The sequence below is a fragment of the Harpia harpyja genome, chromosome 18 (genome assembly GCF_026419915.1).
Source record: "Harpia harpyja isolate bHarHar1 chromosome 18, bHarHar1 primary haplotype, whole genome shotgun sequence".
Taxonomy (NCBI): Eukaryota; Metazoa; Chordata; class Aves; order Accipitriformes; family Accipitridae; genus Harpia; species Harpia harpyja.
Window position 1 is genome coordinate 17747323 of NC_068957.1, and position 53738 is coordinate 17801060.

Sequence of the window (53738 nt, forward strand, 5' to 3'; positions counted from 1 at the left end):
TGCTGTGGTTTTTCCTTTGCTATCTGAAGCTGCTGTATTCAAACGGGTATTGAAATAGCAGCTGGCTTCTGTTTCAAAGTGGCGATGGTAACTTTGACGTTGAAACGGCACCGCTGTCACCAAGGTGCCCGGGCAGAGATCTGTGTGCGATGGGAGGCTGCAAACCAGAAGCGGCGTGGTGGTCTTGGAGGAGGAGGAGGGATTATTTGGCCCCTTCTCTCCTCTCCATGTGCTTTGCGTTGTGCCGGGGAGGTGGTGCCGTACTTTGGCATTGCTGTCGCTGGGGGCTGAGCCCAGGCCTGTGGGTGCCTTGGGGGCTCCGGTAACGGCCCAGGGAGCGACAGCTTCGTGTGGATGTGGGGAAGCGAGCTGCTCTTTGGAGCTCCTGCCGAACTGGCTCCTCCAAACCTGCTTTTTGATGCAAGTGTCTTGTTTTGTGCACTTCTGCATCTGGGACGAGGGAGTAAATTGCTGCTTCAGCATTTGCTGTGTGCAGCGGGTGCTCTTCCTGCATCCTGTGCTGCAGCAGCGGAGACCTCCTGGGGACAGGGGATGCTGGAGCAGCCTGGGGCTGGGCTCGGAGGACGTCAGCACTGGCCTTGCGTGGCTGGCCCTGAACTGCTCTAAAATATACAGCAGAAATACCTTGAGGGAGGAGGGGGGATTTTTTCTTTTTTTCTTCTTTTTTCTTTTTTCTTCTTTTTTCTTTTTTTTTCTTTTTCCTTTTTTCCTTTTTTCCTTTTTTCCTTTTTTCCTTTTTTCCTTTTTTTCCTTTTTTCCTTTTTTTCCTTTTTTCCTTTTTTCCTTTTTTTCCTTTTTTCCTTTTTTCCTTTTTTCCTTTTTTCCTTTTTTCCTTTTTTTCCTTTTTTTCCTTTTTTTCCTTTTTTAAATCCAAAGTGAAGTCCTCCTGCAGCACAGTATGCCTCCAGTGAATCCCAGGGAAACTGGTTCAGCCAGCACCAGTCTGGGCACGGAGGGCACTGCCAGCACTGGGTGCTTTGCCTTGGCAGCAAGGGTTACACTAGGAATGTGAACTGGGAGTAAATAGCCCCGTCTATCTCTGTGGGGGTCTCTGGGTTCCCCAGGACCACTAGCAGAGGATGAGCCATTGGTTTGATAATCCAAATGTCACCTTTTAATTTTTTTTTTTCTCTCCCTTCCTTTTAAAATGGCCTGGTAAGCCGTGACACTGCACAGCCTGGGTCCCTGCCAAAGAGCCCTGGGGCTTGTGTTCCTGCTTGCGCTGCCAGGCTCCTGGCTGCCTCGCTGCTTCATGAACTCCCATTTGCCTTTCTTGGCTGGAAAAAGGATTAAGTTAGCAGGACAGGAAAATTAATTAGCTGCCATTTTAAGGATGTAGCTTTTGTTGCAGTCCAAAGTGTTTTGAAATGACATTGTATCACTGAGACCAACCTGGGGCTGATTAAAAGGCTTTTACCTGCCAGAATACCAGATTTATTTCCGTCGTGGTTCTCCCCCAGGTGATTACAGCTTCAAGGTGAACCTCAAGGCCGAATCGGAGGAGCGTTTTGCCTTCGCTGCTAGTGCCGGCCGTGGAAAGCTGGTACCAAAGTTTTTTCTGCTTGTTTAACATTCAAAATAGCCTTTCTTCGCCCTTTCCCTCTGTACAGGCAGCCTGCCAGCTCGGCACAGGCACCGGCTGGGACAGTAGGGAACTGCAAAGTGAGCGGCAGCTTCCCTGCCCCACCGAGGCTGGGGGAGTGGGGGACGGGGGGCTTCCCACGGGGAGCTCGGGGGTGAGCCTCAGCCTTTCCCAATCGTCTGGTGGAGAGTTGCTGCCTTTTGGTGCAGGTGACCCCCAAAAAGGAGCAGAAATTATGCCACTCTTGGGGGGGGGGGGGGTGTATCCAGCTGGAGAATGTTCCTATAGCTAATGTCTTCGTTGGAGGTGTCAGAGACAGACAAGGGTGGCTCTGCTGCAGCACGGTAAATGGTGAGGGAACCCAAAGCATGGGAAGCGAGTGATAAGGAAGCAAAAAATCATTTTGGTTAGGAAGTAATTGCCATTCCCTGCTTTCTTCAGGGAGGGGGCTGCATTGGTGCTCCCGGGAAGGGGTCATTAGCCACCAGCTTTCCCGAAAAAGCTTTTACCCAGCGCTTGGCAGCAGTGGGGAGCGGGCACACCAGCCTCCCTCACCCTTTACACACAGCACTCGTGGGTCTCTCCAAAGCCAGACTTTGCTTTCCTGCACCGCAGCGATGGCTCCAGCGCACTCCGTCTCTGCTGACACGCAGAGGGGAAGCACAAAGCTCCTCTGCAACTGTCAGGCGTGCGCGATCAGGAGTTATTTTCACAAGCGGTGCTACGGTTCAGCCCTCGCTGAACTCTCTAGGAAAAGAGATTTCTGCCAGCTGTGCTCCCACCCCAGCCAGTGTGATACAGAAAGGACAGCGACAGCGAACGATGCCTGACACAAACGGTGGTCCCCATCTCCTCACCTTGTGAGGGTCTAAACGGCTCCTGCCTGCCTTAGCTTTAAACAAACAAAAATTCCCCACTGAACTCTCACTGACTGGTGAGGAAGTGTATTAAAAACCAGCAAAATTAATGCAGATTAAACCTGCTACTCCAGCAACGAATGCAAATTACCAGCACTTTTTTTTTTTTTTTTAGTATTTAATGTAGTAGAAACATTATGTCCTGTAGCCAAAGCAATTCAAGGCATGATGGCAGTAAATGCGCACTGGGTGAGGCTGGAAACTCTTCCTTTTTGGTCTAATCCAAGAAGCTCTTGGCACAACTTTTGTTTTGCTTTTGAAGAAGGGAAGCTCATCTCTGAAGAACTGCACATTGCAAGGTAAGCACAAGGTAGTTTTGGGGCTGGTTAAGATACCTCTTCCTTAAAACACCGATTATTGTTTTTTTATGCCGTCATATTCAGTGCTGGATGCAGACAGCTGCAGCAGTGCAGTAAGCAGACGAAGGGTGAGCCTGCTGCTCTCTGGTGCAATCACGATGGATGCTGTAGTTAAGCAAACTCCTCCAGTTCTTTGCTAACTTTTCAACCTCCCCCAACGGAAAAGCAGAACAGGGAGTGAAAAGTGATCTTGCTCAAGTCCAAGATTTTAACTCTCTCCAGCCCCGTGAGCAGGCTGTTTCCCCCAGCAACCATTGCAATACCAGACCTTGCAGGAGCCTGTCCCGTGGGTTGGCAGGGGATTAGCACATGGTAGAAGATTCTTTACTATGGTGAAATGGAAGACAGAAAACATGTCAGCTCTGCCAGATACATTGACTAGGAATCTCAAAGGCAGGCAGATCCTCAGCTGGTAACATTTCCCTACTCAATGTTTTGTTTAGCTACTTGTAGCATGCTATTTTGATTCCCCCTACTGATCTTATCTCATAGTAATGAACACCAGGCCAGCCACCCACTTTCACACAGAGCTGCCGTAATTAAGGCAATCACTTCTTGTCAATGCTAGGCAGTCACTTTTAAATATTCAGTCATCAGGGATTTGCTGCAGCAGGCTCCAGGATGCTCAGAAATAAACAAATAAACTCCCAAACACTTTAAGGATATCAATTTTTATTGGACATTGCGAGATCAATAAGAAAAAATAATTTGTACAGCTTTGTGATATAACCATTGCTGCTGAAGAGTAAGGCTACTTGTCATGAGAAGAGACCTGATGCAGCCTAGCAGGACCCGCTCGGAGAAGCGGATGATGTTCTCCACTCACCCCGTCCTGCAGCAGCACCTTCCACCTCGGGCAGGTCCACGTAGCCTTACGGTAGCGCAAATGGGGCTTCTTAGACATTAAGGGTGAGCAGCCCTGCTCCAAGAGACCCTCTGCAAACGGCTCACTGCCAACCACAGTTGCAGTATCAGTCTGGTACAGTGGTTACTGACCTTCTGCCTTGCTTCTCCCTCCCTCTGCTAATTCTGTCTTTCCTCTGTGCCTCGCAAGGTCACCTGGCCCAAGTTCAGCCCTTTCCTCCATGCAGCAGCTGCTGCACAGCAGCCCTCTTCCCCAAGGAAAGAGCTTTGTCCGCAACAGAGAGCTGACCTGATACTTACTATTTTTGAGGCCTTTGGTGACAGCAGCTGGCAGGAGCTGATTTGTGACACCAGCTAGGGGGGAACCAGGACACTTTAGGAAGTAATCCGGCAGCTCAGATGCTTTCAGCTGGCAGAGTAACCCTTTCTAACCAAACCCAGATGCTTAAGAGTGATTGTAGAGCAGCAGCTACGGATATTGCTCTAGCACTGGGGCACCCAATCCATAGGACGGGCAGAGCTAGAAAAAGAGGCTTCGGTTTACACAGTATTTTTGCTAAGCTTTTTGCTTTTGACAGTTCTTAACAGTTTTAAAAAAACAGATGCTAGGACAAAAGGCTGAGTTTCTACGGTGGCAGTGAGACATCCTCAGACTAGGCAAAATTCTAGTTGGCCCCATCATTATCTCAAACTACCATCCTTTTGCTATGTCAGGTAGGTGAATGCCAGACCAAGAGAAATTTTAGCATTGATTCAGCCCCTAAGGGGAGATGAGAATTTAGATGTCAGTAAGAGTTATGGACTGTATCATCTGTCCTAATATATGAAATCAAGACAGTAATCTTAAATCAACGAAGGGCTCAGCTGGAAAAAAGAAATCAAATTGAAAGGCTCTGTTGGCAGAAAAGGGGGTAGTTGTACCACGACCGGTTGATTACCTGTACTGTACTAGTGCCAGCAGACAGACCCAGCTGCTGGACCCTAACCCTGGACCACTGACAGAATGGATATTTCTTATTGATACTTAAATACTTCTCATAGAAGATGACTTGGGAACTTGTAACTGGTGCCAACACAGCATTCAGCCATCTGATGAACATTCCCGTATTCACAACCAAAGAGAACATAAATACAGTGGTTAAACAAGCTGAGCATGGTAGATAATCTACGTGATCAGACGTGAGCTGCCTCCCTCACACAGGCACCAAATGTACAGCCACATCCCAGGCAACTTGGGGCAACACAGGACAGTTTACATTTAAATGAAGGAGGGCAACAAGGAAATAACATGATAATGAAAAACTAGGAAAAAAAAAAAAACAAACCAACCTTCACACAACTATTTTTCAGCCTTGTAAAAAAATAAAAATGAAAGCAATCTTTTTTGACTTCCCGTGTCTACACCATGCAGGTCTCCTAGGCATTCTAGGAACAGGAGACGCTGCCCCTTTTTCTGCTGTTAACTGATGCAGTGCACACAGTATTTCTGAAGGAGTTCCATAAACTGTAGTGCAAGCAAACTGAGAAAATAAATAGCACTCGAACATTCCCTCTTGTCAAAGAACATTAATTGCAGTAAAAACTAGCTTGCTTTTTGTTTTAACTGAAGTCAGCTGCAACTTGTTTTAATATATGAAAATCTGAAGATGTGTTTCACAGCATAACTGTAGAATAATTTACACTGCATTGCCAATTCACAATTCAGTCATTTTCATTAACAGTGTACAAAGAAGGTCCTTAGTTTATATATATATACTTTATAAAGTCTGGAAGATCAATATAAATACTGCTCCAGAAATTAAAAAAGTGTTTACATCCCCGACTTGAATATTACATCTCAGTGTCCTGGATTATTATTATAATCTGTAAAAGTCTTAGCGGCGCAGAGGTTCAAGTTTTCGAAATTTCAGTGATGAGCTGGATGACAAAGCATCTTGGTTTGAAGAAGAATTCACTGTGTCTGGGGACTGGAACAATACTCTACCACGATGATTAAATACATAAAAAGACGGATGGTTCCTTAATGTGTCAAACGTCCTTCAAAGTAAATGTAAAAAGTCAACATTAATACTCTTTTAGAACAGGGGTTTTAGAAGAGTCAGTCTAGGGTATACCAACTTTTACAGACACAGAAATACAAGTTTTGAATCTGAAACTCTTGCTTACTTTATAAGTTTCCTAAACCGAAATACAAAGCCAAGTGTGAAAAATACCGCCTGCTCAATATGCAGAGGTTGTCCACCCCACAGACAAACTTCACCTTCCTTGAGCTTAGAGGCAGGCCTGTGGACTACTGCATGCACACGTACCAAATGTCCCAGCCTTAGTTCAGCTGTCACTTGTGTTAATACCTTGACACTGTTTACTGTCAGCTTTCCATCCCTTTCTGTGCCTGAAGCTAAGGGTTTTAGGTAAATGCTATGAAATACAACAATGTCAACTTGTTTACTTTCCATACTCCCCTGTGTTTTTGGAAATGGGCAGAGAGGCCGTGCCTGCCCATCCAATTTCATATCCTTTTCAAAATCTTGATTCAAAATCCCTTATTTTCTTAAAGTCTTCCATATATTCTCCCTTGAATAGTTCAGTGTGAGATTTAAATAATTCAGACTCTCATAAAGAAGCAAAGGCAGAGGGTGAGCCAGGCATACCGCCCCGTAGTCTATGACACCATTCACGACAGCAGTTTATGACTGCTGAGCTCTTACGTCCCTCGCAGACGTTTCATTCCTCTACCAACTCTGCACAGCAGCAAGATTTTAGGATGAGGAAAAGCAAGAAGATTACTTAATTTGTTATCTAACTTTCTCTGAAATTCAAGACATTGTTGGCTTTCTCAGGTGTGACTGTTCCTCTCTGTTACTGTCTACAACATGCATTTAAGAACTACTATGCTAAAGAGTGAGCTATTTCACAGTGTTCAGTTTGTATAAAAAGTAGCAGATACAGGCACTTCTGAAAAGAAGAAGTAAAACATACTTATTTTTTAGTTCTGAAGTGGCATCCATGTCTTTAAATTCTCCTGCGATATGTACTATCCCATAGCAGGTAACTGCAAAGGCTAACAGAGTCTGAAGAACTATCTGTAACAGAGGGAAACACAATGCAACACACACATTACTTAACGTTCTTAATATTTACCAAAAAAATCTCATCTTTCAAACAGCATCTCCTGCACTTTTCATCCAGTGACAGTAAGTGCTTTGCAGAGGTGAGCAATTCAACAGTAGGGAAATTGAGGCATGGGAAGATTAATTACCCCACCTATTTAGCATGGCAAAAGGGTGGCAGAGCTGAGAAGAGCTTCAGCTGCCTGACACCCGGTCTGTGTTGCACGCACTGAATCGATTCACACGGATCCTTAGAACAAAACACTGTGTTCTCGTGCACTTAAGGATCTGATACCCTCTCCGAGAAACGAGTTGGCTGCCAACACACACTGTGCAGCGGTGGCAGCTGCTGCTTGGTCCATTTGGACCATGCCTGGTTGTCGTGGGTATTTGATCTCCTTACCTTTCTGATTAAGCAAAAATGGAACAGATAATAATTGAAGTGGAATTTAAAAACCAAGCAAATAAAGCAAACTAAAAAAACCCCAACCTTCCTGAAGCAGGCTGTGCTGGGATAAAATGGGCGCGCAGCCACACTGGATAAACAAATGTCAGCCAACAAAAGCCAGAGGGAGGAGGATGTTTATGCTGCAAAGGAGGAGATGAATGCAAAAGCTCTCTGAGCTACGTTCAGGGAATCCCTGGACAAGATGCTTCAGGGTAGTTCTAAAGGAGAAGAGGGAGGTCTGGACCCGGGGTTTGTTCTCTCTGACAGATATAACACACCGCAGGAAGTTGGGACAGAAAATACGGTTCTTTTTGACAGAGGGAGCTCAAATGAAGGTACAGTTTAAAAACTACTTTAGCCTTTATTCTTGCCTATCACGTAAAAAAAAAAAAAAGCATCTGAGAGAGACTAAACTATCCACACAGCATTACCCCTTTCAAACATTGTTAAAAACTTAAACTTACATCTATGGGCAACGTTTCATCTTCCTTTTCTGTTAGTCTCATATAAGAGCGATCTACAAAACAGAAACGCACGCACGCATCAAACACTCCGTATAAGCAAACAAATAGAAACAGCAGTACGGAAACCCCACAAGAACCTGCTGTAGCTCTCAGACGTGTGTCAGTCCCGACCGACCCCCGGGCGAGCTGGGCTGCTCCCGGATCTTGCTGCGGGACTCCGCTCCCCCGGAGGGGGGCTGACGACCCCCGGAGCGGGGCTGGCCCCCAGCCCCGGGCAGCCCCCGCCCCTCACCACCTCCTCTCCTGGCTGCCAGGAGGGAGGACGGCTGCGGGGACGGCAGATGCGAGGGATGAAGCCGCCATCCGGCAGCCCTGTCCGGGCCGGCTGCCGCCGCGCCTGCACGGAGCGAGCCCCGCGCTCCTCCCGGTAAGTTCCCGGCCACCGCCGGCTCCGCTCTCCCCGCGGCGGCAGGGTCAGCCCAGCCGGCTGGCCTCCCCGCGGGGATGATGGTGATGATGATGATGATGGTGGTGCCGCCGCGGCCCGGCCCGGCCCCCGCCCCGGAGCTCCCCCGGCGGAGGTGACGGGGCCCGGTGGGCCTCCCCGCGCCGCAACCCTCCCCCTGAGGAGGCGGCGCCGCCGGTCCGGGCCCCCCAGCCCCGCCGCCCGCTCACTCACGCTGCGCCGCCGAGAAGGCCGCGTGGGCCAGGGCGAAGAGGCCGAGCCCCACCAGCCCCTTCCACACCGAGGCGGCCGCCATCGTCGCCGCCGCCCGCCCCGCCGCCGCCGCCGCCGCCAGGGGCGCCCGCCGCCCCCCGGCGCCCGCTGATGGCGTCACGAAGTGGGGCGGGGCCAGGCCGCTCCCGTGAGGGGCGTGGCTTTTCGCGGTGGGGGGCGTGGCTTTTCGCGGCAGGGGGCGGGGCGGGGGCCGCACCGCCGCTTTCCCACGCGGGTCCCGGGCCATTGAGAACATCCAAGGGTCCCGGGAGCCGGGCTTGTCCCCGGGGGGGCAGCGGAGGGAGAAGCGACCCGCCGACCCCCGGGCCAGGCCCTTTCCCTCCCGGCTGAAAGCTGAGCGTGGGGCCATCGGGGGCCTGGGGTAAATTCCCACTTGCCACGCGTTTAACCTCAAAGCCTGAGGAACGCGCGCAAGAAAAAAATGGTGTCGAGGGATGCACGGCGTGTGCGGGAACAGATGCCCCGACCCCGGGCCGAGCAAGGCCTGGGGCAAAGCTGTCCCGCACAGGCAAGCATCCTGGGTCTTCCGTGCTCCCGAGGCCCAAAGAAAAGGGGCACAAAAGCAATTCTTTGAGGGTGCTTTCTACAAATCACCTTTAAGGTGATCACTGTGGCGTTTATTGCAGCCCTTGCCCCACTGGCTGCACGAATCTCCCCCTTATTTCTTGGTAAACAGGGTAGGAAGTTTCTCCTGATCGCACCTCGGGGCTGACTGCGGCTCCTGGCACCGTCCGCATGCCTTGGCATGGCGTGAACGCACCACCGCCCTCCGGCACCCACCCGTGGGCTGCTGCTGTCCCCAGGCGCAGAGCCCCATCCGCCCCCCAGAAGGCTGGGACAGGGGCGGCCTGCAGCACACCCCTCCGGGGCACCCCACGCACAACACCCTCATCGGCCCCAACCGCCCCTGCGCGTGGCTGCGCAAAGCCAAGGCCTGGGCAAAACTGCTTCCTTGCAGCAAGGCCGTTTGGGGATTTTTTTTTTTTCCCTCTTGCAAACCTCCTGGCGCTCTGGCCACCTTCCCCCTTGCAGCCCCCTTTTTGCACCCTTACAACCTCCTTTTTGCACCCTTGCGACCCCCTTTCTCCCTTGCAACCCCTTTCCCAGCACTCCTGCAAGCCTCCCCTTGCAACCCCCTGTCCCTCGCACCCCTGCGGCCTTATCCCCCCCCCCACTTTGCAAGCTTGCAGCCTCCTTCACAACCAGGCAACCTTTCCCCTTGCAAACCTTCCTCCGCTCGCTTGCAAACCCGCTTTCCCCCTTACGACCTTCCAGGCGCCGCCTTCCCGCTCCCCCCCTTGCTTAAAAAAAAAAAACAACCCAAACCAACCCCAAAACCCCAAACCACCCTTTTTCTCCACCGCAAACCTTTCCCTCAGCCCGGCGGCACCGCTCTCCCGCCCCATCCCCGTCCCTATCCGGGCTCCCGGCAGCGCTGTCCCCGCCCCGCAGCGCCTGCGCCCAGCGACGCTTCCTGGTGGCGGCGGGGCCGGGGCCGGGGCCGGTACCGGGGCGATGGCGGGGCCGGGGCTGGCGGCGGTGGCGGCGGCGGTGGGGCTGTGGGCGCGGGGGGCGGCGGGCGGGGAGGTGCTGGCGGCTCGTCCCGGGGCTCTGGAGGAGGAGATCGTGTCGGAGAAGGCGGCGGAGGAGAGCCACCGGCAGGACAGCGCCAACCTGCTCGTCTTCATCCTGCTGCTCACCCTCACCATCCTCACCATCTGGCTCTTCAAGCACCGCCGCGCCCGCTTCCTCCATGAGACCGGCCTGGCCATGATCTACGGTGAGGGGCGCCGGCACCCCCCCCCCCCCTCCCTCCCACCCCCCTCCGTGGGAGACCCGTGCGGCGAGTGCCCCCCGCCCTGCCCTCAGCACCGGCAGCCCCATCCGAACCGGTCCCGGCTCTGCGCTGGGCCAACTGGAGCGCCTGGGTGGGCACCTGCCCGCCCGCTGTCGCGGCACCACCGGCGGGGACCGGCAGCCCACCCTTCCCTTCTTCTTCGGTGCCTGGTGGGGCTACGACAGGGCTCGTTGCGTGGACATCCGCGTGGGCGAAGGGGTGCGGGGATGTTGGGGGGCACGCCGCATCCCCTCCCAGCTGCAGCCAGATGCTCCCGTCGTGCTGGGGCGGCTGGGCTGGGCGCCCCGTCCTGGCTCGCCCCGTGCTGAGTGTTACTGGGTGTTGCTGGAGGGAGGGTTGGTTGGTTTCCAAACCCTGGATATTGAGGGCTTTCGAGGGCAGCATGACTCCAAAATCGCAGGCAGTGAGCAACTAGTTGGGTTTTCCCAGGTGGCTTCGCAGCGCGGCTGCAGCACGGGTGAAGCTGGCGGGGTCAGGGGCTACGACGTGCCAAGTGGCCTCGAAACCCATGTCACCGAGCACCGGCAGGTCCCGCTTACCTGCTCCAGGGCTGACTTGGGGCCAGGCTTTGCACTGGTCAGGAGCCTTGCATCCCACGCGCTGGGGCCAGAGGTTGTGTTTCCACCCTCTGTTTAGAGGACCGGAATTTCCAGAAGCTGTACAAGAGGAGCGGAGGGGCCATTTGGGGAGATGCTCCCCCCCTTTGCCGTGCTCAGGGACCCGCAGGGCCAGCAGCCTTACGTCCTGCTGCTCAGGGACCTGTGCGCACGAGCCCCTACTTTTGGGGTTCGTCCCCCTGCCGTGACAGGACCTCTTGGTGGGATGCCCCACGTGTGTTCCCACAAGAAGTGGAGCGAGGCCGTGGGTCGGGGGAGCGGGTCCGTGGCTGGTTGGATTTTAACGGTGGCCTGTGATTTACTGAGGTGACATGGCCTCATGAAGTGGCCTGAACCACTGGATGGAGATGCCGTATGTGGCTCTACCCAGGTTATCTAGCATGACTTGGAGTTCAACCAAAGTAGGACTGGGAGTTGTGCTGGGGGAGTGATTAACACGGCCATGGATCCTTATCTAGACAAGACTCGCAGAGTTTGGGATTGAGAAGGTGTCTTCTGCTGAGTGCTGTGGTTAGTGTCTCTTCTCTGTGCTGTCCTTGCCCTTGCTGGTTGTGGGCGATGTGCGGCCAAGCTTGGTCAGAGCAGCAGCGTGGCCGAGTCCCCCGCTCGGCAGAGAGCTTTGCTCTGAAGCCTGTGACTTGACCCGTTTGGGCCGTTGGCTTTTGTGATCCTAAGTTTCATTTAATTGGAAGTGTCCTTCCAAACGAAGGGGCGGAGACACTTGCGTCAGCCCAGAGGCACAAAATACTGGTCTGCCTTTTAGATTCCTGCAAGCCACCGCTGAGGTGGGTGCAGGCATTGCTGGCCTCCTGCCTGGGGCAGGGGTGGTCACCTCTCCGGGATGGGAGATCTGCTGTGGGAGCACGTGCTTCCAGCACAGAAGGTCTTCCTTCTCCTGCTACCCTGGAGCTCGCCGACACATGGCCTTTCTGTTCCTTTCTCTCTTTCAAACTTGCCCTTAACCTTGTTCTTCTTCTCCTGGAGTTTTCTTCCTCTTGGTCCTCCATTCTCCCTGACCCACCTGAGTGCTCCCCTTGTTCTCAGAGGATGACCTGGGTCATTTTGGTTTCCTGCTGATCCCTAAACCGCATATTTTCTGTCTGCTCTTTTGCAGACTGTGCTTAGAAAATTGCTGGTGAAATCCGTAATGTCACCTGTCTGGTCATGCAGAAAATCCCGAGTTTTTCCCTGCTATCAAGGCTTTTGGCATTTGCTTCTCAGGTTGTGACAGCTACCATAGGAAAAGGGACATGTAATTTACCAAGGAGTGGTGAGATGCTGTTGTTTTACAGCAGCAACTTAAAAGCTGCAGGGAGCAAAGCAGGTACCGCTTCTGCTTTGCTGTTCCCAGTCCCCTGCGATATTTTCAGCCCCTGCGATGCTTTGCATCCTGGGGAAGTCCGCTGAAAATGTGGAAGTGCTGCAGCAGGCAGGCTGCAAAACAGACCCTGAAATCTAGGCAAGAGAAGCAATTTGTAAAAGCTTGTCTTTTTCTAATTAAAAAAAGCCCCAACAACTAAGTCAAATAAAACTTTTGTATACGTCTCTTCTTGCTGAAATACGTAAGAGTTTCCTTGGTGTCTGTGTTTTTACTGTAAGTTAAAAGCTCTTGCTCCAGGTGGATTTATATGTTACAAATTACACCATCAGCTGAGATTTGATGTTCAAGAGCTGGATGCAGGCTGGAATCATTGCACGGTGATAGACAATAGGTGTTTAGTAGCCCTAGGCTTCATTTCGGTGTTTAAAATAAGGTTCCCACATCCGAAGTACTCAACATTTAGGATGATTAATTGAACAGTCTTGTTTCAGTTCTTCTCAGGGTCTGATGGTGGATGTGGCAGGAGCTTCTCTAGTTTCATTGTATGTGTTCCCACTTGGCCCCTGGATTGTGTACGTCTAAATTGCTTGGTTTTGGGATGTCTTTAGTTGCTTGCTACATTTTTTTTTCCTTTTGGTGTCCAGATTAATGCTCGCCTGGGGATCCTGTGTGCTTCCATTGTTGTTAAGTGCCTGGATGGTAATATATTAGTCTTCATTTAAAACCCTACCTCGGAAATGTTCAACAGCACCTAAAAAAAAAGCCCATGGGCTTTTGTTCTTTTTAATGAAGTTGGGAGAAATGCAATGAAAGTAATCTCTTGCACTTTGCATAAAAGAAGTCAATTAATTTACCAGCTTTGCCTTTAGCTTCTCTACTCCTTGCAGCTTTCGGCTGGCAGCTTCCTCGGTGTCAGGTTCCCTCCGCTCAGCTCCCTCCCAGGGCTCAGTTTTGTAAAACTTTTGGCTGCAAAAGCATGTCGATACTGGTGGAGCGGCTCACGGGTTGCTGCTAGGATGGCCCTTTGAGCACCAAGAGAGTTTGAACCATTTCCTAAGAGACTGTCAGAACCAGGAGGACGTACACGGTCCCTTGGGCTTGGTCCGGATAGCCTGAGCCCAGGACTGGGTTTGGTGTCTGAAAAAACTTGGCATCTGAGTTGGGTTTGTCCCAAGTGCCTCCAGCGAGCGTCGTTAGGTGGGGAGGGTTGATCAGTGATCCACTGTTGGGCAGGAGGGGCCAGTGGTGGGGTCATCTTAACATTGGCAGAATAATTGGCTTTCAGCAGAGCAGCAGCGTGCTTTCCGTGTAAGTAACTCTGATGGTATCTCTGTGTCAGGAGCCGCTGGCACGATGCTGGCTGGATGTGTATTTGCACGTGGGCGTCTTTTCCCACCCCGGTCCGGAGAGCTCTGGGAGCTTCCCAGGCAACATGTTACAGGGCGAGATAAAATGCCTGATTTTGGGAGCCCCAAGCACAGTGTTCTTGGCAGGTATTGTAGGTTTATCTGTCCCTTTTCCCTTATCCCATTCCTGGCCAGAGCGGGATTTTGGCTGTGGCTGGAGCATTGCCGGCATGCAGGGCCGGGAGCAGCTGCCTGGGTAAGCGAGACGGCGAGGACGAGCAGGGGTGCTATCAGATGTAGTGCTGCTTTGGGATGGGGATTAAGAGCGGAGAGGCGGGTGAGTCAGGATCCCTTCTGAATTCCGTCCCTCCTTCCTCCTGCAGGGCCTCTCATCTCCAAGAGCTGAGCCTGGGCATTGAGGGGGTCGCTGGATGGGTTGCCATCTGAGAAAAGGCAGGCAGCTGCTGCTGCTGGAGGTTTCTGACTCTTGTGTGAAGCTCTAAAATCAACTTCTTTTTTTAAAAAAAAAGACTTTTTAAAGGCCACCCCAGGTAGCTCTGGAGAGCTGCAGAGCGCGGTGTATGTGGTGCTGCCTGCTCCGTAGGAGTGCAGGAGCAGTGGCAAGGGTGGAGGGTAAATGAGCTCCCCAGTCTGGCTTTCCTCCCTTGCATTTAAATTCTCACTGTAACTGTTTAAAGCTGCTTAATAGTTGTAAGCAGATGTAAATAACCCTCTGAAGCTTGCTTTATTTCAGTGAAGAGTTTCTGTTGTCTCCCATGGTACCTCAGGGGTCATCATCTTCTGGGTGAAAGGAGACCTGGGTGTTTTGTCCTGATGCTGCGGTGCCACGTGCCCCCCCCACCCGCCACATCCTCATGTAAATACATGCTGTGGCATCTCAGTGTTCTTGACATCCTTGCCTTCATTTCCATACCTTTATTTCTGGAGCACTGGAAGATCACAGGAACAAAGAGGCTAGCAGAAAATTAAGCAAAAATATTCCTCTTTGGTGTCCCCTGTTAGCGATGCTGGTGTAAAAGCAGCTCTCAGATGCTCTGCACAGTGTGATATTCCCTGAAGCAGCTCTCCTTGCTGGAGCTGACCGTGCCTGGTTCTTCCAAGAAGGACCTTTTCTGCTGCTGTTGGGGCAATTTAGTGCCAACAGTGCAATGCAGGATAGAGCCCAGAGCATGTGGTGAGCACATGGTCGGCTGTGCATGGCTTAAAAGCATCGGTAGGTTTGCGAGAGCAGCTCAGCTGTGCTGCAGAAGTGCCGTATTAGACCAGGGACTGGGTTTCGGGTGCAGCTCCCGGGTCTGTCAGCCCTGGGATGAGCCATCTGTGTCACCGGTGTGATGGGTTAGCAGCGGTGAGTCTGTTTGCAGCCGATTCTTCAGCCTCTGCTGATGGCCTGGATGTGTGCTTGGGTGGCCCTGCTGTGCACGACATCCCCTGGGACGGGGATGGGAGGCAGGGGCTTTCCTTCTGGCCGTCGGCAAAATGAGCAAAAGTCATTTGGAAGACTGCTGTCAAGGGAAGAGAAGGCAAAAACTGGGCAGCAGATCGGGACCTGGCTGCAGGAGGTGCGGAATGCGTTGGGGTCCCACAATCTCCTGCCCAGGCTCTGCTCCCGTGACATGGTGGCGAAGGAAGAGTTTGGTGTTCCCTTCGGTCAGGGTTGTGCCCTGTCTGTAGGAAAGCACAGAGCAAGATCTTAATTAAGGCAACAGTAAAGAAGCGGGAGCATCCTGGGAGGCAAATGGAGAAGCCTTCCGAGTGTTGCGGTCTCTGTTGAGTTCCCACGTGTCTGAAAGCTTTTCATAAATGTGTGGTTCAGAGATGGGGTTAAGATCCAGGATTTCTGTGGTGGCTCAGCGCTGCCTTGATCAAGGAGTTTCCAAACCCTTTGTGCTGAAGGCTACGTGGAAAGGTGTCTTGTGGGACATCCCTCCTCCCCAGCCTGCAGATGTCAAAAAGCTTTGCCAGGAGAGCACTCGGCACGCCGTGCGGGTGAGAAGGAGCCAGAGGAGCCTGTGCTGTGTGAACGCCGTTAATCTGGATGCAAGGCCTCAGAGCACAGCTCATCAGCTGTGCTGCAAAAGAAAAGTGCCGTATAAATTGCTGACTCTCAAATTAACCCTGCGATACTCCTGTGCAGCAGCTGAGCCGGAGGCAGCGTTGGCTTGCGGGGCTGCCCTGGGGCTGCTGCTCGTGGTGCAGAGCTGAAGCTTGCAGAGGGCGAGGAGCAGACCCGGGCGGTTGGCCTGGAAGGCAAAACTTCCACATTTTTTATAAAATGGGGATCGCTGCTGTGCGCTGCGAAAGCTCCCCGTTGCAGGAGGAGGCTTTATGGTGCTGCAGCGTTTTATGAAGGATGCTCACTGTCCTCAAAGCGTTCGTGATGGTTGCTTGGTACCTTTTTTAATTCCCTACAAAAAGGAAAGGTTTAATGTATTTCTGTGGTGGCAAAACATGATGCCGTCAGGTTTCCAGGTGCAACGTGCATAATTTGGGCACACGTGAGCAGCACCTTGCTCAGGTCCCCAGCCGTGTGCCAGCAATGCTAGGGTGCTCACCCTAAGAAAACAGCGTGCCCTCTGTGTCAGCAGTTTGCTGCACTAGAGCGAGGGTCTGACTGATTGCTGGGTAATTAAAAGCCTTCAGGACCAGCTGTGGCTGGTGTTAGAAAGTCCGCACGAGCATGGGGCGTTTGCATGGCTCGTGGGAGGATGCACATGGTTTAATATTGCACAGGCAATTATTTGGATGGTGGCTGTGCTCAGCAGCTGAGCAGGGGGTCAGGATCCTGGTGTGCCTGGTGCTGCATCCGTGCTCAAAGAGATTGTCCCAGGCGTTTGCTGTGGCTCATCCCACCGATGCGTGTCCCTCCTCAGGTGTCCTGGTCGGCGTGGTCCTGCGCTACGGCATCCACGTCCCCAGCGACGTCAACAACGTGACGCTGAGCTGCCAAGTGCAGACCAGTCCCGCCACGCTGCTGGTGAATGTCAGCGGAAAGTACTACGAGTACACCCTGAAGGGGGAAATCAGTGCCCAGGAACTCAATAATGTCCAGGATAATGAGATGCTGAGAAAGGTAAGGGAGTCGGCGATTGGAGAGGTGAGCGATGCTCCCCACTCCCTCCATGGGGACCCGTATCTGCTGGATTAAGTGATTTTTTTTTTTTTTTTAACTTTGGTCAGATTGTGATCAGATATAAATTATAATTTGAACACAATGTAATGAAACTCTAGTTTCAGCTGATCTTAATTTAAGCTGTTTAGACTAAGCTATGTCTCCCAAAGATCCTGGACATGTCCTCAGTGTTCACCTGACAGCATTTCATTTGGCGGGGGTACAGGGTTTCCTGCATATATTTTGTATGACATTCTTATTTGTGTTTTGTCTTGCACTCTTAACAAACCATTTTACTGTTGGTTTTTTTTTTTTTTCTTAACAGGTGACTTTTGATCCTGAAGTATTTTTCAACATTTTGCTTCCTCCAATTATATTTTATGCAGGCTACAGCTTGAAAAGGGTACGTGCCTTTACAGCGCCTACGTTTTTAGTTCCTCTGCCTCCAGAGCATTTTTAATACTTGAGAGTGCTTTAATGCTTGCTCAGCAGGCTGAGGCTGCGGAGCTGGGTACGGTTTTCCCCAGTACATGCGGGATTGTAGGAAGCAGGCTGAGAGTGCTCCAGTCGGTCTCATCCGTCCCTCTGCCCTGGGAAGGGTCAATGACTTCAACCATTTCCAGCACGGGTTTGCGCAGGGGTTTTTCACGTCAGCTGGGCCATTTCAGCCATCCTTGCTTTCAAAACACACAGGAGGGTAGGAGGGTTGTAGAAAGCAGCAGCTCTCTGAAGTGCTGATTTGGAAGGACAGGAAAATGATCCTGTTTAGCTTGCGGTAGAAGGAAGGAGGAACGCTGCTGGGTTAGGAAATCAGTGCCCAGGACTTGGAACAGCACCTTATTAAATACATGGGTACAAGAAAATGATATGTTCATGTTTATTAATGCTGCATTAATATCTGCTGGCCTGGCAGTGTACACCATTGTGCTGGGCACTGTTCAGCTGTGCTTGTCCAGCTCGTGGTGTCTGAGCTAGGTCCAAGTTGCTACAGACACTGTGTGGGTGCCTGTGCAGGCTTGAAATAAATTGTTAGCAAAATATAATTCAAGTTTTTTTTTCTCCTCCTTCTAGAGGCACTTCTTCAGAAACTTGGGATCCATCCTAGCATACGCTTTTCTCGGCACTGCAATTTCCTGCCTGGTGATCGGGTGAGTAGTTGGAGCTGGTCTGGTTCTTCCACGGCAGTTTGAGCCATGCTCGGAGGCAGTGCTCTGAGCCCGGAGCTGTGGCCGCTAATTCCAGCCCTGAAAGATCACACAGGCTCTCTACTACCGCTGCTCGGCAGTGGCAAATAATGCTATTTACTGTCCAAGCTTTTGCTGTGTGGATAGGGTGATTGCTGTCTAATTGCGTAGTGCTTTCTCAGCATTCCATACGGAATAGTTACATACATGGCAAGGACAGTTTCACACTTCTCTGAAGATTGTCCCGAAAAAACAGTCAGTAACTTCAAATTATTGAAAGCACAGCCCTAACAAGCACGAGACACAAGAGTAGAGGGCAGGATCGTAAACACGCGTCCTGTCCTTACTTGCTGGAAGCGGGTGCCTAGCAAGCACAGATTGTGTTTCAAATTATTTATCTCTGTGCGCAGAGGGAGCTAGATGATTCCCACTCTGAATAGTAGCAGGCAGGCTGGCGTAGGGTGTTTTCCCCTGGAAAGTCCAGTGGATTCAAGCAAACTCAGCATCCACATTATCTGTTCCTCGCTGAAAGTTTTGGCCATTCCAAAGTCAGGCCAAGGTGATCCCACTGAAATGTGTTAATGTGAAACACTGCAAAGTGATCATGAGACCCCACGAGCCTGGCTGTTGCTTTTCTTTAGCCGTGTTATGCTCACGAAGGAGTTTCGGTCCCTGTTCCTCACTGGCACTGTGTTTGTGGTCTGGTGCGATGGGTACTTTGGTGTGTGTGGTCCTGGGCTTTCACCAGTCTCAGTTCTTTGGTGTTCCTGCGTTAGGATAACTTTAGGGGTTAATCTGGCAAATTCAGGGGAATCGAGCCCATTTGAATGTCATTTTAATGCACTGCAGAGATGAGTAATTGCTTCTTCTGATCACCAGCTCTGTCGTGTATGGCTGCGTGGCGCTGATGAAAGTCACTGGGCAGCTCGGGGGAGACTTCTACTTCACTGACTGCCTCCTATTCGGTGCCATCGTGTCGGCTACTGACCCAGGTATGTTAGACAGTTATTTTTTCCATCATTTTACCTACATTTTGATCTGTTTTGAGTTGTGGGGAAGAAGGGAAGAAAGTCTGAAACCCCTGCAAGTTCCCTCCTTCTGAGTTTTGGAGTTTAATTTATTTGTGACATTCTTAGAAGTCAAATTTGTCTCCATGCCTTTTTATTTCCTTCCAGTTATGTGTAGTAAACCTTCCAAACCTCTGCTTCCCTGAATCTTTGTTTGCAGTGAAGTCCTAGGCAGTCTCTCTCTTGACTTCGCTGGGTTTTGGGACAGGTCCACTGTGTCTCTGCCATCCTGTGCCAACCGCTGATGCAGAACAAGATGTGTAATGTGGGGAGGGTTCAGTTGATTTAGTTTAGTTTTGTTAGTTAGACCTTCCGCTTCCGTTTGGGTGGGATTTTGGAAGGTGCTAATCTAATTGAAGATTGATCTTAATGAGCAGTACTGAGGACAGTAGTGACATCTTGGTCTACTGATGCACTTTATAAATCAAAATTATGAAAAACATGCCTTGTCCAACTGAATTTTACTCAGTTCACGACTGCCATTACATGGTAGCTGTTTATTTGCATGTTCCAGCTTCACCTAAAACCACAGAACTACAGAAAGGCCTCTCTTTCCTCCTGCCCTTTGCTGAACAGGGCTTGAATTTCTTCCTTTGCAGCCTGGCTGCTAAGTTTGAGATCGGTGTGGTGGGGCTGGGGGGTGGCAGCATTGCCCCCCTCCCGATGTTACAGTAGCTTTGGCGGATCTTTTTAAATGCAGATATTGGTCAGTTTTGCTTGGAAGGGAGAGATTGCACGCCTGGATAAGCCAAGTCTTGTGTCCTTTTGAAACAAGTGCTAGCGGCTGTCGTTTCCGGACGAATTGGGACTTTTACCTGCTCATCTTAACAAAGAGTCATTTCTGTTTTCAAAGGCAAAATGAGGAGCATTTTATGCATATGCGTATAGGCAAGAATAACGCTGCAGAACATAACCTGCAGCATAACGTGGCAGTAGCCACATCTGTCTGCCAGGTGGAGATGCGAGACGTGCATTCCCCATGAGTTTTTAAAAATTTGTTTTTCATGTTTCCCTAAGATTTGCCAGGTATTGGTATGGCTATTACTGCTGATATTTTTATTTAAAAAAACCCAACAAACAAATAACTTAAAAAATAAAGTAAAATGATTTCCCAGCTTCTCCGAACGTGTCTTGGGTGGGCATGCATTCAGGCCACTGGTTCTTGTAGCGGGGAGCTGGTCCCGTGGGGCTGCGAGGTCGAGCATTCTCCCCGTAACTTAGCGGGGGTGTCGACATCGAGAGGGGGGCACGTTTGCAAAGCAGGGAGCACCTCACAGACGTGACGGCAGTGTGGTAAATCTGATGGCAGATGGGCAGAGGCCAGGCAAGTACCGTAGGTAGAAGTAACGCTTAGAAATGCTGCAGACGAGCTGTCAGCATCGCATCCCTTCTTCAGGCTTCAAAACAGGACCAAGAAGATTTCACAGGTAAAAATGGTGCGTTTCCCTGTGCGTAAGTGGGTTAAACCCCCTTCAGTTTGCACAGATGAGTCCCTGAATGCTGTTTTAAAGGACTTTCACAGAAGTTCACTGGAATTAGCTCAGCCCTCTGCAGCAGCCTGAGCTGTGCACGATGCACCATGTGTTACATCTTGCTTGCTTTAGATGTTGTGATGTTTTTGCAAGGCGGATAGGCAAAACCTGCTGTGTTTTCATTATCTTCTTGGAGCTGCTGGATTACAGAAGGGCTTGAGCATACTCCGATCTCTGCCATGTGGCCATAAATCACAAGAAACCCCCACACAGGGTTTGAGCTGATGCCTGGCTTTTTCCAGTCAGGTCTGAAATGTTAACCCATCAGTGCTGGCATTTCCAGTGTGTCAACCTGTGTTGAATCAGAGGATTTCTCTCGGACTGTCAGGGCTGGAAGGAAAAGACAGCCATCATCCTGGACAAGCCTGCATCCTCCTGGCCTTCTGCAGGTGGAGGAAGGCTCTCCCTGATGCTCCGAGCTAACAGCATCCCAAAAACTGGGTGGCTTGTGTCAGTGTGATACCATGGTCTAGCCTGTGAGCTCAGACCCTCAGGAAGCTCAGAGCAGAGTTTGTGCACGTCTGCCCGCTAAAGACTCAATAGACCTAGTGCCCAGGATGTGTTTTAGTAAAAGGAGGAGGGAAATGATGAAGCAAATCCAGATCTTAAAGTGCAGAAGGAAGACTCTCAAAGGGAGCATGGGGGGTGGCTGGCACCATTGTAGCAGAGTGGCACAGATGTGCAGGAAGGCAGCTTTCTAAAAAGGGGTGTTTTGTCTTTGATTACACCAAAATAACGGCACCTTTTTGAATGTCTCTCTATTTTTCTATTTGTCAGTGACTGTTCTTGCCATATTCCATGAACTCCAGGTTGATGTTGAGCTGTATGCCCTTCTCTTTGGCGAAAGCGTCCTCAATGATGCCGTTGCCATAGTGCTGTCTTCGTAAGTGTGTTCTGTTTTTATTTTTAATTGTTATGTATGTTACATGTCAGGTGTTGGGGGGAGCCACTCGGCCTTGCTCCTGTAAAATAGCAGCATTGGTGTTTGCAAGAGCAGATTTCCGTATTAAGTGTCCTGAAAAGCTCTAGTGACCTTCTGATGCATCTCCTCATTGCAGACGGCAGCTTGGGATTGTGGGCTGTCCTTACAACTTTTCCCCTGCATGACGAATAGTTTTGTTTTCCTTTTATGGCCGGTTGACCCAGCCAGAAGGAAGTTTTTATGTCCTCTGAAATGGGAAAAGCACCATGTCTGCTTTTCAGCCACAGGATCCCACTGCAACCCCTTGCTGGTGGCTTTGCCTTCCTTCCCATCCACAAATACCTGCTTTTGTTTAGGTGGAAATAGTTGGTAAAGCAGCTGTTTCCTTTCTCTCCCCACTTTCTGTGCATCAAGAAGATGGTATTTCTTACAGCCGGAGTTAATGCCCTGGACTGAATGCATGGGAAACTTGCTGGCTTTCTGAAGAATGCTTTATAGTCTTTAATATTTTATGTCCTCTGCATGGAGGACGTATTTTATCTGCGTTTTCACTGTGCTGTCATCACGGGAATTTGTTTGGAAATATATAATATCTGCAATGGTGACAGGTTAACATATAGCTGAGACTAATGCAGAAAATATTTCTGGAATACTTGTCACTCCAGCGTGCTGGTTGTGTGGGTTTTACTGAGACGGAGGCAGCAAGTAACATATTGTGAGCTGCGTATCGCCACCCGCCTGAGTTGTATTTACTGAATTGAATGTTTCTGTTGAGGTTTCTGGAACCATTTGTATTGCTTGCTCTGGCTTTTATGCTGGATGTGTCACCGTTAGTGCAAGAGTAAATGCTGCACAGCCAGGTCGTGTTTAAGAGGTGATCCTGAGTGAGGAAGGGACAGGGTCTTCCAGCCTGTGCCGGGAGGTTTTGGGTGGGAGTGGGTGTGTTCAGCATCAGAGTAATGAAATTTGTGGTGGATCTCCACACACGTAGGTGACTGCGCTGTGCGCGGCGATTTGCCTCTTCCACTGTTTCACTATCAGCTTTGTAGCTGTTGCTCTGATTTCCTGCCTTCCTCTTCCCACAAGCTGAGTTCAGTCCACCCCCTCCCTGAAATAAGATAATTTGCACCAAAACAGCAGCTCCAAGCTGCAGTCAGCAGCTATTTTGCCGCAAAGCTTTTGTGCAGACCGGCCCAGCGGCACTCTGACTTCTCAAGGGCTTTTCAGCCATTAAGCCATACCTGTTTTAAAGCTTGCCACGGTCTTTGTCTTTGCGGTCGCCATAAGCAGCGTAAGGCAGCCCCGGTCAGCACGGCGGGTATCGGTCGGTGCAGGTATCTCAAGGACAGCCTCAAATCACCTGGACACAACCACATCTTGAGTGCAAGGAAGAGGCGAAGGCCTCTTGCTCCAGGGAGGAGAGCACCTCCAAGAGCAGTCCAGAACTCCTATTTATGGTTCCCCTTTTCTAAATTCAGTTTGGCATTTGCCTGTTTCACAGCAGAGGTGTAAGTGGGGGAACTGTCTGGGGATGGTTCTGCCCCCACAGGCAGAAGACCTGCTGCCCGGTTAGGGAGATGCAAGGGTGAGTTGGGAAGATGGGGAATCGGGGGGTTTCTGGACGGGCGGGTGGGCTGCGCTGACGGAGGAGCTGCCGCCTGGGTGACGGCTGGTGGTGGGTGCTGCCTCGTCCCGGGGTGAAGAGGGGCTCCGGGCACAGCTGGCCGGGTGCGTGGGTTCGGTGGTGGCCCCGAGAAGCACCGTCGTCTCCTTGCACGTGGTGAAAGCGAGCGCTGCGGGCATCGTCCCCGTGCCGGGGAGGACGAGGAGCTGGGACTCCTCCGGGGTTTGTGCCGGGAGCTGGGTGCCCTCGAGGCTCCTCTTCTCCCCGCTTTCCGTCCCAGACAAGTGTCCGTTCCCATGCTTGGGGAGCAGGATCCATGCCTTTCTGTTCCTGCCTTGTGCTGTGTTCGTCTTGCCTGGCTTGGCAGCGGGGAACCGGTTGCAGGATGAAAAGAAATTGAACCCAGAACCGAAAGCCGGTGGGCAGCGAGATGCCGGGGCTGCGGTCTGGGAGCAGGGGGGTAAATGCAGCCGCAGGGTCTCTGCCTGCTTCTTCCGAAGGGAGGTTTCACGGGGGCTAAATGCCATGGGGAGCCCTGTGGGCAGGGACAGGGGAAATAAAGTGCATGAAGGGCAGCTGGAAATAATGTCTTATTAGTGATGCAAAAAGCAAAACCAGAAGGAAAACTGTAAGAGGTTAAAACGCAAAACCAACATCCAAACAGTTGGTTATGGAGGGGAAATGAAACCAGTCTGGATTTAAAAAAAACAAACCCAAACCCCAAGCCTCAGAATAAGAGTACGTTGGTGAGTGGGAAGTATAAGATGGGATTGATGAAAGAAATTAAATCACAGGGAGAAATCTGTGGCTTGCAGTGTAAAAGACAATGCAGAAAAATGAATTGTATTGAAAGCAGGGAAGTTTAGCACGGGAAGTGACCCGTGACACGTTGGGAAGGGGAGGATTGTCATTTGTGTTGCAGAAAAATGTTGGTGTGTAGTTAGGGGAGAAGGCTGCAGGATGTGTGCGTGAGGCAGTAACTTTCCACTCCAGCATAACTCGGGAGGTTAAACAGCAAGTGTTTAAAGTTCACATCCAAGAGTTTTAACAGAGCCAGCCGAGGGATGGCTAACTAGGAAGTTAATGTTTTCAGTAAGTTTACATCAAAAAAAGTGATGTAAGGAGTTGTTAAATAGGATTTAGGAGATGAATAAGGGCCCCCCTGTATCTCAGCCTTTCCAAGTAAAACAGTGGAATGGCTGATGCAAGGCTCGCCTCATCAGGAGTTAGGAGGGAGCAGATTCAGAGATGGAATCAGCGCGGCAGACCTATTTGCCATCTCATCACAAAGGTCTGTTGAAGTTTGGTGGATGAAGGTGATAGCGTTGCTGTTGTGAACCGGCGCTCTGCCATTTGCCTTGCTACCCTGTATTTCACTTCAGAACTCGGAGCAGTACAAAATAAATGTAGTGCATGTTAAATGCAGTAAACCGGCATATCTTACAGTTCTCCAGGGGATGTTCACATTAGCTGCCTCTGTGGAGTTGATGGAGAAATGTAGGCTTCCCGCTTGAACGCTTTGTGGTCCCAGAGTGCCCGACTTTATAGAAAACTGATGCCAAACCCCCCAAATACCATCATAAATGACGGACTGTCACCTAGCAAATGTATTTGCAGGAGATCATGCAAGAGACAGGCTTTGGTCCAATCCTTTAAATTCTAGAAGGAGCAAATGCAGAGCCGTGCCTAGGAGGGGTGACTGAACTGTAGAAAGCTGTCCAGGGGCGGAGGGGATCCCAAACTCCCCGGGACAGGGTAGGCATGCTGTGGCTGCATGCTGTGAGCATGGAAGGATTGCAGCGTGGGACTCAGGTTTTGTATCCCTGATTTCTCAGGCTCGGTGTTTGCAGCGGTCGTAGCGCGTTGCAAAGCTCCTGTAGCACCGTGGAGGTGCCTCTCCCTCTAGACTAAGCAATGTTTTGTTCTTGTGTGTGCTTTTCCTCCCTCTTTCAGTTCAATTGTTGCGTACCAGCCAGCGGGCGACAACAGCCACACATTTGATGTCACAGCGATGTTCAAGTCCATCGGGATCTTCCTGGGGATATTCAGTGGATCTTTTGCAATGGGAGCAGCTACTGGAGTTGTGACAGCTTTAATATCCTTTTTGTTGTTTTTTTCCAAGTGTTTGCTTAACAGCTCCTTTTTTTGCTGCGCTGCATCTTACCCAGACACAGTGTTTCATGATTTGTTGCCTAAGTGAATGAAAGGCAGTGCCATAGACTTTTTAGGGGCAGGCTGTATAGTGTTGCTGTGATACACAACTGAATTTTACATGGTCTTAGCCTACAGTTCCTCTCCAAATTGTCCTTAACCGTCTGCAACGTCACCAAGTTCACCAAACTTCGGGAGTTCCCGTTGCTGGAGACCGGCTTGTTCTTCTTGATGTCCTGGAGCACATTCCTGCTGGCCGAAGCGTGTGGCTTTACAGGCAAGCTGCAGCACAGCCCTGCGTCTGGAACGGAGATCTGCGGGGATGATGGGGCTGTTGCGTTTTGCTCCTCCCAGTGTTGGTTGCAGCCAGGGCTCTCCCTCTGCTTTCAGAAGTTTAATTACTCTGGGTTCTGGGGTTATTGCATTAAGTCCCCTACACTACTGGGGTGCAGCTCAGCTCCCTTTTCATGACCAGGAGTCTAACGTGATGCTCTGCTCCCCAGGTGTGGTGGCCGTACTCTTCTGTGGGATCACGCAGGCCCATTATACCTATAACAACTTATCTACAGAGTCTCAACACAGAACTAAGCAGGTGAGAGCTCCTCAGCCCCCTTCAGCCTCTCTGAATTTCAAGTTCAATATTTTTCCCTTCCCTCTAGCCAGAATTAGGTGCATCTGTCTTTCCACAGACGGATTTTACTAGGGTTGCTTCTGCAGAAGTATTTATTGCGTGATGGATGGGCTAACGTATTTTTCCTGTTAAATCTATGTTACCTCTAACTCGCTTTTAATTTGTTTTTCTCTTTCAGTTGTTTGAGCTTCTGAATTTCTTGGCAGAAAACTTCATCTTCTCATACATGGGACTTGCACTGTTCACCTTCCAGAACCATGTCTTTAACCCTACCTTTGTGGTGGGGGCTTTTGTATCCTTTGGAGCCCATTTTATAAGACAAAAAAAGAAAGGGAGAGGTGCCTCATTCCCAGTCTGTGTTTTTCATTCAGATGTGTGGGTTTTTTTTTCAGTCAGTCTAGCTTTATTTTTAAAAGGAGATTTCTCCCCTGTAGTGGTGCCTTTGCTGGTTATTTTAAGAAGATGGAGATTCTTTTCCCAGCTTTTCTGGTTTTATTCTTCTCCCTGTCTTGTCTCCTTTTGTGGGCATTCGAATCAGCTGCTGCAAGGACTCGGCATTTGATGTGAATGTGGTGCTGAAGCACCAGGCTTCGTCACGTGGTGACATGGCACCAGGAGTGGCTTTGCCAATGGGGACCGCCTGGTATAGCCATTTATTTCCTCTTTTCTCTGCCATTCCATTTGGTTGACCCTGAAAAAAGTTGTTGGTTTTTTTTTTTTTTGTCAAATAGCACAGTTAAAGCTACAGTAGATGCCTTTGAATGATGTAATGAGAAAGGATTTCCCCTTCTGCAGGCTGATACTAATGGAAACAGGCTATTGGCCCTGGTATGTCTCAGAAAAACAAGGATTTTGAAGGAATTTTTTTCATATCACAGGGAAGCCAGTTCAGATGTGCAGAATTACTTTCACCCTTTGCCTCCACTGAAGCAGGTTTATACTGATAAATAAAATGTTGTTCTCTTTGCCAGTGCTGGCGCGTGGGTTTGCAGCGGGGTCTACTGGATTTCCCCGATGAGCTTTTGCAGGGTTGCAGTGGGGTAAAGGGAGTAAAGAGCAGGGAAATGCCGTTTGGGTGGTTAGACTGAAATTTTGTGCTGTGCCTCTTCAGCAGTAACTGGCTAACTCACTGATGAAACAGCTCATTCATGAGAGATACCATGAAATACGTCTCTTATGCAAATTCATGATGTTCAGGAAAGGGCATAAAAGCTGGAAGCATTTTCCATATTATTCAAGGCTGCACTGAATACTGGCTCCAGGATTATTTTTGCCATCTGGGTGCTGGTATTAAAAGACACAGCTTCAAAGAAAAAAAGCAATATGAAGGGGCTGGTGATTCTCGTATCTCCCAGACTATGAAAACAGAAAGAGCATTAGGTTTTGTTTTTTCCTTCTCAACTGCTGCTGCTTTCATTTTGCTGAATAATCTTTGGGAACGGGACTTGGCTTAAAGCTTCAAACCCAGCTGTGAAGTGTGGCATGCAGGGGAATGTCGGAGGGTTTGTGGTAGCTGTGATAACTTGAGCTTCACAGAGGACAAATAATTCTTGGGGTGGAAAATGGACCCAGCAGGGGAGAGCATACAGTGGGAAATGGTGGTTTTTCTGTCCTCTCACTCATCTAGCCTGCCCTCTCATCATTTCCCTTGTTTATTTGTGCTTGCCTCTGTATGATATTCCTGAATTGCAATGTGTACTTTGCTTCGATGAGGCAGTAGCATGCTCTTCCCACACTGCTGTAGCACTCAGAACTGGGTTATTACCTTTGCATCCAGAGGACCGGTATTTCTGAGGCTCCCCAGCGTTTCTGTCAGGCAGTAGAAATCGGCATTGCGTGCAGAGGTGGGATGCGATGGGAGACAGAGGAAGAGCAATTTCCTTAACGTGTGCAAATACAGCTTGCTATCTTCCTAGGAAGAGCTGCCAATATTTACCCACTGTCATTTTTACTGAATTTGGGGAGAAGAAATAAGATCGGAACAAATTTACAGCATATGATGATGTTTGCTGGTATGTTATTGCATCTTTGCCTCCAGCCACGGGGCCCATCTGCACTTGCTTGCCCCTGAGCACTGGAAATACTGCTTATTCAACTCTAAACCTCTTACGGACAATGTCTGGAGAAGAGGCTGGGCAGGGAAGGGCTCCCTTAGGCTCAGTGGTGTGCCTTGGTTTTGAGGTGTAGGGATGAGCTCCTCCTGCCCTGCGCTTGAGTGCACTGCGTGGGGCAGGAGGAGGGTTTGCCTTTCCAGGCCGGGAAAGAGGGGCGATAACCCAGGCTTTCACAGCGTATGCTGTGAAATCATCACCGTTAAAGCACTGTGGTCTCCTCCGGCGGTGGATGTCCTGTCAGAGGGACAGGACCGCACGTGGGGCAGCGTGATGTAAACCCCGGGGTGGGGAAGCCTGCGGTGGGGGCAGCCGCCTGTGCCGTGGGCTAACACCTCCCCTCCGCCGTCCCTTCCCCGGCAGGGCTGCGAGGAGCCATGGCGTTCGCCTTGGCCATCCGCGACACGGCCACCTACGCCCGGCAGATGATGTTCAGCACGACGCTCCTCATCGTCTTCTTTACGGTGTGGGTTTTCGGCGGGGGCACCACGGCCATGCTGTCCTGCCTGAATATCCGGTGAGCGTGGCATGCCTGGGGCTCTCCTGGCGCAGCACGTCCTCTCCCTCATCCCGCTTTTACGTGAAGGTGCTCGGTTTTAAGGGACAAGAGGAAGATCGCGTCCTTCTCCCCCCCGCCCCGGACCACGGCGTGTTCCCACCTGGCATTGCTTGTGCTAACCCTGTGCTTGTTTTCTGCTCCACAGAGTCGGTGTGGATGCGGATCAGGAGAACGTGGTGAGTGCGGTGCGGCTGGGCAGCCTCTGTAGAGGAATTTGCACTGTGCTCATCGGTGCAGGCGTTACATGGAGACCCTGTGAATGCTTGTGTGTGCTTCGCTCCCTTCCAGCTGTAGGAGAGTTTTTAGCTCCCCTGGTGAAAGAGTTTGCAATGAGTGGGAGTCATGGCTTTTCTGGGCTCTCTGTGGTTATAATGAGGCCTGTTTTTATTCAGTTGGAGAGAAGGGCATGGAAGTAACGCTGGACTGTTCAGTCAGTCCACATTTCTGCTGCAATAGATTCGGTCTCTCCCTCGCTGCGTTTGAAGTAAATACCAAAATGTGCATGACATGGAGGCTCTCTGCCTCATCCCAGCATCCAGGGCAGTACAGAAATGCCATTTACTGACTCATTTTATGTAGCATATTCTGTCCCACTTTTACCCACGGGTACCCTCAACCTTTCTTTTGCCCCCACGTTTCCTGTGGGTAGTTATGTGGCAGCCCAGGAACCACTGACCGCACTGAGATAAATGCTGGAGCCCTGCGGCGTTGGGATTTTTCCTGCCTGGTAGCCCCGAGCTGTCTCGCTTGTGCATCTGCAGCCCGGTTGTGCTGTGGCTGCGGCTCTAATTGATTTCAGTGTGGGTTCTGCACCTTGGAGGTTCATTTTATTCAGAGCCATTTATTGGGCTGTTCACCTCCTGGAGAGAAAGCGTCAAATGCTGAAGGCAGCTCAGAGCCATAAATCTGAAAGCCAAATTTCTGTGAAATATGTAATTGTATTCATAGTCCCCTCCAAACAGTTTAATATTTTTTTTCTCCAACTAAAAGGAAGCCAGGAGTCCCCTAACACATGATTATTTGCATACAAAAATCTCAGGCGAGATTTGATGGAGGTTGGACCTGCCAGTTACTATTAAATGTGATGTCTGGATGCAGCCGCTGGCTCCAAGGCACTTAAAACCTTGCAGCCAGAAACTGGAAGGCTCTAGCAGAAAAATGGTCACTCTGTGCTTTGATACCACCTCCCTAAGGCTGTTGTACGCTGCTCAATGCAGAGTGCGGTGCTGGAAGCACCTTCAGCCTGTCGTGGTGTGAACGCTTTTATGCTCGCTGCAACCCAAAGGTTTCTTCTGAAGAGGCAGTGGGAAGGTGTGTGTTTTCTTATGTCCCCAGGGGGGCTCCTGGCCCTGATCCAGGTCGTGGCACGTTGCCCTGCCGCTGTTTAATGTTTTGCTCTCCCACAGGGCGTCCCGGAGAGCGAGAGGAGGAGTACGAAGGCAGAAAGCGCCTGGCTCTTCCGCATGTGGTACAACTTCGATCACAAGTATCCTTGAATGGCAGTCGGTGCGCGCCGTGCCAAATCCCATCTGCCGGAGCAACTCTGTTGACTTGGAGCGTGACTCGCTCCCCGCTCAGCAGAGGAGCCAGTGTTTGCTTTCCCGTCACACTGCTGGTTTTTGATTTGCACCTCCTTGTGTCTGTGGCTGCAAGAAATGACCAGTTCCACCCCCTGTCAGTGGGAACACAGTGGTAGCTCAGTTCCAAGCTGGGCTCTCCAAGCCTGGAAGCCCAGGGGGTCCTCAATCCCAGTGGCAGGCGGGCAGGAATGGCACGGGGTCTTCTCATTTGTAGCCCTCTTGCTAGATCTGTGCCCCTCCTCCCTTTCAAATGCTTTGCCATGAATTAGTGGAGGAGCGGTTTGCCAGGCTGAGGTGAGGCACAGGATGATGGGACAAGTGATGCTGCTAAGCCTTTTCTTACTGGGACCGTGTCCTGGCCCACTCGTGTCCCACTGTGTGGTTGCATTCACGTTGCTCATCCCTATAATTTTTATGCTTCCAGGGACTTGTGTTTCTTTCCTTCCTGTGATTTCCTCGAGACACCGAGTCCTTCACTGCTGCCTCTGCGTCCCACCCCTCGACTTACCGACATCGCCCTATTCCTCTTTCTTCCTTAACCCTCTCTGCAGCTATCTAAAGCCTCTGCTGACACACAGCGGTCCTCCTCTGACGACCACGCTCCCGGGGTGCTGTGGGCCTATTGCCCGGTGCCTGACGAGTCCACAGGCGTACGAAGTGAGTCCATTGGCGTCCTTTCTGTCACGGTGTTCCTGGAGTCTGACTCATTTACGTTTCTGCATAGCTTTTGGATGCTGCTCTGCAGCCTTGAGCTGGGAGCCTGGGGGGAGATCAGATACTGGGGCTGATGGATGAGGTAATTCTCATGAGCATTTTCTTTTCCAGCTGACTGTTTGGTCGTGAAGGGATTTGTGGTGTATTCACGGTGGTTCCTCAGTGACTGGCTCGATGAAGCTGTCACGGCTGTCCTTCCCCAGGCCCAGCTGGGAGGACACACAATTTCCCTATCCCCTGCTTTCTTCCAACCTTGCAGCTGAGCTGTTCCTGCAGGCCCTTCAGCTGCATCACTCGCAACCAAAAAGGTTGCCAGCATCTGAACTGGGGCTGATTTTCTCCCGAAAGAGTAACGAGCCCTTGTCTGAGCAGCCCAGAGGGGCAGGGAGATGACAAGCAGCTTTGGAGAGCCTGTAGGCAGCGACCTTTTCCACCGTCGCTGCAGAGCCTGTGTGCACCCGCACTCTGCGAGGAGCTGGGTTTGCTGGTCAGGTTTGGCCTCTCGTGGCTCTGTGGGTGGCTGGTACCCGGCACGGCTCTCCGGCAGGGCCGCAGCACTCGGGGTATTGCTCTGCCAGGAGCCCCTTGCAGCGGCACCTCTCCCTGGCAGGAGTTTTCTTGCCCTGCCAGCAAAGTGTCAGCATCAAGTTCCCTGCACAAAACAGAGATGGCTGTGATGGGTCGGCAGTGCGATTCCTGTGGCCATGGGTATTTTAGTTCTGTCAAAGCCACTCAAAACTGCATTCCCCGTGTATCTGGCTACGGCATCAGAAAGAAGAGCTGAGCACACCCTTTCAGGCAGTCTGCAGAGAAGTTAGTGCGTTGTGCGAGTCTCCTGGGCTCAGAGGGGGGGGTGTGTGGCACATCTGGTTATGGTCGTGGTGCGGGAGAGCCTGTGATTTGGTGCCTTTATCTGCTTGTTCACCACCACCATGCAATTGCAAACATAGCTCTTCAGGAAGAGTTAAACAGCACTTTCCTCCTGTTTGTTGCCCAGAATCAAGAGCAGCTAAAGGATGATGACTCCGACCTCATTTTGAACGACGGGGACATCAGTCTGACCTACGGAGATTCCACCGTCAACACCGACTCTGTCGCATCCAGCGGCACGTCACGGCGGTTCGTGGGAAACAACTCTGAAGACGCGCTCGATCGGGAGCTTGCTTTTGGGGACCATGAACTCGTAATCCGGGGAACACGCCTGGTCCTTCCCATGGACGATTCGGAGCCACCGTCAAACATCCTGGATAACGCAAGACATGGTCCAGCATAAGGTTGCTCGGTTTAATTGACAGTAATATTTGCATATATGATCAAGAAATATGTACTACCTAAAGTCTAATGCATGTCTCAAAATGTCTAAGCTGTATAAATATTATTTATATGGTGTCAGAAGAATATAAATATTCTCTGCCAAGCACTTGTAAAGAACAAGCTGCAAGTTTAAGTTAAAAACTGTGTTGACTGCACTGTGTAGGGTGGAACTGTTTTAGCGTAAGAGTCTTTTGCACACAGTGAGCTTCTTTAATGTGTGATTTGACGAAGGATTTAGTTCCCAGCGGGGTAAGTAGAGGAGCTGACTCCCTGTTCATCATTTGATCCTGGGAGAGGAGGGTAGGGAGGTGCTGACGAGCAGTGGAAATCGCTTTCTATTCAGATGAGGATTGGTTTGTTTTTTTTTTTTAGTCACTGATCTTTGGATAGTCACGTTTGAAATATCAGCGAAAAATCTGCCCACAGACCCTCTTGCCAGACAGTGGCCGGTGATAAACTTGTTGGCTTTGTGGGAACCTGAGCTGGGACCTGGAGACTTTCTGCTTTTTAGTGACCCTCTGCCCAAGCCCTGCTTTAGCGGGCTAACGGCAGGCACCGGCCAAAGCTGATAGCAAGGACTGCGGGTGTCTGGCTGCTCGGATGGGAGCAGGAGGGAGGGATGGTTTGTGTCTGTAGTCATGTTTAGGAGAAGGAGCTGATCCCACAGAAGCCACTACCAGGCGTGCACAGATTTTAGGGCTGAGTCCCTCTTTCAGTTGTGGCTCAAGCAGCTTTCTAGAACCAGCCGTCAAATCCTCAATTGGCAACTAGATTTCACGTTTGGGAAGCGACCGTGTCTTGGTGCGAGCGAATCCCTTCTCCCGCAGTCACAGACGTAGCTAAGATGTGCAGAGCTACCGCAGTTGCACACGGGGCCGTGGAGCCCAGCCAACCTCGAACACAAGCTTTACGGCTACAGATTGACACGGTACCTCCGGACCTCTCCAGAGGTATTGAGCATCTAGGTGGTACTGAAGGGGAGTTGTCCGTCCGTCCTCCTGTATAGTCAAAAATCATTGCACTTTTTGTTTAATAACTCCTTAGCATGCTGTGTGTCTGTAATCCCCACCCCATCTCTCCCATGTCTTTTACCATTTAACGAGAAATGTTTGCGAGTTGATTTTTTTAAAATTTTTTTTCTTTTTAATTTTCCAAGGAAGAGCACAGAACAATTTGCGATTTCGCACTAGTGTTAAAGGATTTACTCTGTAGTTATGGGAATGGCTAAAGGTGCAGTGAAATTGTTAACCCTGACATCCTTCTTTTTCTCCTGAAGAGGGGAAATCACAGAAATTTACTGTATGTAATTTTATTGTCTATTTTAGCTGCAGTTTCGCTATACAAACCTTTCAGGGTTACCGGTGCACTACAGGCCTGTTCTGGAGTTAACCCTCTCCAGAGGGCTTAAACAGAGGTGTTTAAAAAGAGAATATATGAAAAAGAGCTGGGTGAGTCTGAGCACTCACAGGTCCTGTTAGCTTTCCTTGGAACGAACTCTGCATCTCTCAGGATCCGACCCTGAGAGCTCAGAGCAGTTTCCCCATGGCTGTTTTCCCCAGCACCACCTGAGAGTTGGAGGAGACAGGAAATACTGAAATTTTGAGTGTATATGTATAGTTGAGAAAATAAATTTAAACCTTTTTCTTTTTTTTTCCATTTTCTCAGGTCTAAGTAACATTGCCTTAAATTTATGGATGTGAAACTAATTATTTTGGCAGTTTATCCCCGAGAAAATGCTTTCTTTTTCCTTCTGAACAAAATGTGTAAGTGTTGCCATAGGACTCCTCTAGAAGGGGGGGTAACGGTCTGTTTGTATTTAGATAGGGCATCTTCCTTGCACCGGTAAATGGCAGTCTCGCTGTTAACATAGCTGTTGGATTAGCGCTAGCCTCTTTGTTTCCTGCTATGCAGGAATTCCATAAAGTGTGCATTTTATATGATGTCTAACTTAACTTCATGTGTTTAAAAAAACAAAAAAGGAAAAAAAAATAGGTACCTGTTGACTTTAGGTTACTGCATCACTTCTACATCCTGTTTTTTGTTTGTTTTGCCTTTTTGAAGAGGTATGATAAATAACTACCTCTTGTTTTTTCCTGTATAATCTGACTATGAATTCAATTTACAAAGCTGGCGTCGGTGCAACCAGAGGTGCAGAACAGTTCTGCTCCCCCTGAAAGCCCGTGGTCCCATCGGCAGGCCCTGTGCAGCACAGTGTAAGGGCAGCGCAGGGCTCCCTCCCAGGCAATCCTCAGCTGAGGTGCAAATTTGCAGCCGAGTGCTGCGAGATGGCCACAGCGTAACATTTTAGCATAGCCTTGGTAGCATTTCTCTCTTTCTCTGACCCTTCGATTTCAATAATTTATCCACTGTCTTTAAGCTTGCCAACACATTACCATAAGCCTCAGCTTTTGACGCCAGTGACAGTTCGGTTAGTACACTAAAGAAAAAAGAAAGAGTTAACAAATTATGATTTTGTGGGTTACCTGTGAACTCTTATGATCCATACATAATATATCCAGGATTGTGTTGAATAGTCTTGGTGAATGAATGAATCTAAGCTGAAATTCAGGAGTGATTTAATAAATGACTCAGATTCATCCTCAGCTGATTATTTTTTTTGTCCTGCTGCAGCAGAGAATACACAAGTGCCTGGTTTTCAGATGCAGAGCCTTGATGGTTTGCATGCTGCAGATGAAGTTAAGGGTACCTTGGAGAATCAGGCCCCAACACCTTTCGCCCAATAGATAAGACAGCCCCAAGGAGGCAGTTTACAGCTCCCATGAAGATTTAGAGAAGGTGCCCTTCTTCTGTAAATTGAATTTTCATGGTTTTTGCACATGAAAAAGCACTGTAGGTAAAGTTATGATTTGTACTGGTACTGTCGATTTGTGTGGTAATGGCATTAACTCCGTAGTTGTGGTGTTTGTGCAGCTGATCTGTGATAGCTGATGATCACTATTGGACCTTCTGTTTACACTGACTAAATCCTTTAGTGTTGCGTTGTACTGTGAAAGAAGGATTATGGGCCTATAAAAGTTTTTTTTTTTTTTTCCTGGAATTGTGTGTACCGTTTCATTAATTCACACGGAAATAAATCTGTAGCAAAGTGACGACGTGCCGCTTGACCTTCTCAGACCAGTTTGTTCATGGCCTTTGGCCAACGGGTAAGGCAGCAGCCAATGATGCAGATGCTGAACCCCGTGGGCTGGAGGGCAGCTGGGCTGGGGTGCACGCTCCTGCCTTCACCCCTGCTCCTGAGACACAGCCTCGGGGCCGTCCTCCCTCGCAGGAACCGGTGCTGGGGAGCGGAGAGACGCTGCTGTCCGGCTCCCCGGCTCCTCCAGGAGCAGCAAAACCCAGCTGCTGCTCCCTCGAACATGTCCTGGGGTGGTGGGTGGACCTGCTGTCGTGGTTCAACCCCAGCCGGCAACTAAGCCCCCCACAGCCGCTTGCTTACTTCTTCCCCACTGTGGGATGGGGGAGAGAATCGGGAAAGTGAGAAAACTCCTGGGTTGAGATAAAGACGGTTTAATAGGGAAAGCAAAAGCCGTGCACACAAGCAAATCAAAGCAAGGAATTCGTTCACTGCTTCCCATGGGCAGGCAGGTGTTCAGCCATCTCCAGGAAAGCAGGGCTCCATCGCACATAAGGGTGACTTGGTGTCGTGGTTTCAGCCCAGCCGGTAACAAAGGACCACGCAGCCGCTCGCGAGACGGAGGAGAGAAAAGAAAAAAAACTGGAACCTCGAGGGTTGAGATAAGGGCAGTTTACTGGGACAACACAAAAAAAAGGTTACAACAACAACAACGGTACTAATGAAAGAATATACAAAACGAGTGATGCCCAGTGCAACTGCTCACCACCGGGAACCTGACGCTCCGCCACTTCCCCCACCGAAAAGTCAAGAGAGCTCCCCCCGGCCCGCTCCCCATTTATATACTGAGCATGATGTCACATGGTATGGAATAGCTCCTTGGCTAGTTCAGGTCGGCTGCCCCAGCTATGCCCCCCCACCTCCCAGGTTCCTGTAAAAATTACTCTATCCCAGCTGAACCCAGGACATTATCCACCCCTTATTCTATACCATCTACATCATGCCCAGATCTTACATTTTCCAATCAACCACTACCACTTTCCTTGTCTTATATATATATATATATATATATATGTATATGGACACCCCCCCCCCCCCAATAGTATTCAATTAGTCGATGGGCTATCCCTCCGATGTGTCCATCAATTTTATTTAGTCCGTGACTTTGGGGCTCCATCTGGTGTAACAGTTCTTCAGGATAAGAGAGATGGTGTGAGGTGTTAGGTTGTTGTATGCTGCCTCTGGAACTTGCGGCCAGTACATTTGGTGCAACCCACACCCTTGGCCTGCAGGTCGAAGAGGCTGATCTTGAGGAAATTGCTGGGCACCAGTTCAAGTTCTATCACTGTTGTACTTGGCTCAGTTTCAAAGTCCATCCTTCAGTCATTTGGGTAATTCTTACAGTAATACCCTTGATATGGCATATAGACACTATAGATACAATGACATACATTGGCAGGTTACTTAGCAGTTAAATATCATACAGCCTAATTCACTGGCTATTCTCTCCCAAAATCAAATCTCCCTGAGGTACACATTGAACTTCCCCATCCTTCTGCATCACCCACCAGGTGTACCCAGGTCCCTGAGCAAAAACAACCCCTTGGATGGGTTTGTCTCTGCTTGAGGGGGGACTGACCCAGACTGCCTTTCCTAACATACTCCTCATGCGCACTACAGGGACTTTATCCCCTTCTACAGTATGTGGAAGTCTTGGCTGGGCAGGGCCAGCCCAATTGGCAGATCCTCTAGTATTAACTAACCAGGTGGCTTTTGTTAAATGTGTATCCCAATGTTTGAAAGTTCCACCCCCCATTGCTCTCAATGTAGTTTTCAGCAGTCCATTGTATCGTTTGATTTTTCCGGAGGCTGGTGCGCGGTAAGGGATGTGATATACCCACTCAATGCCATGTTCTTTGGCCCAGGTGTCTATGAGGTTGTTTCGGAATTGAGTCCCGTTGTCCGACTCGATTCTTTCTGGGGTGCCGTGTCGCCATAAAACTTTCTCTTCAAGGCCCAGGATAGTGTTCTGGGCGGTGGCGTGGGACACAGGATACGTTTCCAGCCATCCAGTGGTTGCTTCCACCATTGTAAGCACATGGCACTTGCCTTGGCGGGTTCGTGGGAGTGTGATATAGCCAATCTGCCAGGCCTCCCACTGTTTATATTTCAGCCATCGCCCTCCATACGACAGGGGTTTTAGCTGCTTGGCTTCCTTACCTTCTAATTCCACACTACTAGCCCCATTATCCCAGCATCGGAGCAGCCAGGTAACAATGTGCTCACCTGGGTGGCGGCTAAAATCTTTTCGCAAGTCACACAACTCACTCAGGGATAGAGATCGGGTAATTATTTCAGGTTCTGCCTCTTCCTCCTGTTCTCGTGATGACCCTGGTTCATCTTCATCTCTCACTAAGCGAACTGATTTCTTTGTGTGTTTCTTTTTCTGTACAGGGGCGACTGATACTGGCACAGGTTGGTTCTCCGGCTTAGCTGCAGTATCTGTCACCAGGGTTGGGGTAGCCACGCTGCCTGTTGCTGGGGTAGGGGTAGCCACGGTGCCAGTTGTCGGGGTTTGGGTAGCCATGGTGCCTGTTGTCCCGGTTGGGGTAGCCACGGTGCCTGTTGCCCTGTTTTCCATCTTTTCCCCCTTTTCCCCCTGAGGGTGCTGCTTAATATCAAGCAGTGTTTGGTAGATACTGGCCAGGGCCCAGCACAGTGCAGTGAGTTGTACGTCTTTGGAATAGCCACAGCATTTTTCTTTCAAATATTCTACCACTTCATGAGGGTTCTGTAGTTGTTCGGGAGTGAACTTCCAAGCCACTGGAGGTGAGAAGTTCTCTAGATACCTGCCCATATCCTCCCACATGCCGTGCCACCCATGAATATCCAGCTTTGGGGCAGATCTCTGGGTGGTACTCTTAAAGAGCCTTTTTGTAGCCCTAAACAAGACCTGAAACATATTCAGGAGGCATAGCACTAACAGCACAGTGGCTTGCGCATCCCAAGGATATTCAAAATTCTCAAAAGCTGTTGTAATTAGTTGGAAGGAGAGAAGGGAGGCGAACGGACGGGGGGAAGTATCCCCCCCTAACTTCCCCACGGATTGAGTGTAGTTACCAATAAAATCCGATAGAAGGTGCCCGAAGTATGGAAATGATATCACTGCCTCATACAGATACCAGCTTAACCTCATGACCAGTGATGTAATCATTTCACAAGTCGACATTGCCCAGCACAGCAAAATGATAATCCCAATCACTCTCCCAGAGGTGAGAAACGTAACTACAGGCAATACATAGAGCATATAAGAGCTTACAAAACGCCACCATGTAAACAAATGAATCAACATTGTGACTAACATCTATTTATCTAATATAAGAAATGCGTATGACAAATTTGTTTCAACACGCTCTGGCCAGATCTGTCGTTATCTCAACCCTTCGTGCCCCACGTTGGGCGCCAGAAAGGACTGTCGTGGTTTCAGCCCGGGCGGTAACAAAGGACCACGCAGCCCCTCGCTCACTCCGCCCGCCCCCTCCGGTGGGATGGGGAGGAGACGGAGGAGAGAAAAGAAAAAAAACCCTGGAACCTCGAGGGCTGAGACAAGGGCAGGTTACTGGGACAACACAAAAAAAGGTTACAACAACAACAACGGTACTAATGAAAGGATATACAAAACGAGTGATGCCCAGTGCAACTGCTCACCACCCAGAACCCGACGCTCCGCCACTTCCCCACCGAAAGTCGAGAGAGCTCCCCCCGGCCCGCTCCCCATTTATATGCTGAGCATGATGTCACACGGTATGGAAGAGCTCCTTGGCTAGTTCAGGTCGGCTGCCCCGGCTGTGCCCCCCCACCTCCCAGGTTCCTGTAAAAATTAACTCTATCCCAGCTGAACCCAGGACACTTGGGAAGACAAACACCATCACTCCAAACATCCCCCCCGTTTCCTTCTTCTTCCCCCAGCTTTATGTGCTGAGCATGACATCCTCTGGTCTGGAATATCCCTTGGTCAGTGGGGGTCAGCTGTCCCAGCTGTGTCCCCTCCCAACTTCTTGTGCCCCCCCAGCCTCCTCGCTGGTGGGGTGGGGTGAGAAGCAGAAAAGACCTTCACTCTGTGTAAGCGCTGCTCAGCAGTAACTAAAACATCCCTGTAATATCAACACTTTTCAGCACAAATCCAAAACAGCCCCATACCAGCTGCTGTGAAGAAAATTAACTCTATCCCAGCCAAAACCAGCACACCTGCGTGAGAGGCATTGCTACAGGATGTTTGCAAAATGAAGGCTCCTGAGCTTTCATGGGCTTTTATGTCCTGTGTTTTCACTGAATTTGCAGTTGGGCTCGTGGCAGCTGCTCTGCCATCCTTTGAAGGCGATTCTGCCCCCCCCGTCTCCTGTCTGTACCCTTTTTTTTGGTGCTATGTGCTATCGGAGCAGCTGAAGAGGTTTGTTGTTCAGATGCTTTACAATCCTTCAACACAGAGGGCATCTCAGAAACTTTAGGAATCTGGTTTTGAGAGTTTTGATTCACAAAGGACAACCTTCACCTTTCGAACGGTATAAAAATACATTCTTTGTAGCTCTGTATCACTGCGGGAAGATAGGCCCTGAAACCTAGTTAAATACACTTGTCTCCCATCCATAGCAGCGGCCAGCCGAGGGGCTGCCTCTTCTGCTTTCCAAAGGGACCGCGGTCCTCGCGTGGGGTGGCGAGGCCTGAGCTCTCACGCTGGGCTTTGCCAAAGCGTTGGCTGCAACTCACGAAAGTACCGAGAGATTGTAACAAGAAGGGCTTATCCAGTGTCACACTGGTTGTGGGTGGCCTGTGCTACTGGAAGTTACAGGAGCTGGACAGGAGACAACAGCATTTATTTATTTTACTATGAAACTATGCTAATTCCACCATGCATTCTTGCGCCTCAAAATCCTGACAATCAGAATAAATACCGCTAATCCCGCTGTACGCATGCTGTCCAGCCCAGGCTTGGGTCATACTCAAGCACATAACTAAAACAAACAAGGATGTAGTTCAGCAATTGAACAAATGCCTTTCGGCAGCTCTTTACCCTCGCAAAACCTCAAAAGAAGTGCAGCACACCCCTTACAAATGAATTGTTTTGTTGAAGTATGGTATGGTTCATGCCCTTGGGCTCACCATTGGTGAGCGCTATCTCCAGTATGCAAAATGTAGCCGGGTCAAGCCGGCGTGCATCTAACCCTACCCAATGCACACAGCCACAAGCAGGCATCCTCTGGGACAGGCTCGCTGTGCCATGAACTGGCGTATGGTTTTAGCCATGCAAAAAAATTTTGGAGACGTGCTGTTCAGAAGCACTGGAAGAAGGGATGAGGCAGATCCCTGCATAGTCTGGGGAGGGAGACTTGCACTGCAGGTGGGTGTGTAGAGCTGCCACTTGCTGAATAGTCCCAATTTTATTAGTTCAGTTCAATTTGAGCTGATTAGGGATAGTTTTCAGTCAAGCTATTATACCCCCGGCCATGTTCATATGGTGCTCAATAAAGTGCTGGGAAGTGGGCCAGAGCCAGGTATCTACAACCTCAAAAAAAAAAATCACAGGGCTGGTTTTAGAGCAATCCTATATTCTCATGCCCAAGGCACGGACAGTCCTTACGCACTTGGTTCTCCATCTCCATGTCACTCTGGGCAAGCCTTTATGTGAGGTAAAATTTTAAAAAAAGCAAGCTTTTTATTCTTCTTCCTTATCTCATCGTGGCCTGCATGGATCTCTTGTCCTTTCTGGGTCCTCTAGATGGCAATATTGGAAAGGACAGTAATTGTCCATCACTGCCCAGGTCCAGGCAGTGCAGAAGCTTCACAGCCCACCCGTGCTCCAGAGACCCTCTCCATCCTCTGCCGTGTTCGCCACACCTTATACGCCATCCAGCTCGAGCCTTTATCTGCAGAAAGGAGAAGAGACCCCATTGCAACACCGACTGCTCTTACACCCTGAGCCCCTTTGCAGAAGCCACCACCTTCTCAGAGGAGGTGCTTGGCTTAGTGATGGCCTCGTTGCTGCCTTTGCACTGAAGAAAGGGAGGAATTTACTAACACAGCCTGGGTCTGGCTGTCTCAGCAGGGTACCTGTGGGTAGGCATCAACACCCAGGAGTCTGGAGGTGGTTGAGATGACCTTCTGCTCAGAGACTGTACACCTATTCTGCATCTCGCTTTCCTCTTTAAGGCAGCTGCCTGCTGATGGTTTTTTTCCCATTAGGCTTTTAGAATCAGGAGTTTAATGCTAGTGGTCACAAGCTGGTTGCAGGATTGATTTTAGCCCCTCAGAGATGAGGTGCAGCCATTGCTGGAGCTGCTGACAAGTATCAGAGCTGGTTCAACCCCCCCCCACCCCCCCCCGTCCCCCAACATCAAGCCTCCAAGGGCACCTTACTCCATAGTACTTCTCCCTCCAGGCTTCCTAGCTTTCATAAGCAGGACATCACCTGGGCTTTAAACAATTCCTAGCACTAGAAGTTGCTGTCACCTGCAGCCAATTTGTGGTCACAATGGCTGTTTGCACTGTTGCAAGAGGACTTTTCTCTCTGCTTGGCTCCTGCTCATCACAGTCCCCAAACAGTGTCTGTCATCATATGTGGGGAGTATTCTGGAGGAAATAGCTTGGCAAGATAAGAGAGGAGGTGTGGGTGGAAGTGCCTGTCAGATGCTAGTGGGCCCAAATATATTCTTATAATACTAAGCTGTGAAAAATCTTCTGGCCACATGTGTCTGTGATTGGAGAATAATTGGAAGGTGAGGCAAGTAGAGGGGAAATGAAGAAATGGTATCCTTGCTGACAATGATAACAAAATCTGCCAACCTGATGAGAGAACCCAGAGGCCATGGGAGTATTTGTGTATTCTCTGTGTCCAGTGCAAGTGTAGCAACACTGCCCAGCGCAAACACCATGTGTGCCTGCTGCTTTCCATCTCCTCTGCTCTCTGCTGAGCTGGGAGTGAGCGATCTGGGTGTCATGTAATATAAAGGAATTTACAACTCACCTGGTGCCTACAACCTTGTTAACATCAGAAGCTGCTTTGCACCTTGCTGGCAGGAGCAGCACTGGGGAGAGTCTGGTTCCCAGTACCCTGACGTCTCTACTACAGCTAAAAGGAGAGCAGCACAGCAATGCAGTGGCTCTGATGTCCCTGAAGGCTCCTGGCGCTTGGACAAGCCTGATAAGCAAGGCAAAGTCTTGGTGGGTTGGCAGCTGCAGAGGTGAGATATCAGGGGTGAGGCTGTGATTGGAGAGCCCAAAGCTGGGCAAAGCAGAATTCCAGCCTGTCACCGCTTGGTTTTGCTGGATGGTACCAAAGGTGTGCAAAGGTCTGCTCTCAGAATGGAGGTTGGGAACCAGGGGCTCTGGAGCATGTTACTTTGGGACATACAGCCCTCGCACAGCCCATTTTGGTGCTTTTCCTTACTCCAGCCCTTACAGTCCATGCTGGGCACTTAGAGCCTGGGTCAGAGGCTACAAGATCCCTTAACGGCTGCAGGAGACTCTGTAAGGTTCAGGACTCTCGGGTAGCAAGGCCTTGAATCTCTTGTCCAATATTTAGACATGTGTATATACAAAAGGATTTTGTCTTTATTAATTGGCCCTTCATAGGAAATTCCACCAGCTGTCCTCCTCCGAGGGGTGCCAGCGATGCTCCAGCCCCAAGGAGTCCATATATGGTTGCAATCTCCTATCCCTGTGTGTTTCGCAGAGTAGTGTGGTCGTAGCTGCTTTTAAGGATATGTGTGAACATTGCTCCCTTTCCTGTATACATAAGCTCCCAGGAATGCAGACAAAGATAAAAAGTGTATAAATTAAAGCTGTCAGCTTTATGCAGCTTGTCAGCTTTTCCACCTGCAGCAGCAAGGTTAGTTATTCTAGCCTACCCACATAGGTGCTGTGCTGAGCTGGGAAGGCACCGCGGTGCAAAGGACACTTTGTGAATAGGAAAATACCAACCGGCCGAGCATCAAAGCATTTTGCAATGTAAATGTGCCTAGGCTGAGACAGCAGCAGAAAAATTTTCCCTTGCCCTTCCTCCTCCTATAAGTAATGCTGAACTACAGACAAGAGCTGCAGGTACCCAGCAGCTACCCCTGAGCCTTTTTTGTTTGTAAGGGACTTCTGTATCATGAATTCTGCCTGATCTTTTTGCCAGGGACATCTTCCCCCTCCTTTTCCTCCCTGTTTCTGTGGCCTGGTGTCCACAGCCCATGGCTAGCTCCCGCTCTGTTCATTCTCCAAATGCAGCAAGAGGAGCTATTGTCCCCTTCAGTGTTGGTAGCTGTAAATGTCCTGCAATCCACTGACCTCCTTCTCTCCCCCATGCTAGCTGCAGCCCCTTTGCCTGATTTAGGATGGGCTAATCACAGAAAATCACAGGGGGGCCACAGTAGGCACGTTCTACACCTGCATCACATCTGCAGCATCTCCCTTGCCCCTCCTGGGCACTGGCCTGTACCAAAATGCACCTTTTCTGCCTAGCATCTCCATGAGCATAACCCTAAAGACAGCTAAGGGCAGTATGTCTCCCACATTCCCACGGCATCCTCATTCTCTGCAGCACCTTGAAGTATCTCCACTGCACCGTCTGATGATGGAAGGCTAAATCTGCTCTTCTGTGATATGGCTTGCTCCTAAAACTCCCAGCGGTACAAGAAGAAGGGGAACAAGCAGCATTGCTTGATTTCCCTTTTCCCAGGCAGTTAATATTAGTCACTGGTGCTTTTGGATCCATTGTGTGAATTCTCCCAGCCTCTGAAGCTTTTAAGATCTGTAAGAGAGAATTGGAAATGCCTCTGGATCTCAGTGACAGTAAGGCCAGATTTGATACAAACTTATTCCCTTCACCAGATACTCTGCCATATTTTTTAGCTTTGGAATAGACACAAACATCCTAAAGCTATTTAGCTAAATTTTATCTGGTTGAGTGGTCTGAGGTCACTATTTGCACTGGTGTCCATTTTTCAAGGTGCAAAATCAAGGATTCCTCTGATGAGGCAGGTCAAGTGATACAACGCTGCAAATGCACAAGGTATGTCCGGGTTATGTTTTCCACCCTGAGACTTCAGAGCTGTGTCCGCTGCTCACATGGGAATGCCCAAATTGTTACAAAAGGCAAATGAATTTCCCTCGTGACTTCGTTTCTGCTCTGTATGGGCTGGTTCACCAGCTGGAGCTTTGTTGCTGAGATATTTGCTGTCGATAAAATGCCTTAGCTCTGGGTCAGATGCCTTCAAGGGCTGAATGCTATTGTCCCACTAGAGAGAAGCCAGTGCCATTTGGCACAGTTACATGCCTAAACTCAGCTCCGGTCAGCAACTTGTTGCTTCAGCTGGAATCTGTCTGTGCTCCGATGACAGAGCTGATAATAGACTGATGGCACTCGTGACAAGGGTGTAGGGGTTGAGTAAAAAATTCCCTGGAAAAAATGGATCATCCTGGCTTTACAGATATTTAATTTGAGATTCCGTAGCCAGCATCAGGCCTCAGCAATGCTCGCAAGACTGAATTTCTTTGCCCTAAGGAGGAGAGCCCAGCTGGGGGTCAGGCAGTTGTGCCCAAATGGCATTGGAGCAGTTGTGTTCGCAGCACCACAGTGCTGGCTGGGCTGCAAGGCTCCGCTGATCTGGGGAGTGGTGGGCAAATCTGATGCTGCAGATACACCAAAATCAGAGCAGGATGCGTTGGCACCTCGGGCTGGGAAGAAGAGCATCTGTTGGCATCCCTGGGAGCGGATCTGACCCAGGACGGTGGGGTTTATGGTCTGGCTGAAAGTCCTGGACCACAACAAGCGGCACAGTTAATACCTGGACTTCTGTGGCTGGCCACGCTTCTGATGCAGCAGAATGAGTAAAGCCGAGGCACAGCGTGTAAATATTTATAGCCCAGTTACCAGGTTTCGTGTTTGGCCGGTCCTTCTTGGCTCCAACCGCTTGATGTTTGTGGTTCTGAGTTGCCAGGGACACTCTCAGGGTTGCCTGAGGGACAGAAACCTCTCCGAAGGGAGCCAGCGGCATTGCCGCGGCACTTCTCCGAGGCAGCGGGGCCAGCCTGGCAGCACCCAGGGCACCGGCTGACTCGTTTCGGCAGCGAGAGCTGGTCCTGGCTGGGGTGCCACATCACAGCAGCACCCACTGCACCCACCCAGCAGCTGCAGCCCAGCCAGCAGCTCTGGGAAGGGGGACGTGAGGCACTGATGAGCTCCCAAAAGTTGGTCGAGCAGCGTTTTTCACTGACCAGCTCAGGTGTACGGGAGGGGGGTGGGAAGTGAATGCGCAGCACCCAGAGCCCTTTTCCTCTTGGGGGACGGCTCTGTCACCCCTCGCTGTAGTGTGTTGCTCTCCTGGGAGAGATTTCATCAAAATCTAAACAGCCTCTGCATAACTCTCACGTTCTTCCTCAGTTCCAGAGTGTCTAATGCCAAATATTTTTCCCCACTGTTGGTTCAGTTTCTTCTTCTCTTCCCAACCCTCGCTTGAGCTGCTGAGGGGGGAAAAAAAATCACAATCTGTTTTTACTGAAGGTATTTATTTCAGTTTGGAAGTGGCAGGAAGACAGCTTCTTTATATCCATGCATATATCTGAGAACTTTCTCTTGGGTCTCTTTCAGCTTTGACTTCAAACTGTCTTTAAATCACTTTTCTTCAGCAGAATTCGGCAAAGAAGCAAGCTCTCTCATTTTTGCATAAGAGATGATTCCCAGAAAACTTGGTTTAAACCAAAGAAAACACACCCATGCTCCCTTCATGCCAGCTGAACTCAATCAGTTGAAAATCCCATCTGAACTGGAAGGAGAGCAAAAGTCCAGCACAGACAAATCTCCTTCACAGCCGGGTATCTTGTCTAAAATCTTTTGGTAGAGAAAGCTGCCTGACAGCTATTTACTGCAGCTCCTACAGCACACTCAGCTCAGGAAATTGCGTTCAGAATTTCCTTAGTGCCAAATGGTCTGTAATTTTCGCATGACTATTCCTTTTTTGTTATTGTTTGTGAAACAAAGCCTTTGAAAAGCATACGCAGATTTACTTTTTGCCCAACTATGAAGCTACCATGAAGCGTATAGATTAAGTGGATACTGTTCACTTGATTTGTTTGACACGGGGAATAAAAAAATTGTTTGGCATAGGGGATAAAAAACCCCAACCTTATTTGTAATTAAGCCTTCCATAAGTAGCCTTATAATTTTAATACAATCTTTTTTACCAAAGGGAAAATTGATGTGACAGAGAAAGTGAAAGTGCTCGTATAGCCAGTGCTGTCGGACACAAGGAACAAGCAGAAAAGATGGAAAGGTGTGACCTGGCTTCTCTGTGTTATCATCAGCGTAGGCCTGAGTAGTAAGTATGATTCCCGCTGCATTTATGTACAAGAAAAAGGTTTGACTCTGATTTAGCCAGAGGCACTTGGGTCTGGTGAGCTGGGCTGGAGTTCAGCTCCAGCCCCTGGGACAGATCACATCCATGTCCTTGGGCAAGCGGCTTCTTTCTCCACTTTGCCCGTGGTGTAGCCATGGGCATCACGTGGGTAGTTTAGGTTAGTACCTTGGAGCACACCAGATCTAAGCTTCTGCAGAGCTTCAGCTGCCATTAACTGTCTTACTAAGTAAGACTTTCACTGCCAGTAATTGTGAATCACAAAATCACCATGCAAAGAGCCAGCAGAACATTTATTAAGACTCCCCAGCTTGAGGCTTTGCATTCAGAGAGATGTGGACACACGGGCAGCGCGCGGCGGGGAAGGCTGCGGCGTGACTCTTGCATCCCGTCCCACGTCTGAACGGAGCGGTCTGGAAGAGGCTGTGGCAGCAGAGGAGGTTTGTGTGAGTCCTTGCAGTGATGCCACATCTCCAGCTCTGCTTTCTGAAACTGAATCTTCTCCACGGGGTGCTTTCGTGTCTGAAAGCTTGTCCTCTTTCTACCTGTCTGTTGTTGCAAAGCCTGCATTTTAAACAGAAGCCAAGCGGCTCGCGTGTCTCTGATAACACACCTCCCTAGGAAACATGTGGGAAGCAAAAAGTGCTATTATGTCTTTTTGTAGACGTGGGAACTCGAGGCGTGGTGAGACAAGGTGAACCCCTCCAGTCTGGCGATGTAGACAGGGCGAAGGCAGCTGCAAACTAGCTAAGCGAGGGGCTGCAGGCACTGAGCACAGCTGCTCCTTTCTGGAGTATGTCCGTAGCGTAGCCAGCAGCCCTGGAGTCAGGCAGGTAGTGCCTGAGGGACTGATGTAATGTGACTCAGCCAAAGTCAAGCAAGAAGTTCATACCAGGATGAGGAATTTAATTTTGGTCCCGTTAGCCGTAGGCAAATGCTGGAAGCCCCAGCCCATGCTGTGCCTATTGCTTCTCATGTTCATTGCAATCATCTAATCCAGTTTTATGTGTTTCTTCATGGTCCTCAGCTTTCTAATTGATTTGATTTTAGCTGCAGACTCAAGCAAAATGAAATCTGTCATGCTTCGAAAACCTCCTCTGCTATTAAAACACTTATTTTACTTATGGTAGCCCGTGGGTGCCTTGAATTAATTTTTTTTCTGAGATTAAAATCTAAAGCTAAAATTAATAAAGGAGCCTAATTTCAGTCAGATGCCTGGAAGCTATCTTTTCAATCTGGAACATGAAACACCTGGCGAGCCTGACACCAAGGAAAAAGACCACTGTTAGGGTAATTATGTATAGTAAGATAAAGATAAACATGTTTTAGGTGTCCATAACACATACCATCAAAATCCCTTTGCTCTGTTAAAAGTAAAACCTTATATTATTATCGTTTTACCTCATTGCTGTTAGAATCCTTTGTTTGTTAAATCTCTCTGGATATGTATCCACCCAGTAATTGACAATTGATAAAGACCAAGCTGACCAAAAGATAAAGACCAAGAACCACACCTCGTCTCAAATTTTATCTGTTTTGCTTATGCAAATACTCAAATATTTGATGGATTTCTGTTACTGCCGAATGGCTGGCCAAGGTGTTTGCTGGAAGGGCCAAAGTCTGGAAACACTTAAGCAAATTGTGACCCAGCAGTTGTTGAAGTCAATGGAAACTTACTTGACTTCAGCAGACGGTGGCTGAAAAGTTTTTGTCATAACAGTAGTTCTGCAGGAGCAAAATTACTTGTTTGCCCAGACTACTCCCCACGCTTCATTTTGTGGGCTCTGCTCAGGGTTAGATAGGATTTACAGAAACCACGAGGCCAGGCGAGGCTGGTGTGTGGGGATGCAGAAGCAGGGGTGTGCACGCTCGCAGGGCTACCACGTCCCATGGGTGCGTGCCCAGGTGGAGCGATGCCTGTGGCCGCAAGCTGCCTGCAGCTCCCACATCCCTGCCTGCAATCCAGCGGGCAGAGGAAACGACACCGGGACCCAGTGCATGAATGTGGACGGAAATGCTGAGGTTCAAATGACCGTGGAGCAGAAAACCTCAAGCCCTACCCTTGGCAGAAAACCTGGTGTGTTTGAATAGCCCCCTGCAGGCTGCAGATAAATGGCTGTGACCGCTGCCAACATTCCTTGAAAACTTATATTGTTGCTGGAAAGACCGTTGGAAACCTTTGTTTCTGTTGCCTTTTCAAAATGTAGCCTCGCTGGGGCCGGAGAGTCAACAGATGGGTCCATTTTTGCGGGGCCCTGGTACATCATCTTTTATAAATGGGAGTCACCTTTGTAATTTTCCATGCACAGAAGGAGCAACTTGTACTGGGAGAAGCATTTTGGCCTCTGCCAAAGGACGCCGAGCGGACTGACACGGCTGCTCCTCTTAATCTGATAGCTGAGCCATCCCTGCAGTTGCTTTTTAAAGGTGGGAACAATCTCTAGCTAGATCCTCTCCCAATGTGCAGATTCTGGTGTCACTCAGGAAAATCTGAGTAGCGGTGACGCCTCGAATAATGCAGTCACTGTAATTACTCACGGGATAGTATTTGATAGTGGTCTTTCAGCAGGTGATTGTCCAGTTTTTGAAAATCTCCTTTGATCCGTTGATCCAGGTTTGCTGATGGTATTCTAGGGTTATGCTACAGACATATTTTGACACTAAATGGTGGAAAGCTGAGTAGTTTTATGCATGTCACCAAATACAACGACAATCCCTTTTTATGTGTCTTACTGTTTTACCCACTGAATTCAGGAGAACTTCCTACTTCATCTTTTGCTGGTTTGCAGAGCCGCTGGCGAAGACAGATCCATTGATGCCCCTCAGCAGCAGTTTAACCCCTCACTCCCACTCACATATATGATTTCCAAACCACACTGATAGGAAGAATTACAGCGGATGCAAAGACAGAGAGCTGACTGATGCCTGGTTTTTTGCAGAGGTGCACTCGGCAGCTAAGGATCACAGCACTCCTGCGGTACGCGTCTGACAGGTTGCGGTGCTCTTGTTTGCAACAACTTGGAAAGCAGCAAGTTATGTGTTTAAACTCCATGGAAAAAGGGTTTGCATCACTGATGTTTTAACCACACCGTTATAAAACCTCCCACAACCGCACCCTTACTTACTCCCTGAGAGGAATGACTCTGAAACGTTTCAGCTTTTCCATTACTTCGCCTGCCTGGAGACTTTGTGCTAATGGCCTGCGAGGTAATTAGCTGCTGCAGGTGAGCCCCAGCTGCCTGCAGGGCGGGGGTTCAATTTGACCACAAGTTATCCCCCACAGCAACAAAATGGTGGGATGGTTCAGGAGGGTGGAGACTGCTCTATCTCTTCCCCTATTTCTTTTTCTCTTCTCCCCCCCCCTTTTCTCAGATCTCTTGAAATGACTCACTGCAGGGTGCTGTGACTTCTTCTGTGCATCTGGGGCTAAAAACAGCCTTTGGAGAAGTGATAGGACAGCTTGAGGAGGGAGCCATCACTGGGACCTCAAGGGATCAGCTTTCCAATGTGACTCTTTCAGCTGGGAGGCCCTGTGTGGACCACGGGTGCTTTATAGACCAGTGGGAAAACAACCAGTCTGAAACAGGGCATGGCTCTGACTTCCCCACGGAGTCAGGGACAGTCAAACAGACGGCACAGGAGCAGCCGCTGCGTGTAGCTGCCTCTGCCGGGAAGGCTTCCCCCTCTTGGACGCTGGTGAAGGGAGGTGGCTGTGTCTACAGGGACGAAGCCTGTCAATTAGGCAAATAACACGGCAGTGACCCCAGGGAGCCGGTGCGGACGGGGAGGCAAAAGGGTTTGTGATGGCATCTTGTCCCCCAGATGGCTGCATCCCTCAGGCTGTAACATTGGAAGGAAAAAAGAGCCCTTCCCAGCTGCTTTGGATGAAGGGGCAATGTTGCTTGTGAGCCGGGCAGTCTGTCTGGAGAGGGTTAATGAGGGGGAGTGGTAATTACCCCCACCTGGAGCTGAGGAGGGAGTGGAGGCAGCTGAGGGAGGAAGGGCTGAGGTACTGGTCCTGTACTGGGAGAAGAGGGTAGGAGGGTTTGTCTGGGGAGGTTGTCCCTGTTGGAGTGGAGAGCTGCTGTGGCTCTGTGTGGCCACGGTGTCCCACAGAGGACAGGTGAGTGGGGCAGCCCCATCTCCTCACACGGGTGGTTGTCACCACTGCCAGCCCTGGACTGGGGATGCCGTGGATGGGGGCACATCAGCCCCAGTCCCAGCCTGGCACGTGGAAACCAGGACGGCCAAACTCACCCAAGGGCCATGTGAATGCCGTTCTGCATGGATTCACTCCAAAATTCATGTGGCTTCCTTCCACAGAGCACCAACTTTTGAACACGGGCCCCATTGTGTGGAAGACTTTCCTCCCCTCTGTGGCTGCAAAATGATTTAATAAAAACAGCATGGAGACCTAAAGGATGGTGCAAAGCACATCTCTTTCTTCACCGATGTGGATGAGCCCATGCTCTGAGGTGAGCCCTTTGCTTTGGGGTAGCATCCTGCCCCACGGGGTTTCTTGCAGAGCGCTTGGCTGTAAAGCAGCCTCCCTGCATGGCTTCCTGAGCTCCACCATTTCCAAATAAAGTTTCCTAGCAGTTAGATTTGAGTGAGTAATTTAACTGACTCGGTTTTGAATGCTTCTGCTCATAGTTCATTTTGTTTGGATAACTAGTCAAGGATATATTGGAGCATTGGAGTTTTGCGTTGTTTTTGTTTTTTTTTTTTAAATATTTGTTGTGTTTGCCAAAAATCAATGCATGTGGTAACTGATTATATTCCTTAGCAAGCAATGGTGATAGCAGGGGGTTGACTCAGAGTTGTCTCAGTCCTTTGTAATGAGTTGTGTCATTCTTGCAGTTTATTCTTGTTTAATCCAATGCTTTGGCAGAGATTTTTATAGTGCTATATTGTATCTGTAATACAGCAATGCCTGAGTGCCTTTTCTTTGACTCTAGTTGTGTGCTGTCCTTGCTCTCTAAATCATCTTCTCTTCTTTTCCAAACAGAATAAAGCTGCTATTGTGATATGTGTAAGGTTAAGAGTGCTTAAATTCTTCTCTGTCAGGTATACAGGTCATTTTAAGTCTGCAGATTTAAGGTCTGATCCTGCAAACACTCACTCGCTGTCAGAGGCGGCAATATTGAAGGTGGGGTAGGGTAGTTGCTCTGTGGCACGTGCCTTTGCAGACCTTTATTCTGCTGCTTTTTTCTGGATGTGACATTGTGCCTGTGGGGCTGGCCAGGGAAGCCCAAGGAGATCTGGAGGATGCAGCAAGTGTAGGATCAGGCCTTCAACTGTAATCCAACGAGAGCAATGAGTTACTCAAATAACAACTTGCTCTGCTGTAATCAGTGAGAGGCATGTTAAATAGATCAATTTGTTATTTAGCTGCTACTTTATTAGACTGACAGAAGTACTGCTTTAGAGTTGTTTTTGATGGTAGCTGGTGTTTGGGATTTGCCAGTGAAATCTCTAGTTTGCCTTGTATGTGGAAGGCATCTAATATTTTAAATAAGAGGCAGAGGATCCTGGCAGCAGTGTGATGATGCTCCCTGCAGATATGGAATGCTTGTTACACTGCTGGTGGGCTGCAGGTACCTGCCGTCGGGCTTGTTCACTTACTAGCATGCTTGTGCTTCTCCAGATGTGTAATGCAGTTGTGCTCCTCCAAGATACATCTGCATCAGGGTTGGTCCCCGAATACTTCTGTGGTGACAGGGACACTAACCAGTCTCTGGTGAAGGGGCGTTAACTAAGCTCCACTGGTACAGGTGCTCCTGGACCCTTGTTACTCTTGGGTCCTCTACTTCTGCTTACTGCCTGAAGCAGGAATGTTCCCTTCTTTGAAGGAGAAAACCCTGCAGGAGGTGGCTGCAGGGTAACTTGCCCCAGTGACATTTTTCTACAGCTGTGCAACACCTAGTTTGTCTTTATATCCCAGCACTCTACAATTCATGCTTCTCCTGGAGCTCTTGGCTTGATTTATCCAATTGGAAATGTTCTGTCTGAATGTCCCATCCTTGAGAGGCCTTAGTCTCTGCGATTTCTCATGAGTCCCAGAGCTCTGCAGCTCTAATCACATAAGCAATATCATACTTTGGGGGCAGGGGGCTTTTGCTAATGTTCTTGTTGGCCTGATTGTTGGTTACAGACAGCCATAGAGAAAAGCTCTTGCTTATGGTAACTAAGTTTTACGCTTGTTGGGAGAGCTGTTGGAAAAAAGAGCTAGAAATGGGTATTTGGATTCCTTCGAAAATCAAATGTAAACTTCAGTCCATAATGATAAATAATGTTGGTGTTTCACATCTGTATGTTATGCATGCCTGAAGTTGCTCTTGGCAAGTGGTGACAGTCTGAGCCTTGAACCTCAGAGCAACCCAATGTTCTCGTCCCTGCTAGGAACGTTGTTAATATGGATGATGCGGTGTTGGAAGAATCTGTTGGACTTACCTGTTGAAAGAATAGACACACACAGAAATACAAATGCTTTTGTAAAGACGGTGTGTTAGCTCTTACACAATGTTTGTTTTGTTTTACTAAACAACAAAAATTCTTTGCCCAAGTATAATGATCTGCTTTCCAGGGATACCAGTGGTGTTTCCAGCACACCCACCAGGATGCCCAGCCTCTCCTGCCGTTAGTCAGAAGCTCTGTGGCTCTCCAAGGCACCACAAAAGCCTATTTGTAGTGCAAGAGCTCCAACACAAGCACCTCCTGTTAAAAAACAAACTTACTTGCTGGAGCACATATCCAATGGCAGAAGCATGGAAGAAAGTAGGACAAACTTGGAAGACATAAGAGCAGGGAAAAAAAAAACAAACAGGATAAGGGATGGAGAAAGGAGGGGGAAAAGAAAACAGACGTGAATGTTGTCAGATTTGTCTGATGTGGTGCAGCACAAACAGGCAGATTTGTTTATAAATAGGAATGACTTGCTACCTGATAGTACTTTCTCTCGTGTCTGCTTTGAAGAAAATACCCCTCTTTTGGCATCATTTTTGCTGTGCTCTCTTCAGCTGGGTTCCTTCCCTCCCTGCAGGCTGCTAACTTGAAATGCATCTCTTCTGTTTGTTTTCTGTC

At 49.6% G+C, this 53738-nt stretch overlaps 2 protein-coding genes across 2 annotated transcripts; one reads left to right on the top strand and one right to left on the bottom strand.

The window, feature by feature from the left end:
• Window positions 1-3534: 3534 nt before the first annotated feature.
• MMGT1 (membrane magnesium transporter 1) lies at window positions 3535-8598 on the bottom strand. The gene is made up of 4 exons (XM_052813837.1): window positions 8445-8598; window positions 7766-7818; window positions 6723-6826; window positions 3535-5780 (listed from the first exon to the last, which is right to left on the bottom strand). The coding sequence occupies exons 1-4, from the start codon at window positions 8524-8526 to the stop codon at window positions 5618-5620; spliced, it is 402 nt and encodes a 133-aa protein (XP_052669797.1). The 5' UTR covers window positions 8527-8598; the 3' UTR covers window positions 3535-5617.
• A 1406-nt stretch (window positions 8599-10004) lies between these two features.
• On the top strand, window positions 10005-35278 carry SLC9A6 (solute carrier family 9 member A6). The gene is made up of 16 exons (XM_052813658.1): window positions 10005-10284; window positions 16541-16740; window positions 17105-17182; window positions 17851-17927; window positions 18843-18955; window positions 21340-21445; window positions 25062-25208; window positions 25436-25536; window positions 25763-25851; window positions 26069-26182; window positions 27791-27902; window positions 28365-28518; window positions 28706-28736; window positions 29967-30046; window positions 30692-30797; window positions 31852-35278. The coding sequence occupies exons 1-16, from the start codon at window positions 10020-10022 to the stop codon at window positions 32125-32127; spliced, it is 2049 nt and encodes a 682-aa protein (XP_052669618.1). The 5' UTR covers window positions 10005-10019; the 3' UTR covers window positions 32128-35278.
• The last annotated feature ends 18460 nt before the right edge of the window (window positions 35279-53738 follow it).

Coding starts and splice junctions, on each gene's coding strand:
- MMGT1 (XM_052813837.1), bottom strand. CDS start 8,526: ATGGCGGCCGCCTCGGTGTGGAAGGGGCTGGTGGGGCTCGGCCTCTTC. Junction 6,827..7,765: donor ATGAAACGTTGCCCATAGAT/GTAAGTTTAAGT, acceptor CCTCTGTTACAG/ATAGTTCTTCAGACTCTGTT. Junction 5,781..6,722: donor ACTTCAGAACTAAAAAATAA/GTATGTTTTACT, acceptor TTTACTTTGAAG/GACGTTTGACACATTAAGGA.
- SLC9A6 (XM_052813658.1), top strand. CDS start 10,020: ATGGCGGGGCCGGGGCTGGCGGCGGTGGCGGCGGCGGTGGGGCTGTGG. Junction 28,737..29,966: donor ATGCGGATCAGGAGAACGTG/GTGAGTGCGGTG, acceptor GCTCTCCCACAG/GGCGTCCCGGAGAGCGAGAG. Junction 30,047..30,691: donor TGGTACAACTTCGATCACAA/GTATCCTTGAAT, acceptor CCCTCTCTGCAG/CTATCTAAAGCCTCTGCTGA.